Source organism: Triticum aestivum, chromosome 5B, assembly GCF_018294505.1.
Source record: "Triticum aestivum cultivar Chinese Spring chromosome 5B, IWGSC CS RefSeq v2.1, whole genome shotgun sequence".
Lineage (NCBI taxonomy): Eukaryota > Viridiplantae > Streptophyta > Magnoliopsida > Poales > Poaceae > Triticum > Triticum aestivum.
Window position 1 is genome coordinate 282697989 of NC_057807.1, and position 72089 is coordinate 282770077.

Sequence of the window (72089 nt, forward strand, 5' to 3'; positions counted from 1 at the left end):
CTCAGGTGTAAGCTTCTGTCAATCTTAAACGAATCATAAATGTGTTGCAACACCCCACAACGGGGATCCCTCGCGCTTGCGCAACACAGAGCGTACCATAGGACAGCACCAAAATAAAATATACAACTCAAACCAATCATGATCATCAATCAACCCATAGGACATAACAGATCAACTCAAACATCATAGGATAACTATATATCATTGGATAAAAATGTATAGTGTTGAGCACCAAGTTTAAGTAGAGAATTACAGCAGGAACAGAGAGGTTACTGATACGTCTCCAACGTATCTATAATTTATGAAGTATTCATGTTGTTATTTTATCATTCTTGGATGTTTTACAATCAATTTATAGCAACTTTATATCATTTTTTGGGACTAACAGGGGACCCAGTGCCCAGTGCCAGTTGTTGTCTTTTGCTTGTTTTTTATATCACAGGAAATCAATATCAAACGGAGTCCAAACACTGCGAAACTTTCTGGAGATTTTTAATGGACCAGAACACTCAGGGTGGGCCAGAGCAGCACCTGAAGGGTTCCCCGAGGGGGGCACAACCCACCAAGGCGTGCCTGGGGGCCCAGGCGCGCCCAGGTGGGTTGTGCCCACCTTGGTGGCCTCCCGCACCCCTCTTTGCCATATGAATTCACAAATATTCCAAAACCCTTCTGGGTTAACCTAGATCAGGAATTCTGCCACCGTAAGGCTCTGTAGCCACCTAAACAATCTAGATCCTATTTCGGCACCCAGTCGGAGGGGGGGTGGGAATCATCACTAGTGGCCATCTTCATCATCCCGGTGGCCACCACGATGAGGAGGGAGTAGTCCACCCTCGGGGCTGAGGGTTTGTACCAGTAGCTATGTGTTTAATCTCTCTCTCTCTCTTGTGTTCTTGAGATGTCACGATCTTGATGTATCGTGGGCTTTGTTAATATTGTCGAATCATATGGTGTTTTCCCTTCTCTATCTTGTTGTGATGAACTAAGTTTTCCCTTTGAGATTTCGTTGTTATCGGATTTAATACTTTTATGGATTTGAGAACACTTGATATATGTGTTGCAATTGAATACTCGTGGTGACAATGGGGTTCGTATTGATTCACTTGATATATGTTTTGGCACTCAACTCGCGGATTCCCGAGGTGACATTGGGGTAATCTATGCATGGGGGTTGATGCATGTTCTTGTCTTTGTTTCTCTGGTAGAAATCTTGGGGCACTCTTTGACGTTCTTTGTGTTGGATTGAGTATTATGAATATGAATTTGCTTTGGTGTTATTTTAGTACGAACTCTAGGATAGATCGAACCGAAAGAATAGCTTTATGTTATTTTAGTATGAACTCTTGAATAGATTGAACGGAAAGAATAGCTTTGAGGTTGTTTCGTACCCTACAAACAATTTATTCTTATGTTCTCTGCTAGATATGAACTTTGGAGTGATTCTTCATCGCACTTTGAGGGGTGGTTATATGATCCAATTATATTAGCACTGTTGAGAGATTGCACTAGCGAAAGTACGGACCCTAGGCCTCATTTTCAAGCATTGCAATATCATTTTGTTCCTGTTTACTATTTGCTACCTTGCTATTTTTATTTATTCAGATTATAAAAATATATTTCTACCATCCATATTACACTTTTATCACCATCTCTTCGCCGAACTAGTGCACCTATACAATTTTCCATTGTATTGGGTGTGTTGGGGACACAATAGATTCCTTGTATTTGGTTGCAGGGTTGTTTGAGAGAGACTATCTTCATCCTATGGCTCCCACAGATTGATAAACCGTAGGTCATCCACTTGAGGGAAAATTTCTACTGTCCTACAAAACTCTGCGCTTGGAGGCCCAACACGTGTTTACAAGAATAAAGTTGCATAGTAGACATCACACTACTGCAGGATGCTGCTAACGCGACACTATGATCAGAGACCCTTTGACGAAACAGTGTGAGATGCATTAATCACAAACGGTGATGTAAAAAACCATCAAAAAAGATGCGAAACGTTTGCGATGAATGATACATCAAACAAAGTTCAGATTTTAGTTGCGTGTGCGATGAGGGGCATACGGTTGATCTATACGAACTGTTTGCCATGAGACAGAAAACAACAGAAACGGGCAGCCAGATCAAGGTGTGTGTGATATACGGCATACAGTTCACTCCGATGAACCATTTGCGATGAGTGAGGTGAACACAAACGATTAGGCGTAACAAGATGTGTGTGATACCCGGCAAACAGGTCAGTAATTAGAATTGTATGCGATCATTATAGATAGCCCATACGGTCTTTTTTTGTGAATTGTGTGCTCGGCAGGGCACACAGTTCAACAAACCAACTTGTTGGCGATAATGTAGAAGATCTCTATCGAATACATATTACTAACCGTCTGCGATGAGATTGACGGGATAAACAGAGATATATATAGTCTGCTTCATTTAGTCCTTCTTCTTGTTCTTGTTGGATGGCACCGCGACATTGATTTGGCAAGGACACTTCTTGCCGCTGACCGTTGTCTTTTCATCGCCGCCACCATCGTCATCGTCGTTGTCCTCCTCCTTGTTCGACCATTCCTCCGTATCATCATCGTCATCCTGTTCTTCGTCCTCCGACGGCTCCTTGTCTGTCTGGTTGTCGTTTGACGACTCTGGAGGTGGCGTCCCTTCCATGAACCTGATATAATCGAGGTCTGGGCTCGATGCCAGACTCATGGAAGACGAGCGGGATGATTCCGATGTTGACATATCATCTGGCGCCAGACTGCTGGTTGAGTCCTCGCTGTCGCTCGACATGGCTGCAAAGTGTGTGCCAGTGTGTAGCACGGCCTGCCGGGGACGGTGAAGATGGTGGAAACTTAAGCGGGGTATGAAAAGAAGAGGAACTGCCAATTGAAGCGGGGATTGAAGCGGGGGTTGACGTATTATCTAACCGCTGATATATTCAACCGCAATTATTTGTACCCAGTCGCTCCGAATTCCTGGGGTTGCGCGGGACATGTATTGGCTATTTGGCTGGTTTCCTTTTTCAGGACAAAAGCAAGGAACGAGTTTTGGGATTATGCACCTGTACGGTACAAACGGAGTAGGGCAGTTGGCAAGCAACATTGAGCTCTTCTTATTGATAAAGCCAGTAATAATCAAACTAGAAAGGAAAAGAAAAAAGACAAAGAAAAATATCTGCACGAATCTTCGCGTAACATCAATGGCATAGGACCTAGATGTGCATTACTTAGAGAAGATCTAGATTTGCTTTAGCAATACTGTCAAACAAAACCCCTAATCATCATTGCAAACAACGCATAGAACATGGCTAATGCGACAACCACAACTACACATGCTAGTTCCTTCTTGTCTCTAGCTTTCATCTATTGCCTGTGATTCATTCTTTCTTGCTTCATCATACTGATTGTACATTCCAGATCAACCAGTTTCTTCTTCAGCTTTACGTTATCTTCTGCGAGCTTCATGATAACACTCCGAGCCCTGCCATGCCATTCTTCATACAGCCAGTTAACAAAGGCACAAGCCTCATATCCCTGCCAATGTTAAAAAGTGTTCTTGATGAGCGATGGCATTAACTGAAGTAAAATGATGAACTTAATTAGCACTAACCTCTAAGGGGCAACTGAGAAACCGCCTGCCAATGTTGAATCCCTCCGTGCATACACGTCGAGCGGGAGTGTGCCCGTGCACACAACTCAGGTTTTGGTACTTCTCGGTGGTGCAAAACTCGGAGTCGAGCTCATCTTGCGGGAGTATGGAGTCAAGCTCCGGATCCGGCGGTAGATCGCTTTCCTAGGGAGGGGGTCATTCAGGATGGATTCAACAAGGATCTATACTTTGGACATGCTAAAAAGATCGGGATAGATTGGAACCTGACAGGACGATTCGGATCCATAGTACACCTGCCTTCTGATGACCTTAGGCAAGTGCTCGGTGGAGACCGCCGTCCTGGCGGCGATACGAGAAGGAGCATCCGCACCGAAACCATCAGCACCACTCGTCCGCATTCCCCCAATGTCAGTGCCACGCGAGGGAATTTCGATGCTATGTAGGGATTTGGGGGAAATGGGGAAACTGCGGAGGTAAGCTAACGGTCGGGAACTACAAATGGCACTATGTATATGTTGTATATGGCACACTATTTGTACATATTGTTTGTGTTAGGTATTACAATGTCACACATGATTTCCGCACCAAACCGTGTGAGAAGACAACGTAGGTTAGACACGGTTGCGTTACATAACAGTATGTGATGTACTACCCTGTCCATATAATTGAGTTACGGTGATATACCGTGTAAACAGCCGCTCCGCGGATATCCATCAAAAAAACATCCGCTCTGCATATAGAGATGGCGGCGGCAACCTAGGCAGCGGCCACCGTAGAAGAGATCAATCCTCGTTCGATGGGCGGTGGCGGCGTCATAGGAGGTCAATCCTCGGTCTGCGGCGGGAGATAGGAGGAGCTCAACCATCATGGTCGACGGCGGCGTGATTCAAGCACATCCATCGCGGTCGATGGCGGGATAGTGGAGGTCGAACTTCAGGCGGCAGCCGCACTAAGCTTTGCTCCTCGACCCTGCTGTCTCGGTGTGCCGCCGCATCGCGCTTGTCTGTCTGTTGGGTGGAGGTCGCCGGGCGGCTAATTAATTAAGGTATTCTTTTCGTGAGTGGCTTAGTTAAGGTATTCAATTCCTAAATTTAGTGTTGCACTACGACTCTGCGTGTAAATTGACTGGCCATTATTTTTTGTCATTCCATGTCTGGATAACAACATGGAGCGCCCTCAATAATTATTAAAATAAAACCTTGTGATTTATGCATGCATCTTTGGGCAGCAATTATATTAATGTTGTTGTTTTGTTTTTAATTACCATTCGTGTTCTATAGATGGAATGATCTCGATGGATGAAGAATCAGAAAACCGCAGATTTTATCAGTGGCGTGACAGAGTTCATGAATTTAGCTGAAAGTACAAAGAGGAGAATGGGTGATGCAGATTATATCCTGTGACCATGTACTGATTGTGCCAATATAGAGTCACATAAAGTTGCAGATGTCCAAATGCACTTAGTCTCTAGGGGATTCATGGATGGATATACACGTTGGACCAGACACGGTGAAGATGAGGTCATGGATGAAGATACCCAGGGCAGCGAGATGCCAAACCCCGATCAGTGTCACATGGATGTTGAATCTAACATCGGGGCAGAGGTGTCAAGCTACCAATGGAACACCGGAAAGCCGAAGTGCCCACTGGAAAACCAAGATGTCGACGCAGATGACGACAATCTTGATATGCCAGATTTTACTGCTACGATTGCAGATTTTGAGGGCCCAGAAAAGCATATGATTGGGTACAAGGATCTGCCAACCATTGATGCAGACTCCAAGAAAGAATTGTATCCAGGATGCAAAAAGAAGTATTCCAGGTTGACTGCCACCCTGGCGCTTCTCAGATTTAAAGCAGCAAACGGTCTATCAAACAAGGGCTTCACAAAGATGTTAGGTCTTTTCAAAGAAATTCTTCTGAAAGATAATGTGCTCCCCAGAAGCACGAATGAAGCGAAGAAAATTGTTTGCCCATTGGAACTTGAAGTACAGAAGATACACGCTTGTGTGAATGATTGTATATTGTACCATGGTGAGTACAATGATTTGTGTGCATGTCCCACATGCAAGCATGCATGATATAAGCGCAGGAGAGCAAAGGACAAGTACAAATTGCACGACGAGATCAAGACAGGAATCACGTTCAAGGTTGTTTGGTACTTCCCTTTAATTGCAAGGTTGAGGCGATTGTTTGCAAACCCTAGAGAGGCAGAGAGGTTGCGGTGGCATAATGATGAGAGAATTGTGGATAATTTATGAGGCACCCGAAAGATGGGGCTCACTGAGAATTAATCGACAAAAAGTTTGAAAATTTTGCCAAGGATCCTAGAAGTATAAGGCTCGGGGAGTGTACTGACGGGATGAATCCTTTTGGCGATATGAGCACCAATCACATCACATGGCCGGTGCTTCCGTGCATATATAACCTAGCTCCTTGGTTGTGCATGAAGAAAAAATACATTATGATGTCAATGATTATCCAAGGCCCGAAGCAACCTGGAAATGACATCGACATTTACTTTCAGCTACTAGTAGAAGAACTGCTGACATTGTGGATAGATGTGCCTGCTGTAAAATGTTATGATTCTTACAAAAAGGAGATTTTCGATCTACATGTGATGCTGGTGCACACCATTCAAGATATGTCGACATTAGGCAACACATCAGGGTAGAAATCAAGGGGAGATGTAGGGTGTGTCACATGCATGGGTAGGACAGCTAGCAAAAGACTTCCCAACTCGCGCAAAACAGTGTATTTGCTTCATCGAAGGTTCTTACGGAAAAATCACCCATACTGAAAGATGAAAGCTGAATTTGATGGTACGGCAGAGGTAGGTGCGGGCCCAAGACCCTATTACGGGGAGGTGGTCCAAAACATGGCTAGAAAAAATAATGTTGTGCTTTGCAAGAACCACCCTTTGACGGTGAAACTAACACCCAAGGATCAAGTGTTTAAGAAGAAATTGGTGTTCTGGAAATTAACTTACTGGGAGATTCTACGTGTACATCACTACACCGATGTCATGCATGTAGAGAAGAACGTATGTTAAAGCATCCTTGGTACTCTGCTCAAGATTAAAGGTAAAAGAAAGGATGTTGATGGTTCATGGCTCGATATGCTTGCTGATCAATCACAACGCAAGAGTGAAGCAGAAGATGATGACAAATTCATCAAAGCTCGCCAGAGTTACAATTTTAGTACAAAAGAACCAACACAGTTCTTCACCTATTTGTTGTCAGTTAAGACACCCTCTTCCTACTGCGCAAACATCAGAAGTCTCGTGGATGTGAGCTCAGGTAAAATGAAGTTGGGACACATGAAGTCACATGATTGCCACGTAATGTTGACACAAATCCTTCCGGTGGCCATCAGGAATCTGATGGACAAAGATATAAGAAACACATTCATTGACCTCTGTGATTTCTTCAACCAACTATGGCAGAAAGTTGTAAATCCTGAAGATTTGGATCATATGCAAGATGATATTGCAAGAATATTGTCCAACCTAGAGATGTTTTTCCCACCATCTTTCTTTTATGTCATGGTCCATCTCACTGTGCACCTTGTCGACGAGATAAAGTATTGTGGTCCTCTGTTTCTTCGCAACATGTATCCCTTCGAGTCGTTCATGGGAATACTGAAGCGCTTTTGTCGGAACTGAAACCATCCAGAGGCAAGCATCCTACAAGGTTATACTGCGGAGGAGGTGGTTGAGTTTTGCACCGAATACATGAAATGAAGACCTATAGGTTTGCCCCTCTCTCGCCACGAGGGAAGGTTGAAAGGTAAGCCAGTCCTTGCTGGCACTCAGATGGCTGCACCCGGCGAATTGGCAGAGAAAGCCCATTTGATGGTACTGCTTAACAGCCCAGTTCTCATCGCTTATGCCGAAGAACACTTGGTGGAGATACGCCATAGCTTCTTACCAATGGTGCCTTCATCAGATGTGGAGATGAAGGAGCACACTAAGAACTATGCCGAATGGCTGAACAATCGTTTGGCACAAGGATCCATCGATGACATTGCTATGTGGTTGGAACAAAAGTCGTCACCTATGGTGTTGACATACCAAGCATATGACATAAATGGATACACGTTCTACCCTGAGGAACGTGATAAGAAGACCTCGTATCAGATCAGCTCTGTTCGAATAGAATGCATGACTGTAAATGAAGCTGATAAAAGGGTATAGTATGGAACCATCAAAGAGATTTGGGAGCTTGACTATGTGAAAGTTAAGGTGGCATTATTCAGGTGCGGATGGATCCCTCTTGGTTAGGTAAGGATTGATGAGTACAGGAAGACCTGTGTTAACATGACAACGATGGCATATCACGCCGACCCATTCGTTCTTGCCAATGATGCTACCCATATTTTCTTTGTGGAAAGCCCCTTGCATAAGAACGGCCATTTAGCGATGCATGGGAAGAGAAGGGTACTGGGTGTCGATGATGTTGCCGATCAGGACGAGTATGATGAATTTGATGAGTTGCCAACCAAGGAATCATGCACCCCTGGAAAAGAGGTTCGTAAAATCATCAAAAAAACCAAGTTCATTCGGGGTCAACTTAATGATCCCAGTTCCCCCATGTACATTGGAATTAAGCCGTAAGACTAGTCTAGGTGCCTACCATGCAACTTAATTCGTTCAATTTAGAACTGTCGCGTGTACTGAATTTGTCAGTTATGGCCGGTTTTCTGTTGATGTAAGAACCGTTAATATGTTGACCTTGATATGCTGTCAGCTCAGACAATGAATATGAACTATTTATTATTATTATTATTATTATTATTATTATTATTATTATTATTATTATTATTATTATTATAGTGGTAGCACACTCAATTGATCTCACTACAGTATGTGTGAACAAAAATATGCAATGTGGTTTGCGAATAGCACACCGTTCGTTGATGAAAGCCGTGTGCCGACCAAACCCCGCCACCCCGCCCACGATCTGAGTCGTGCTTTCTGATTGGCTAGAACCCAAACCCCACGGATCGTACGTCTGCACCATTGGATGCTCCCAGATCGAATAGTGAACCTCATCCCTTTCGACAGCACATGCAGTTCCGGTTGTAATTTTATTTTACGCACAAAATGCACGTTAATCTCAAAGAATGTCTTAAATTTAGCTAACGATACCTGAAATGCGCCATAAAATCAAACCCATTGTATAATGGTGATGGCGTACAGTGGAAATTTTTATGAGGCCAAACAATGAAGTCACCAGCCACAGGAGTTTGAATTCACACTGTCGGATTTTGGGTTCCGACAAAACCCTTGAGGTTCAAACACTAGGGTGCGCACGAAGATTTCCCCTACCTAATCACGCCCTCAACCTCGCCGCAATCTCAAAGCCCAGCTCGATGAACTCGCAACACAAGAGACACGAGATTTATATTGGTTCGGGCCACCGTTGTGGTGTAATACCCTACTCTAGTGTGGTGTGGTGGATTGCCTCTCGGGCTGAGGATGATAGTACAAGGGGAAGAACAACCTCCTGAGGTGAGGTGTTCTCGTGCTTGGTGAGTGTGAGGATGATCTAAATCAGTTGCCTCCTACAGTGGTGGCTAGTCCTATTTATAGAGGACCTGGTCCTCTCCCCAAATATTGAGTGGGAAGGGAGCCAACAACGGCCAATTTAAAGGGGGACAGCTAGTACAAGCTATCCTGACTAAAGGTGATCTTCGCCTACCAAAGGCTCTGGTGGTGACGCCATCTTGGGCTCCACGGTGACCTCCGTCCTGCCGTCCTGCTCGTCTTGGTCTCGTTGCACCGATATGGAAACCTTTGCCTGATGCCTCGGTACTCCTTGCCTGCGCTTGCCTCCTTAGCACCAAAGAGGAAACAAGGACACGGTGCGTGCTGCGCCCACCTTGGGCCCGCCTGGTCTTGGTCTTCATGGCTGACATTAAAGGAACCTCGCGAGGTTTGCCTTGCCTTGATCTCTCCGCCCCTTGCGAGCCAGCCTGGTGAGGCCGCTCCCGAGGAGGTCTTGTGTCGTCCCCCTCGCGAGGCTTGGCCCCTCACGAGGGTCTTGAGTGTCTGTTGGTGAACACGGGCCGTACTGGGCCGCGAGTGGAGCCACACCGCAGGCCGCGGCAGGCAAGTCTGGGGACCCCCATTCCTAGAACGCCAACAGTAGCCCCCGAGCCCAAGGCGCGCTCGGACTTGGCTTCAAGGCGAAGCCAAAGGGCAAGTGCGGAGCACCGCGGGCCCCAACAGCCTGCGGCCTTGGTCGACGTGTGGTGATTGATTGGACATGGGCGTCTCTGCTTCCCCATGCTGCCTCGTCAACTGCCCGACTTGACGAGTTCCTGCTGCATGCAAGGGAAAACCATCGTTACCTGCGATCGCGGGGGGCGCTGGTTGGCCTTCTCCTGCTATAAATGAGGAGGGGGGCAGAGGCTCCGTTGCCCATCTCTTCCCATTCTGCCCGCTTCTCCTCCCTTGCTCCATTGGCAGTAGCAACTCCCATGGCGCCTACGAAGAGGTTTTCGGCCGCGAAAAAGGGGAAGGCTCGCCAGGAGGGGCCGTACTCTCCATCGCCCAAGCGTGGACGCGGTCGTCCTCACAAGCACTCCGCGACCCCCGTCGCGGCCCCCCCGCGGCCGCGGCGGTGCCCCTTCACGTGGTGGGAGCCGCCTATGTCGAAGCAGCCCCGTTGATGAAGGGAGGCGCGCCATGGTCACACGGCCTCCCCGGCCGTGCTTCCACTCGGCAGAAGAGCTGTCGTAGTTCGTGGTGTGGTTGGAGAACCCTGCCGGCTCCTGGCTTCCGCTCCCGCGCTTCTTCGCCGGCGAACTGCTGGCCACGGGTCTAGGCAGGCTCTAGCTGCAGGCGTACGGCTGTTGCAGCAAAGCTTCATGGGTCGCGGTCGAGACCTCCGTCGCTGGCAATATGGCTCTAGCTCGTGGCTGGCAGACGTTTTCCTGCGCGCGTGGCCTGGGCAGGTGGTGCACCCTCCACTTCAAGTACGACGGCAACGCGACCCTCTACGTGAGGGTGTTCGGAGAAAACGGCCGCCACGTTGGGTGCTGCCCCGAGGACAACAACCGCGACGAAGTGCTTGGCCTTGGCAACGGTCGGGATGAGGGTGAGGACGATCTCGCGCCTAGCTACAACGCTTCTCCCTCTGGCGACAGCTCCAACAGCGGTGGCTACGACCAGCCGCCACACCACCGCGCTCGCTCCGAAGGTGGCAGCGGGTTTTCTCGCCGCCGCACCCCAGTGAAGCGCGAGGAAGGGTCCGACTGAGCTCGGGAGAACGCCATGGGCCCGTCCTCGCGAGATGCTGCGGGGCATGCGCCGCTTTTGTTTCGTGTTTCTTTTCCTTCCTGCATTGAGAGAGACAAGTATAGGGCCCAATGGGGGCGTGCAATAAACTATGATTTCCAAGTTGTTATGCTGTGTTTATCATTCCCGTGCCGCGTTGCAATATCAATGTTTTATATAGGCACGTAGGAAAAACTTAGCTTGACGGCTTGAAGTAATTGCCGCCTCGCGAGGCGCGCGTTTCTCAGTACCTGGCGGGGAGGAACTGCAAAAATTTGTTAGGAGATCCAAGCCCTAGTCGCAGGCGCCTCTGGCCATGACCCAGCGCCTCGTATCGTGGTACCTGAGGGGCACGAATTGAGAGAGGTGCTCCAGCTTGCGGCTCGAATGAGGGTGCCTCGCGAAAAAACAAACAAGACGCTCACGAGGGCACCTGTCCAGCCCCCTCGAGAGGGACGCGAGAGAGGGTACATGTCAGACAAAGACCTGAAGGCAGAAACAGAAGCATGACTCGATGAAACAAGATCAGCAAGCCACACCAGAAAGAAAATTTTGATTAAAGAGGGGCAGGCCAACTACGGAAAGCAAATGAAAAGCCGCGTCCGGCACCTAGTCTAGTCTTCTTGTCTTCACACCAGCGCGGAGCTAAGTGCTGCCACTAGGACGTGGGAGGGAGCCCCAGAGGCCCGAGGGCGGCACTCCTGAGACTCCGGGGCGTGTACAACCCCACTCATTATTACGTGAGAGTGTCACGAGTAGAGACCTTCACAGGCACGGGGCCTTCTTCACATGCGCTAGGCCTTTCTTCATGGGTAGAACTTCTGGAGGTGCTGGATTTTCCAGGCGTTCTGGATGGGTACCCCGTCCTGCGTCTCCAGGCACGCGGTGCCAGGCCTGGAGACGTGGGTGACCCTAAACGGGCCCTCCCACATGGGTGAGAGCATATGCAGCCCTTCCTTGGAGAGCACCCGCCGTAGGACGAGGTCACCCAACTTGAGCGTCCTGTAGCAGACACGGTGACAGTGATACCGTCGCAGCGCCTACTGATATCTTGCCGCCCGTAGCGTGGCTTTACTGCGGCGTTCCTCCCCCAGCATGAGGTCCATCCCCCGCATGGTGTCCTTCTACGTCTCATCAAACGCCAGGACCCGCGCGGAGCGATGCTCGACCTCATGAGGGAGAACCGCCCCTCCTCTATAGACGAGGAAGAAAACCCGTCGGCTTGGTGGCGGTGGTGCGGATGGACCACAACACTGTCAGGACCCCGACTCAATGCCACATCGATCTAGCATGTAACACCTCATATCACTTTGCGGCCTCACGCACGGTATTCCCACGGGTGTCGCCTTACCTTTGCCCGGGACCGTTTGCGCCTTTTGGCACACGTATATGACAGTGTCGCTAGCATCCATATGATAAGGAGCCCGGGCTGACATGGCTAGTCGTAAACCCAAAGCGGCACAGACTTACAGGGACAGGCATCCATGACCCAGCATCGAACGTGTCGGTCATCAGCGAGTGAATCCAGGCTGTAGCACTGGGCTAGCAGGACTCCGGTGAACCGGGCTGTAGCGGGCTAACAGGACTCCGGTATTCACCGCGTGACATTTCCCCGAAGGGACAGACACAGGAACGAAGAAGGACACATGCCGGCCAGCCTAAGTGTTCCGGAGCAGTAGCAAGCTACCATGGCTCAGTGGAAACACTAGGAGACATTTCCCGGTAAGAGAGGCTACTAAAGATAAACAACTAGATGGTCAGATCCCACACATACCAAGCATTTCAATAACATACACACAATATGCTCGATATGTGCAATACAACATGGCATCACAAAATGACTCTACGACTCAAGTAGTTTATTCAATAGGCTCCGAGGAGCGAGATATTACAAACATGGGTCTCATGACCCAACACTCAGAGCATACAAGTCAAAGCACAAGCGGAAGCTATCATGTCTGAGTACAGACAACTATAAATGAAAAAGGCTGAGAAGCCTGACGATCTATCAGATCCTGCCGAGGGCACAAGATCGTAGCTGAGGTATCAAGCTAAACGTCGAAGACCACGCGGAATTACTAGTGAGACTGAAGTCTCTCTGCAAAAACATAAAATAGGCAAACGTGAGTACAAATGTACCCAGCAAGACTTACATCAGAACTATCTACATATGCATCATTATCAACAAAGGGGATGGTGGAGTTTAACTGCAGCAAGCTAGCTTTGACTCGGTGGCTATCCTAAACTACGACTGCAAGCGACTCTTTTGAGGTGGCGCACACGAGTCCACATATTCACCATATCAATACACCACTATGGATCCGCTCCCGTCTCCCTACGAGAACGCCATCCATAGCACTCACGCTCATCTTGCGTATTTTAGAGTATCCACTTTCACTTGTCTATGAACTGATATAAGCAACCCAGAAGTCCTTTTCCGCGGACACGGCTATTCGAATAGATGATGTTAACCCTGCAGGGGTGTACTTCTTCATACATGTTTCCACCACTTAGCGTCTGCACACGACATGTGCTCGGCAGACTTCAAGCAAAAGCCGACGTGGGTGTAGACCACGACCTACCTAAACACTTAAGCCTCTAGTCCAGGTTTATCGCCTATTCAGGTTCCATCCGCAGGGAGTCCGGCCGAGGTTTCCCATACGGCCCCGAACGATGTGAACAGGGTTCCCGAGATACCTAACGGGTATTCGGTACACCCGGCCACGTACCTACCGCATCACAGCCCACCCCTACGGTCAGCGCTGTCCACGGCCTCCAGTAGGCTACAAACACCAGAAACTACTTGCAACTCCTGGACAGAGGACTAGGGTGAATAAGAAGTCGAGCGGGGTCATATTTCAGGGCCCAATGTATGGTAGTAGTTGAATCATGGATCACAAACACAGAACTCAGTTCCTGAGGACGGCTACAATGAGACAACCCACCATGTACTCCTACATGGCCTCTCACCGCTACCTTTTACCAAATCGTGTTCACACACTTAGCTCACACACAGTAGGACATGTTCACCCGCCTCTGATTCATCCCCGATGAATCAGACCTGACTCAACTCTAAGCAGTAGCAGGCATGACAAGCAAGCATGAATGAGTAGGCACAACAGGGCTCAAACAACTCCTACTCATGCTAGTGGGTTTCATCTATTTACTGTGGCAATGACAGGTCATGCAAAGGATAAGGGGGTTCAGCTACCGCAGCAAGTAACAGATGAATCGGTGTTGTCCTAATGCAGTAAAAGAGAGCAGAAGCGAGAGAGTGGGATTGTATCGGAATGAACAAGGGGGTTTTGCTTGCCTGGCACTTCTGAAGATAACATTGAGTCTTCATCAGTGTCAACGATCACATCCTCGGTATCACGTCTATCGAGAGGGGACAAATACCGGCAACACAGAAGGGAACACAATCAATGCAATGCACAATATGATGCATGATCATGACATGGCAAAATGAATGTGTTTTGAGCCAATGCAACTAGCAACAGATTAAATGAAGTTGGTTTGAATACAAGATTCAAATTCAAACTCCATATGTGATTATTTAAATGCCATTTAATTGATTTGTGCTAAACAGCAGCTATAAGTTGTTCTAACATGCATGAAAATGGTACAGATGGATTCCTTGAATTTTTCTGATAATTTTTCATATATAATTTATTAAATTTGGAGTTACGGTTAATTTTCTATGATTTTTAGAAGTTTTAGTCATTTTCTGAAATTTATAAATCATTTAGGATTTATTTAAATTCCAGAACAAATACTGCGTCAGCATGACGTAATAGTGACGTCAGCAGGGTCAACCGAGCGCCCCAGGTCAAACCTGACGTGTGGGGACCACACGTCAGTGACACAGGGACTAATCCCGCGTTGACCCGGGCTGGTTAGCTTTGACTAAGCCCTGGGGCCCACTTGTCAGCGTCAGTAGGTGGGGGGGTTAGTGACTAATTAACTAAGCCACGTCGACTTCGCCGGAGTTCGGCTGGCGACGACCAAAACTGCGGCGGGAGCTCGCCGGAGTGGCGCTGCGAGGGGTTTTGGGCCAAGCCAAGGGCACCCGAGGGTAGCCCGTGCCCGTGCGCATCTAGGGGGGCCATCGGGAGGTGCGGGGGTGGCCGGAGCTCGCCGGAGTGGGGGCCGCAGCGGCTGCCGGAGCTCGGGTTTGGGCGGAGCGAGGTTACGGGGCGCTAGGGGGCTGGCTAAGGGGCTATGCGGACTCCTGGGGCAGCTAGGAGCACGCTAGGCTCGTCGGACTGGCTGCAGCAGCACGTCAGTGCCATGCCCGGCGTCCATGGCGGACGGCGGCGCTCGGGAATGTGGCCGGGGTGCTACGGCACTGAAACGAACAAAATGGAGGAGGGGAAACGGAGTGGAGCTCACAGGGATCGCGCAGGGAGGGTCAGCGAGCTCGGGGGCGCGCCGGAGTGGCCGAATTCGACGGAGAAGATCCTCGGCGGCCGGCGAGGGGGAAAACGTCGGGGGCGGCGTTCCGGGGCTCTTCTGGTCGCGTGAGACGACGAGGAGGACGAGGGAGGACTTGCGGAGCTCTGGGAGGCGTCGGGGAGGCGAGAGGAGCACGGTGGCTGTGGCAATCGGTGTCGGTGGCGGCGGTGGTTCTCGGGTGAAAGGGAGAGAGAGCAGGGGAAGAAGGGGAGGGCGAGGGAGAGTGAGAGCGGTGCGGGGCAGCTGCGTGGCTTCGTTCGGGGCATCGAGGGAGTCCGGGGGAAGTAGGAGGTGGCCAGCAGGGGGGGGAGGTGGCGCGCGCGCGTGCCGGCGAGCGTCAGGCACACGCCCTCGTCCTCCTGTCTAGGGAGGAAGACGACAGGGAGGCTGTGGTGGTGGGCTGGGCCAGCGGGAGGAGCTGGGCCGGGCAGGTAAGCAGGTAAGTGGCCCAGGTGGCCGTCTCCCTTTTTATTTTTGCTCTGTTTTATTTCTTTAATCATTGTTTTCTATTTGTTTCAATCTGTTTTGATTTAGTTCAAACACTAAATCATTTTTATTTCTTCCAATAATTTTTGCAGGGACTGAAAGTAATATTCTAGAGCCCCTCACAAAATATCAGAATTATTGAAGCATTAAAAATATATATAACATATATTTGCTCCAACTCAAATACAATATATATTAGTTCAAAGATCCAAAATGACATGGAAAAATGTGCATCATCTCTGGTTACTGTTTCCAGCATTTTTCCAAAGATGAAGAACATTTTTGAAAGCCACTTGGATTGACTGAAAATATTTTAGGTGAACCTGGTGAATTCTTAAAATGCTAGGGTTTGGACAATCCCCATTTCAACTTTCTGTAAAAGTAAACATGATGCATCACCAAAGGCTAGTACTAGTGCAATGCCAGAAGCTAGGGATGTGACAAACACAGACTGGAGCTCATCGTACCGGCCACTGCTGCAGGCCTCGAGCTTCTTCTTGATGGTCCTGGTTTTTAAGCCTCTTAGGACCTCTGCGTTGGCGCGTTTGGCCTGGTCATTGCTCCGGGGGTGCGCCACTGAAGCGTAACAGATCTGGGTTCCAAGGATAGTACAATACGTCTTGAAGAGATTGCTAGTGAACTATGAGCCATTGACGGTAATGATGCGGTTGGGGACCCCAAACCGGCTCACGAGACCTTTGGTGAACTTGACCGCGGAGCCGACTGGGATGGTGCGGACGGCTTCTACCTCCGCCCACTTGGTGAACTTGTCGATGGCGACGTAGAGGTAGCCGTAGCCCCCAGGCACTCGAGGGAACGGGCCCAAGATATCCATCCCCTAGACCACGAATGGCCACGAGAGTGGGATGGTCTGGAGGCCCTGAGTCGGCTGATGGATCTGCTTGGCGTGGAACTGGCAGGCCTCACAGGATTTCACCAGTGCAGTCGTGTCGTTGAGCGCCGTAGGCCAGTAGAATCTGTTGCGAAACACCTTGCCGACGAGGTTCCATGACCACGAGTGGTTCCCGTAGTCCCCGCCATGTATGTCGGCCAGCAGCTCTTTGCCCTGCTCCCTGGAGATGCAATGCATGGAAATGTCATTCGACCGCTTCCTGTACAACTCACCGTCCTGGATGCAGTATGCCGTGGCTTGTCGGGCCACACGCTCCGCGTCCTCCTCCTTCTCCGACAACGTCCCTTGCGTTAGGTATTCCTTGAATTTCTTGGTCCAGCACCCCTCCTGAGGCTCGAGTGCCAAGAGCAAGCATGCTCCTGAGGTCGGGCCACAGGCCGGTGCTCCCGAGGCAGGTGGTTGAGGGAGTTCCTCCCAAGGCAGCGCTGTTCTTGAAAGCGGTGGTGTTGTCGATGGCTTGAAGAGCCGCTCCTTGAAGACGCCAGGCTCTTGGGGTAGCCACTTGGATGCTCTCCTGGCGATGTCGTCGGTTTCCTTGTTGGTGCCATGGGGCACATGCTGCAATTCTAGGCCCAAGAACTGCTTCTCCATCTTCGCACCTCCGCGAGGTACGCCTCCATGTGCTCGTCCTTCGGCTCGTACACCTTGTTGGAGAAGTTGACGAGGATCTGCGAGTCGCCCTTGATGTTGAGGTGCTTCACCCCCAGGGCCACCGCAGCCTTGAGGCTAGCTATGAGGCCTTCGTACTCTGCTATGTTATTGGAGACCTTCTTGCCCTGTTGGAAGCAGAGCTGCACAGCGTAGTAAAGCTTGTCCTGATAGGGTGAGATGAGCACTGCTCCAGCCCCCACGCCCTAGCGTGCAAAGGCGCCATCAAAATACACAACCCAGCCGTCTGGTGCTTCACTCCCCGGTGAGAGAGATCTATCCTCGCCTTCCTCAAGCTCCGGGGCCTCCATCCATTCTACCACGAAATCAGCAAGCGTGGCTCCCTTGATGACTCTGGTCGTGCTGAACTCCAACTGGAATGCCTGTAGCTCGATGTTCCACTCAGCGACTCTCCCGGCGGAGTTGGGGCTCCTGAGCACCCTCTCCAACGGCTAGGCCGAGAAGACCTTGATGGGGTGGCCTTGAAAGTAGTGCTGCAGCTTGCATGAGGGCACCAAGAGCGCGAGCAGGAGCTTCTGAGGCATAGGGTACCGCGCCCTCGTGTCCCGCAACACCGTGCTGACAAAATACATAGGGTGCTCGATGAGGGAGGGTGCATTGACGAGGCTTGCGGCTTCCGGAGGTTGGGGCGCCTCCTGAGACGATGAAGCCCCCAAAGCATGGTCGCTCATTAGGCCTTCGGCAGGCCCAGGTGCGCCATCTTGTTGAGCCTAGTCCTTTGCTGGCGTCGCCTTAGCCTTCGTGGAGCCTTCTGGGTCTTGCGCCGCTCTGGCTGAGGAAGCGGCTCTGCGCGACGCATCCCTGACTCGGCGCTCCTCCCGGACCACCACCAGAGTTGCGCTGGCGGAGTAAGGAGTGGCGGCAAGGTACAACACCAAAGGCTCGAGAGGTGGGGGCACCACCATCACTGGAGGGCTGGTCAGGTATCTCTTGAGGCCTTGAAACACTTGGTCGGCCTCCGGAGTCCACTCGAATGGGCCCTTCTTCTTCATCAGCTTGAAGAATGGCAGGGCGCGCTCTCCCAGCTTGAGGGTTTGCGGTGGAGTCATGTCTTCGATTGCCTTGACCTTCTCTGGGTTTGCCTGGATCCCCCTGTGGGACACTAGGAAACCTAGTAGTTTGTCGGAAGGGATGCCAAACACGCACTTCTCCGGGTTAAGCCACAAGTCCACCTAGTGTAGGCTTTCGAAGGTGTCCTCTAGGTCCTGAATTAAAGTTCTCGCCTCCCGAGACTTCACCACAATGTCGTCGACGTAGGCTTCAACGTTCCTCCCAAGCTGCTGATCCAAGGCGATGTGCATCAGCCATTGGAAGGTTGCGCCCATGTTGCGCATCCTAAATGGCATGCAAGTGTATTAGTATACCCCGCATGGGGTCAGGAAGGCCGTCTTCTCGATGTCTTCTACCGGCATCTTGATCTCGTGGTATCCTGAGAACACATCCAGGAAGCACAGCAGGTTACACTCGGCAGTGGAATAGATGGTCTGGTCGATGCGTGAAGTGGGAACGGTTTTTGGGGGCAGGCCTTGTTGAGGTTGGTGAAGTCGACACACATGCGCTCCTTTCTGCCTTTCTTGGGCACAACGACAAGGTTTGCCAACCATTCAGGGTACCGGACCTCGCGAATGACGCCTGCTGCCTCCAACTTGCGGGTTTCTTGGACGATGAAGGCCTTATACTCCATGGACTGCCACCGCGCCCTCTGCTTCACAGGGCGTACGTTGGGGCACACCTTCAAGTGATGCTCAATCACTCCTCTTGGGACCCCTACCAGCTGATCGGGCTCCCAGGTGAATACTTCCTTGTTTTCACACAAGAACTTCACCAGTGCCTCCTCTTGGTCGGGGTCGAGGTTGGCACCTATGGTGAAGGTGGCCCCTGCGGACCCGTCTTCCTCGACCGGCACCTGCTCGGTTTCTGCCCAGTCTTGAGTGAACAACTGCTTCTTCTTGGTCGGTGCGGACGCCTTAGCTCCAGAGGTGCCTGCATTAGCCGGTTGCGCTGCTGCGGCGGTCTTGAGGGCGAGCTTGAGTGCCGCCAGAGCCTCCTTGGTATCCCCCACAATGGAGAGGACCTCCTTGCTCCCAGGCATCTTCATGAGGTTATAGGCCGAATGGGTCGCCGCCTGAACTGAGCTAGAGTCGGGTACCCAAGGATAGCGTTGTATGGGAGGCCGATGTGGGCGACGTCGAAGTCGATCAGCTCAGTGCGGTAGTTGTTGCGGGTGCCAAAGGTCACGGGAAGACGGATCTGCCCCAGGGGGTTGTAGGAGCCACCTCTGACGCCGGAGAAGGGCTTGCTGGGGTGGAGCTGCTCGAGTGGTACGTGAAGGAGGCTGAAGGCCTCCACCGAGAGCATGTTGAGGCCGGCGCCACCATCGATGAGGGTCTTGGTGACAGCTACATAGCATATGGTGGGCATGCAAAGCATTGGGAGCACGCCCGAGCAGATGGTGGTGACGGGGTGATCTTCTAAATTGAAGGTCAGGTAGGCCTTGGGTGCCACCCAACCCGGGGAAGCCCCCTGTCGCGCGGAAGTGGCGCTGATCTGGCAAAAAACAGATTTGCAAGACGGTTCGAGGGCGGTGCCTGCGAGCCGCCGAGGAGGGCCGCGACCGCATGGGGCGCCGGTGCCGCAAAGCGCGCGGCGAAGAGGCCGCACAAGTCCTCCCAGGATGCCACCGTGGATCCAGGGAGGTTGAGCAGCCAGGCACGCGGCACGCTAGTGAGGGCCATGGGAAGCCAGTTGGCCATGACCTTGTCGTCGCCCCCAGCCTTAAGGACGGCCTCCTCGTATGTCAGCAGGAAAGCCACCGGGTCCGCTGCACCGTCATAGCGCGGTGGCATCTCCGGCTTGAACTTGAGCGGCCACTACACCTGTCGTAAGGCGGGGGCCAAGGCTCGGAGCCCCCTGGCCCCACCACTAGCACCAGTCGTCGGAGTGGGAAGCGTGGCGCCTGCCATGGGGGCAAAGCACGATGGTAGCAAAGCGTGGATCGACGGAAGGAAACCTCCGACGCACCCCTACCTGGCGCGCTAGATGTCGGATTTCGGGTTCCGGCAAAACGGGTGCACATGAATATTTTCCCCTACCTAATCACGCCCTCAACCTCGCAGCAATCTCAAAGCCTAGCTCGACGAACTCGCAACACAAGAGACACGAGATATATACTGGTTCAGGCCACCATTGTGGTGTAATACCCTACTCCAGTGTGGTGTGGTGGATTGCCTCTTGGGCTGAGGATGACAGTACAGGAGAAGAACAGCCTCCTGAGGTGAGGTGTTCTCGTGCTTGGTGAGTGTGAGGATGATCTAAATCAGTTGCCTCCTACTGTGGTGGCTAGTCCTATTTATAGAGGCCCTGGTCCTCTCCCCAAATATTGAGCGGGAAGGGAGCCAACAACGGCCAATTTAAAGGGGGACAACTAGTACAAGCTATCCTGACTAAAGGTGGTCTTCACCTGCCAAAGGCTCTGGTTGTGACGCCGTCTTGGGCTCCACGGTGACCTTCGTCCTGTCGTCCTGCTGGTCTTGGTCTCGTTGCACCGATATGGAAACCTTTGCCTGATGCCTCGGTACTCCTCGCCTGCGCTTGCCTCCTTAGCACCAAAGAGGAAACAAGGACACTGTGCATGCTGGCGCCCGCCTGGTCTTGGTCATCATGGCTGACGTCATAGGAACCTCGCGAGGTTCGCCTTGCCTTGATCTCTCCACCCCTCGTGAGCCAGCCTGGTGAGGCCGCTCCCGAGGATGTCTTGTGGCGTACCCCTTGCGAGGCTTGGCCCCTCGCAAGGGTCTTGAGTGTTTGTTGGTGAAGACGGGTCGTACTAGGCCGCGAGTGGAGCCATACCACGGGCCATAGGCAGGAAAGTCTGGGGACCCCCGTTCTCAGAACGCCGACAGGCACATCTCCTTTTTGGAAAACCATGATCCTTCATGTGAGATGCTCCGATTTGGAAGGAGCGGTCATCAAAACTTGTGCCAAACTTTACCAATTTTTTTCCACGGGGTCGTGAGAGCACGCCACAAGCAGACACTAATTGTCCGAACTCCATCTGAATTTCCTGTAATTAAAATACCAACTAGGCCTACACCAGCTGCCACACCTCGAGCGAAATATTTGAAACTTCTCCCTGCTTCTCGAACAAACAGATGAAAACTCACAAAGCAATGCACAGATGATCTGTACACCTTTGCTAGGGTGATAATAAGGGGGTATCATAGCTAGTATCATGCATGCCAACTAGGCAATTTTGATGAGTTGTCATAGAATTAATTAAATGAAGAAAGAGAGGGTTAAGTATCATATCATGAAACCGTTTCATAATTAATGCTATGCTACTATGTGTATTGCATGACAATATAAATAAAGTACTACATATGATACTAGCTACTCTATGATACTATGCATTAGAGCAAGTACACAATAGAGTGACTAAAGACTAGCCATAATGAATAGTAACATAGAATGTTACTTGTCTATATTACTACCTCTACAGTGGGGAGTAATATATGTGTAGTAACATTCATGCAACGCTTTATTTATTAGGCTATAGACTCATCTTGCCTTGAGATGTGTGATGTTACTCATACTACTAGTAAATGAAGTGTTGCATGTTACCACACATATGTTACTCTCCACTAGAGAGGCAGTAACACAGATTAGTAACACGGGCAATGTTACTACTCTATGTTACTACCCATTGTGGCTAGTCTAAGACAACCCACAGTGGGAGTAACATAGGTAGTAACATCACACATATCTAGATAAAATAGATGATGTGGCAAGCAATAAATGAAGAAATCGAGGAAAGTGGTAACATAGCTAGTTACTAGTAGTATGAGTAATTAACATCACACATATCAAGGCAAAATGAGTCTATAGCCTAATAAATGAAGTGTTGCATGTTACCACACATATGGTAGTCCCCACTAGAGAGGTAGTAACATAGACTAGTAACATGTGCATGTTACTACCCATTGTGGCCACACTACCCACAGTGGGAGTAACATAGGTAGTAACATCACACATATCAAGATAAAATAGATGATGTGGCAAGCTAGTATCACACTAGCCACAGTGGGAGAAACTTTAGCAGTAACATCGACTCCAACTCAGCAAACTTGCTTATGTGGCAATAAGTTAATGAGGAGAGAGATAGTTTCAGTAACTTAGCTAGTTACTGTAACATCACATGTCCCAATGCAATATAAGTCTATAACATAATAAAAGAAGCATTGCATGACACTACACTTATGTTACTACCCACTATGAAGGTAGTAACATATATATATATAGTCTAGGGATATGTGTATATGTTATTAGTGTACTCTCCATTGTGGCTAGTCTCATACTCCCTCCTTTCCGGTTTAGGCTGGTTGTAATGGTATTATCATAAGCGGTATCGTGCATGCCAACTTGATACTCCCCCATTACAACCAGCGTTATAGGGCTCAATTCAAAAATCTCACCAACCAAGGTAGATGGTGAGTGGTGGAATACTTTTTGTCGTTTGCAAAAACACCCAATTAATGTTTTTGTTTTCCTCAAAAAATTATGTTTTCCAATGTATTAATTGCAATACATGCATGCATATATAAAGTTCATGCATTGGTCTACTTTCTCTTAATACTTGCATGAAATGATTTAATGCACCTTGGAATCTGGACATGTGATGGGGAACAACCAAATTGAGCCTTACAAAATGGAAAAACTAAAATTTTGAGATAAGCGTATAAACCGGAAAGGAGGGAGTATATATGCATGATACTAGTATATGATCGGCAATACCTCTGTAATGCGTGCATGCATAGTATCATAAGTTAGTATCTTAGGTTCCTTATTAATTACCATGCATGACACAAAGTTGTACAGCATTTAATATGATACGGTATCATGATATCACTACAAAAAAAACACATCCGTGATATTTTGGGCCGAACGAAAAAAATTCTGTCATACATATGACACTTCTATGACGATAATTGTGACAAAACACGGTATCATCATAGATGTGGTGGGTTCCTACTTCTATGACAAAAAATCATGACAGAAAATGGGCTTTTCGTCCTGGGCGGGCCGAAGACGCAGCTGCATGACATTCTTTGGGCCGTCGATGACGGAAAAAACCGTGGTACAAGCGAGGGGGAGGAAAATTTCAGGGAGTTGCCGGTTACGGTGGGAGGTCGGGGGCCGAGCAATGCGCGTTTCTCTCGTACACGTGCATGGCGTTGGCTCTAACTGAACCCGAGGGAGGCGTTGGGCTCTAACTAAACCCGAGCGATTGCACTGCAGGCTACGCGTTGCTGAACCCGAGCGATCGATGGATGGCTGTTAACTGAACCCGATGGAGCGATTCCTTCGCTACTGCTGCTAACTGAAGCCGATCGATTGGATGAACAGTGAGCGTACGGGGGGGGGGGGGTTGGATGAACAGTCAGTGGTGGTGTTGCCTCTGGATTAACAGGACCCCATGGTGTGGAGGGCTGGATGAATTGTATACGGTGAGGGTGGCCGTGGAGGGGTGGTTGAACAGGACCACGTGGTGTGGATGGTTGGATGAACAGTAGACGGTTGAGGGGTGCCCATGGAGGGGTGGCTGAACAGTAGCCGGTGGAGTAGCGCACGGTGGAGGCTGGATGAACAGGAGCCCGTGGAGGCTGGAGGAGGTCGACGGTAGCCCGTGGAGGCTGGAGGAGGTCGACGGTGGAGATGAACAGTACTCTGTGGAGTCCCGTTTTGCGGTACGCCACACCCCTCCCGATGAACAGGACCCCCGTTTTGACCGTAGCGCTCCAACACAAGTCCGTTTCGTCCGTTTTGTAGTACGCCACAGCCCTCCCGATGAACAGGACCCCCGTTTCGACCGTAGGTGGTCCGTTTCATCCGTTTTGCGGTACGCCACACCCCTCCCGATCAACAAGACCCCCGTTTTGACTGTAGGAGGTCCGTTTCCTCCGTTTTGCGGTACGCCAGACCCCTCCCGATGAACAGGATCCCGTTTCGAACGTGGCCGGTAGAACACAAGGCCGTTTCCTCCGTTGTGTGGTACGCCAGGCCTCATTTCCAACGCCTGTTCCGTCCAAGCCCTCCTGATGAACATGACCATGCATTCCGTTCCGACCCAGCCGGTTGGCTCCCACGCATTTCGTTGCCTCCCGATGAACACGACGCATTCTGTTGCCTCCTCATGAACACGACGCATTCCGTTGCATCCCCATGAACACGACGACGATGATGTTTCTTCGTTTCGACCCAGCCATGTACACGAGCCATGGCCGTACGTATGCGCGAGTAGGCGTTCGAGACCCTGTCCGTATGTACGTACATGGCCGTATTTTCTTTCTTGCACCCTGAACGCTGTAAGTACGTATACATGCTACGTGCGCGCCTCTACTACGACACGTGCGCGCCTCTACAACGACCAGTATGTACGTACACGTTCGCGACCAGAATGACAAGGCTACATACGCTTCGACCAGGTGGGTCCTGACTGTCAGGCACTTCCTTGCCTGCAAAGATGTAGCTGGTAGGTCCCAGCAATCAGGGGGCCGACTCGTTTTTTTTTGCCCGAAGGCACTTCCTTGCGTGCGAAGATGTAGCTAGTGGGTCCCAGCAGTCAGGGGGGCGAATCGTTTTTTTTTTTGCCCGGACGCACTTCCTTGCGTGCGAAGGTGTCGCTGGTGGGTCCCAGCGGTCAGGGGGGCGAATCGTTTTGTTTTTTTTACTCGGACGCACTTCCTTGTGTGCGTAGATGTAGTTGGTGGGTCCCAGCAGTCAGGGGATTTTTCGCGAAATACAGTGGCCCGTCCGGTGGGTCCCAGCTGTCAGGTGGAGGAATCATTATTTTCCGCGTAATAACGAGGCACTTCCTTGCTGCGGCCGTGGACCCAGCTGTCAGCCTCTCCACGTACAGTCCACGTCCGATGGAAGTCGTTCCTTGACCACGTTGACCACGCCGTGCCGAGAGCACCAGGGCGGTGGACGACGGCGAGGCCTAGGAAGGGGACGACAAAGAGCCGGGGAAGACGCGGCAGTGGAAGCCCGCGTGGAGAGGAGTACGAGGGTTCACTAGTTTGGCTGTGGTGTGAGGCTGCCTTTGCCGCAGGGCCTGGCCAGCGGTGGGAATAGTAGGGGGCGGTGAGGCCTCTGCAGCAGCACAGCAGGCCACGGGAGGCAGGAGCATGCGGCATGACCGGCGCTGCTTTGGGCGGCCGGAGCAAGAAGACCAGAGGTTGAAGAAGCACTACGGCCGTTCGATGGACATCGTACGGTCACTGGAGCTAGAATCGTTCATATTGACTAAAGATGACAAAGGCCCCCATCCCAGTCAACTTAGCAGGCCCACAAGTCAGCCTCCCACCATGGTGGGTCCCAGCTAGCAGGGGGAGTATTCATTTTTTTGTGCATAATAAGGAGGCACTTACGGTGGGTCCGAGCTGACAGCGTGGGGAATGTTTTTTTCGCGAAATACGCTTGCCCGTCCGGTGGGTCCCAGCAGTCAGGGGGGAAACGTTTTTTTCGCGAAATAAGGTGGCCCGTACGGTGGGTCCCTGCTGTCAGGTGGAGCAATAATTATTTTGCACGTAATAAGGAGGCACTTTATTGCGGCCGCGTGGACCCAGCTGTCAGCCTCTCCACGTACAGTACTCTTCCGATGGAAGTCAGTCGTTGACCACATTGACCACGCCGCGCTGAGAGCACCAGGGCGGTGGTCTAGACGACGGCGAGGCCTAGGAAGGGGACGATGTGGAGCCGGGGAAGACGCGGCAGTGGTAGCCCGCGCGGAGAGGAGTACGAGGGTTCACTGGTTCGGCTGCGGCGTGAGGCTACTGTCGCCGCAGAATAACAGGGGGTGTGGGTGAGTAGAGGGATACCCTGGGCTAGCGGTGGGAGTAGTAGGGGCGGTGAGGCCTCCGCGGCATCACAGCGGACCACGAGAGGCAGGAGCACGCGGCACGACCGGCGCTGCTTTGGGCGGCTGGAGCAAGAAGACCAGAGGTTGAAGAACCACTATGGCCGTTGGATGGACATCGTACGGTCACTGGAGCTAGAATTGTTCATATTGACTAAGTTGACAAAGCCCTACGTCCCCGTCAACTTATTTGGCCCACAAGTCATCCTCCCACTATGGTCGGTCCCATCTAGCAGGGTGGGTATTCTTTTTTTGCGTAATAAGGAGGTACTTCCTTGCGTGCAAAGATATAGCTGGTGGGTCCGACATGTCAGCGGGGGGAACATTTTTTTCGCGAAATACAGAGGCCCTTCCGGTGGGTCCCAACTGTCAGGTGGAGGAATCATTATTTTGCGCGTACAGTCTACGGCTGATGGATGTCATTCGTTGACCACGTTGACCAGGCCGCGCCGAGAGCACCATGGCGGTGGACGACGGCGAGGCCTAGGAAGGGAACGACACGGAGCCGGGGAAGACTCGGCAATGGTTGCCCACGCGGTGGGGAGTACGAGGGTTTACTGGTCCGGCTGCCGTCGCCAGAAACTAAAAGGAGGTGTGGGTGAGTAGAGGAATGGCCTGGCCAGCAATGAAGTAGGGTGGGGTGGTGCGGCCTGTGCGGCATCACAGCCGGCCACGGGAGGCGGGAGCCGGCAGACCCACCGGAGCTGGCTTGGGCGGCTGGAGCAAGAAGATCAGATATTGAAGAAGCAGCACGGCCGTTGGATTAACATCCAACAGTCACTGCTGCTAGAATCGTTTGTGGACTAAGTTGACAAAGCCAAAGTACACGTCAACTAGTAGACCCACAAGTCAGCCTCCAAATCTGTCCCAAACAGCATACAGCCCGAAATTTCTAGCCAGACTCAAATTAATTTTCAATCTAAATATACCTTAATTTAAATTCAATGAAATTTTACCTGCACAAAAGCAATGAAATTTAAAATATCAAAATACGAAAGAAACAATATTTGGGAACTAATTGCCCATTTGCTGTATTTTTTTCATTTTACAGCCCATTTATTATTACTTATAACCCATTTCTTATTACTTATAGCCCATTTCTTAGTACTTATAGCCCATTTCTTATTACTTATATCCCATTTTCTGGGCAAAATGCATCCCTACTCGTCTTGAAAGATTTCCACCCAGCAGGGCGTAGAAAAGCAGGTAGGCCTATGTTGGTTATTCTGCAAAAAAACAAAATAGTTGGCTAGCCATTTTTCAGAAAGAAAAAAACAAACTGGGCTGGTCATGTGCTAAACATATGAAATAAAAGCTTGGGCTAGACGGGCCACGGGTCCCGCACAACCCAGTTGATACCCTTCTCCGTCCCGAAAAAACAAAATTACTGCGCGCGCTGCTGGGTCCCTACTGTCATCCTCACCATGTACAGTCATCTCCTTATTCCTCTCGGTTGTTGACCATGTTGACAACACCGGAGGGCGGCGCCGCGGCGAGCGAACCAAGGCGGAGGACGATGGTGAGGCCTCGGACGGAAACGAACAGGAGCCAGGGAAGATCATAGCCAGCCGTGGGAGGCGGGAGCAGGCGGTCCCGCCGGCGCTGGTTTGGCTTTGGTGGCTCAAGGAAGAAGAGACTAAAGAAACGCGACAAACGTTGAATGTCAATCCAACGGTCAAGGTTGTCACAATCGTTTTTTTGACTAAGCGGACACCAAGTAGCATACTTTTTTATATATTGGAAGAAAACTGCGAGGAAAATGAGTTCGTCTGCCGTCCCTCCTCACAGGGAGCGTTTGCCACATAAGTGACTAGCACCCTTGGTTTTCAATCGAGAGGTCTTGGGTTTGATTCCGAGGAACTCTCAATTTTGTCCTCATTACTTCCTCGCAAAAAAAGGGAAAGAAAATCAAAGACTTGGGAAGGCGTACAGAACAAGCTAGTGTACCAGTAAAGAGACATTGCCGAGTTTTAGAAAAAAGAAAGACGTGCTCCTGTAGCTGTGTCGAAGCCAAACCTAGACTATAAATATATATGGTGCTATGCTACTCTGCAAGTAATGAAACTGACATATCCAACGTTCGCTTCTCCTCTCTACTTACTCTACCTAGCATCAGAAGCTCTGGCTGCAGCAACCATGTCCGCTGGCTGCTCGTCCACCTTCTCTTCAGCAGGCAACAACCAGATATGAGCCAAGTCGCCACCCGTACCATCGCCTGTGGGTCTCATCACACCCCGCTGGCACGCGCACCGCAGCCGATAGCTCACCGCAACCCGCTGCCGTTGGTGTGGTGACACTGCTGCAAATCACGCAGAGTCATCCGTCGCGTCTCAACCACAATCCGCAACCCTGGCCGAGTCTTCTACAAATGTCCGAATCATGGGGTAATAATATGTTTAAGTGTTGTTCTGTTGCTTTCAATTGCTGATTTTTTTAATAGTTTAGTTGATGATCTTCCAATTTGATTCGTGCAGAAAAGGGAAGATTCGTGTGATTTGTATTTCTAGGAAGTTGCTAATGTGGGGGAATGCAACTACGCTGATTATTTGATTAGCCGAGGAATCCCAATACCAGCAGGTTGGGGTGTTGGACAAGTAACTAAAGGAACGCCAGAAGAGGAAGATGCAGAGTAGAAGGTTAAAGATGCAGTTCCTCTGATCATGGCCAAGCAATAACTGCTTAACGGCCTTGACAGCAATGAGGAGATGAAAGAGCTTGTGAAGATAATGGGCAAAATAATGTGCTCTATAGGATGATTGTCTCTTTATTTGCAGTGTATGTAGCACTTGTGATGTATTCAGTGGCTACAGCATGAGCACTTTGCTGAGACTAGTAATGAATGAAACCTTTGTAGTAGGCTGGGCGTATTGTTGTGAACATCTAATGATTTCTATTAACGGAAATTAGGGGGCATCCCCTTTTGCTCATATAAATAAATAAATAGCAGACGCCCTGTCGGGTCAGCTTTGTTCTCATTCGAGGACGTCGAGCAAATTGCAGTCCAACAGCAAACTATGTCATCAAATTGAAGTTTCACAGCCAAATATGAGTACAACTAAACAACAATGTCATCATGTTTTAGTTGTCATACAATCACCAAACACAAATCAGCATACATAACAAGTGATGTTCTCACAGCAAAATAATAAACAACATGTTCATCAGGTTTCAGTTGTCATAGCAAACACAATTTCACATAGTAGATAAAAAAACGTCTTCTGACAGGCAAATACGACAAAAGCAATGTAATCATCATCCACAGTAGCAGCGTCAACATCTTCGCCATGTGTATCAGTCTGAATCATAATTCCCTACGGTGTCATCTTCTTCTTCGTCCTCAACGTCCTCGAACGTTGGCTTCTTCTTGATCAACTCTTGTATGTCCACAGCACGACAGGCAATCTTTTCGCCTGCATCATTGACGTGATGGTTCTCGAAGATATTAGGAACATATGTGTTATCTTGTACATCAGGAGCAGTGTAAGCATCATCTTGTTGTGCAACTTCATTAAACGAATTCCTCTGCTCAAACCTTTGCAATACTCTCCAGTCATCGCTACGTGCTAATGTGTCTTCCAAGAAAAATATCTGTGTTGCTTGATTTGCCAAAATAAAAGGCTCGTTGGTCTGGTACGCCGCCTTGACATTGGTGGATTTGAAATAATCATCAGCTCTAGGTTTTGCGATCCTAGAAAACAGGTTATACCAATGACAGCACAACAGAACCATAGACCGATGATCCTCGACACTAGAGATATACTGCAACTGAACAATGTCTGTTATGTTAGCATACATTTCAGTTGTCTCTTTGTCATATGTATCCGTGCTCATGATGGCACTGTTTTGTGTCTTCCTACCATCATCTCGTGCAAGGGTGTTGTAGCGCACATCTCCGACAACGCAAGATTCATAATGTCTTACCCGAGTCTCAGGACCCATTGCTAGTGAGTAAAGGGCATCATTAACTGCCTGCCCATCCTCCCACATCTTCTTAACCTATGGTTATAAAATAGAGAAGCTGATCATCTTATGTACTCAATATATTAAAAAAACTAACAGTGCACTTCAAAAGCTTACATGGTTCTTGAACCATTTCGCAAATCCTGCCATAACCAGTTTGTCAATGTTTCTTGGATTTTGCGGCAGTAACTCCTCTTTGTAGATGCTACACAACATAGTGATCGCGTCAAACATCTAAATATATAAGAATGTGCTGCAAGTTTAGTAGATTACGATGTATAAGCTGCAGTACTGCACTTACTTGATATAAGGTAGTATCTCAGGACAGTTATTCAACACATACCAAACCGTTTTGTCCAAATCTTTAGGTTTGTCCTCTTGTCGACTCTTCCCTATAACTCGAACAGAATAATCGAAAACACTGAGCCTGGGATTGTCTTCACCCACCTCTTTGCTAAGCTGATCAGCTGTTTCAATGTATTTTGAGCAGAATGTCAACGCTTCTGTAGCAATGTAGGCCTCTGCAATGGAACCCTCGGGTCTAGCTCTGTTCCTAACATTGCCCTTGAAAGTGCCTAGCCGCCTTTCAATAGGGTACATCCAGCCATACTGTACTGGACCTCTAAGTAGTGCCTCATCAGGTAGATGAACAGCCAAATGCACCATCACACCAAAGAAGGCTGGAGGATATATCTTCTCAAGGTCGCATAGGATAGTTGGTATCTTGTCTCTAAGACGCTCCAAAGCATCTATCCTGATATTTCTACTGCACAGTTCCCTGAAGAATTGTCCCAACTCTGCAACTGCTCTATATAAGTCAGGGCGGCCCAATCCTCTAAGGATAAAAGGTAAAACCCTTTGAAGTAGGACCTGGCAGTCATGAGTTTTCAACCCTTGTACCTTGTTTCCATCTGCACTGACTCTCCTTTCAGGGTTTGAAGCAAATCCATGTGGGAATCTCACACGTGATAGGACCTCGCAGAATTCTTTTCTTTTTACCTTGTCCAAGACGTACACAGCCGGTGCCATATCCCGTGGTTTACCTTCATCTTGCACCTGCAAATCCTTTCTGATACCCAGGTGTGTCAAAGCAATCCTAGATTTTAAGGTATCTTTCGTCTTGCCTTCAATGTTAAGAAGTGTGCTAATAATGTTGTCACATATATTTTTCTCGATGTGCATCACATCAAGATTATGCAGCAGATCCAAATCTTTCCAATACTCCAAGTCCCACAAAGTGGACCTGCGGGTAAACAATAATCTCTCTTCTATCGTGCCACGCTTCCTTTTCCTGCTACCATTACCAGGATGCTTTCCTGGTGTAATATGCCTGACCTTCTCTAATTCCACTTGCAACTCATCGGCGGTGAGCCTCTTTGGCGCATCATAGTTTTCATGCTATGCATTGAATACATGTCTTCGGTATTTTCTAGGATGCGTCTTGTCCTTGGCAAGGAAATGGCAGTGTCCAATGTAATAGATCTTGCTAAGTATTGCGTATGACAGCAGATTCCTGTCACAGACATGCATTGTAACCATGTGTTGTTCGCCCTGACATAGTGCCCAAAGCCGTATAATCATGGATGCACCAAATTACAACAGCACGCAGAAAGAAATCAGCTGGTGGGCTGCTATATAAGTCTCGAGTGAGAACACCCTTCCATAGCTATTGAAGTTCCTCCACAAGAGGCTCCATGAACAAATCAAAATCCTTTCCAGGACTTTTTGGACCTGGGATGACCAAGGCCATCATGTAGTTTGATTCTTTGGTGCAGACATTTGGAGGCATGTTGTAAGGGATAACAAGCACTGGCCACATGCTATATGTGGCGCTCTGGTGGCCAAATGGGTTAAATCCATCTGAAGCTAAGCCAAGTCTAATGTTTCTCGAGTCAGCAGCAAACTCTTTGTGTTTATCATTGAAGCTTTTCCACTCACTAGCATGAGATGGATGGCTCATTACATTCTGACCTCTGTACTCCTGGTTCCTAGAATGCCACAGTACATCCTCTCTTGTTTCAGCATCATGAAACAACCTCTGCAATCTTAGTGTAATTGGAAAATGTCTTAGAACATTATGAGTAACCCTCTTCACAGCATCACCATCTTTCCATCTTGATGATTTGCATTTTGGGCATTCACTTAAGTTGGCATAATCCTTCCGGAATAGAACACAATTATTCTTACAAACATGGATCATATCATATCCAATTCCAACTTCACGAAGGAAATTCTTCATTTTACTGTAGGTGTGTGGAAGCTCAGACACATCTGGGAAAGATTTGCGGAAAGCAGCCAACATCGCATCAAATGATTTGTTGGTCATCCACTCAGATATCTTCACCTGAAGAAAGGTGACCATAGCTGAGAATACCGACAGCTTATTTCCTGGGGTGACAGCAACGTTGCATTGTTCCAACATGCGGGCCCACCGTTTTTCTTCTGCAGGTGAAAGTTCATGGAATGCACGAGCATTTCGTAGCATTGTTTCAATGTTGGTCAAACTCACTGGCTCCGCCACCACCACCTCCTCCTCCTCTTCCACCTGAGCATCAGGCAGATCAAGATGGTGATCTGCTGCTTCCACGTAGTCAATAACATTGACGTTCACAGCTTCACCATGATGAACCCACCTAGTATATGTGACCGACATCCCATACAAGTGTAGATGATTTTGCACAGTTGACTGGGGTCTTGTAACTGAATTCATACACCTGCTACACAGGCAAAGCACATTTGATTTCGGACCATCGTACTCAGCTCTTATAAAGTTCATGAAGTTTTCAACCACCTCGACATATGCAGCGGAGAATCTTCGAGCAGAAGTTATCCAAGTCCTGTCCATCTGTTAGACATACAAATTAGTTCTTCTACTAGATATTACAGGAAAAACATATATGCTTTTTTATGAAGTCCAGAAAAAAATACCTAGGTCGATGTCTAAAGCTATGGCAAGATATTTTGATGAGCAGATCTAAGTAACGAAATATATGTAAAGCTAATTCAGCAACTAGATTTGAGTGCTCAATTATGGCAGGCTGTTTCAGCAGTCAATGAGGCTGAGCACGCAACCATCAAACTATCGAAGGCCATCGAAGCAACAAAGATCGAGTATAAAACCGTGTAGAGCTATTTCACCTACCAGATTGGCTACTAGACCATGGTAATCTACGTCACAATAAATATATGGCAGAATATTTTAGCAACTAATCGGCCTTGGCATGCCATCTCAGCTAAGAAGATTGAGTGCAGAACAGGGCAAGGAAGATTCTTAAGCAGAGCATATTGACAGTAAACTACTTCGACAAACAGTGAGATTAACAGTGTCTATCAGCTAACATTCAACGCTACACCGACATGAACGGGGCCTCAGTCTAGAATGCGCGTACTTTGGGAGAAGCTGACCGCCGTGCGTCTCCACACGACCGTCGCTAGCGGTGGCGGCTCTGACCGCCGTGCTGCTCCACAAGAACGTAGCCAGAGGTGGCGGCGCGGCTAGAGGACGGCAGTCTATGAGAGCGTACTATGGGAGCGTGAGGATCGCCGTGCGTCCCCTCGACGAACCGCGGCACCGACGTATCGGCGCGGTGGGGAGGGCGGCTTTGGCGGAGCGAATGGAGTGGAGGGGGGATGGGGGGAGGAGGGTTTGCGGAATATTTGGCTGAAGGGCGGTTGAATCGGATTTGGGGGGAATTTTTGTGGGGGGGAGGGGGATTTTCGCGAGGTGGGAGGGGGAGTTTGGTGCATGGTCGGTTTCTCCAATTGCAGTCCCACGTGTCAGTGAAGAGGCAAGCCGAAGCGCGTTCCGTTTGCATGAGCCGTGTGCAGGACCGAACATGTGTGGGGTGCAATGCGACCGCGACAGGAGTGCTATGAGTGTACCGCCTTTTTTCCTTTTAAACTAGGTGCTTCGCCCACTCAAAAAAAATGTTGCTTCGCGCGATCCATCGATACGGCGCGGCCGGGTCTTTCCCCGCGCGATATGCTGGGAGGTTGGCTTAGTTGGGTTTTTTAGACTTGTCTTAATAAAAAGCAGAGTTGGTGATGTTGGTGTGCTTGTCATCCTGCAATATAGGCCGTCCGATCTATATCTAACGGATAGGAAGGAAACTATGACAAATTACCCGCACTAATCTCCACATTTGCAGATAACGCTTTCCCTCGTTCATCCTTTTCTCCCACAATATCTTGATCTTCCGTGCAACGCACTGGCATCTTGCTAGTACTCCTACAATATGTATATTATTGTGAAAGTTCATATACACCGGCCGAGATTAATGCAAACACGACATATTTTTGTTACATTTCGAACTTTTATAGGACAGAAAAATAGAAGAAACCCAACCCTAAATCTATTTTACGGCGGTGACCGACGTCCTCCATCTGCGATCTCTATGTATAGGGGCGGGGTTCAAGACCCGTGAAGTGAAGGTGCGGTCTCCGGCGAGGAAGACTAGAACACGGGATACGGACCGGCCAGTTGGCACACCATGCCCTGCCACCTCCCATGCCCTAATCATCCTCGGAGGAGTCCTCGACCTCGGTGGTGCCGGACGTTGGACGGCGGCAAGTAGGACGCGTGGCTGACGGTTCTCCCGTCATTGGCCGCTAGCGTGGCCACTGCTTGTGCGGTCGCATCCGCGCCCGGCTACGCCGCCATTGCGTCGCGAGAGGCGACTTGAGCGAGGGCGGCGACCTCGAGCTTCATCCCCAAAGACAAGCTCTCCCGCAGAGCGTTCGCACTTGCGGTCATGGCGGATGTGGTGCCAGGTAGGAAGACAATGCGCTATGGTGTGGAGGTTAGCTGGGTGTTGCCGCTTTAAGTAGCGCATTCCGGTGAGGCCAAGTGTCATTAAGTTGCCGGAGTTGGTTCCTCGGGCACCGAGCCTCTTAACGACGACATGCGAACGGACGGCATGAATGCGGGCAGCTGGCGCCGGCTGGGAACGCACCGCGCGACGGCGCGAGGGACGAGGGCTTTGGTGTGCCAGGGTAGTAAGCTGCGGTCGTGGCAACATTGGAGATGCCCTTTGCTCAAATGTGATCCCCGCATGTCATTGAAAAAGAAAGACGACCCGGCATGGTCTCAGGTCCAAAGGATGCAGTTGGCCGCGCTACACCACTCCGCGGACGCGTCGCGGCGCCCCGTGCATCCTCGACGAGCCGGGTGTTGGGGTGTGATTGGATTGTGGCCAAAGTGCACCTTACCAAAATTTTGGTCATGACCCAAAGATTGGTCTTTGTCTGGATGGTTGCCATTTTTTGGGCATGCCAATGAACTCTTGCCAACTCTAATTCATTTTTCTTGCCAATGTCGGCCAAATTATGGGCAACAAATACCTCAACCAAAATTTTGGTCATGACCCAAAGATTGGTCTTTGTTTAGATGGTTGCCATTTCTTTGGCATGCCAATGAACTCTAGCCAACTCTAGTTCATTTTTCTTGCCAATGTCGGCCAAATCATAGGCAACCAATACCTCAACCAAAATTTTGGCTACCCAATGCTTTGATTGGGCAACCTTGGGCACAAACAAACATACTGTTGGTCGTGCCACAGCACTAACGCCACCCTCGGCACACTGAAACCGACCGTGTCTATCGATGATATGAGCGTGTCGCTCACCGCGGTCGCCATCTCCAGAGGCAGTGCTGGAGCTGTGCCCCGTTGTTGGCCCCAACGACCACATGAACGGTTGTCGGTGGCGAGGAGGTCGTGGGCCAGCTCCTCCATTGTACTAGTCTGCGCTACGTCGTCCCGACGGGTGTGCCCCACATGTCGGTTTCCCTGTTTTCCCGGCCATATTCGAGCGTCAGTGCTCCGCATTGCGCATTAGGCCTTTCACTATGTAGGATAAGCGAGACAACTTATTGTTTATTTGAGCCGTTCAAGTGTAATCATGTGGCGTTTGCTTATTTCTCATTCCTCTCCAACCCTCTTCTCCATCGATCATGTCGCCCTCCAGTCGAGTCCATCCTCCCGCATGCCTCATTTGAACATTCCGCCGAGTATCATTCGCATGTACCCACCCTAGTCCTCTTTCAATAGATCTCCAGACCCTAAGATGAAATCGAGAGGGAACGAGTGGGGGCACGTGCTACCTAAGGCGGATTCAAAATTTTGAACCGGTGATCATAGCATCCGCAAATCATATATAAAGGGTATTCAATGTTCGTTTCATTTTTTAACGTACAATATACTCCATCCTATCCTTTCTACTTTACATATAAGTTTTATGTGTAGTCAAAGTATCTCTACTATGATAAAAAAGGTATCAACATTCCACAACGCCCAATCAATATTGTTAGATTCGTACATACTCCTAGATTTGTACTCGAGATGGTTTCCAGTTGGACTATTGACAAGATTAATAGTACTCCCTCCGTCTAGGTGAGTAAGTCATCTTAGGCCGTGCACCGTGACCAAGAAAAAGGGGGAAACGAGAGACATTAATGTCTATTTGCTAATTAATAGTATTGCATGCAATGAACTAACCACTGCATGTCATGTTTGATAGTCTCAGGTCATTAAAAGCATGCACACCATCATCTCTTATTGGTTAATATGTCAAGAAACAAGAAACGAGGTAGAAGTTAATGCACCGCGGCTACGTGTTTTGGGATTATTTGGTTTTCGTAAGATGACTTACACACCTAGACGGAGGGAGTACATGAGATGTATAATGTGAAAATTATATCATTGGAAACTCCTTTCACATATGAAATTGACCATATGTTTTGTGTAAGTTGCATGTCATATATTATTACTCTAACATTTGGTCAAAGTTAGCCTCGAAAAACGCATTAGACCCTGTATGCTTTGTGTAAGTTGCATGTCATATATTATTACTCTTACATTTGTGTAAGTTGCATGTCATATATTATTACTCTAACATTTGGTCAAAGTAGTATAATGGAAGTGGATCTCTGACGTAGGTATCCCTGCCTTACCCTCCCTTTCGGTCACTTACTGGCAGACCCCATGCTTGCTAGGCCCCGCATATCAGTTACTCAATGGGTTCGGCCACCTCAGGGGATCCTCATCCGTAGTATACTCCCTCTGTTTTTATTTACTCCGCATAAAACGGAGAGAGTGGTGGTATAATAAATGACGCGGGCGGGGGAGGGGGAGGGACATCGGTTTGCTCTCAACTGCAGTCCCACAAAGCAAGCGAAAATGCAAGATGAGTGCGTTCCATTCGGTGAGCGACATGGAGGGTCCAACGTGCCGGGCTGCAACTTGAACGTGACAAGAGCGATGTACAGTCAAAACTGATTGACCGGTCGTCACCGGAACCACTATTCACACTAGAACCTTCGCTGCTCGGCCTACGCCAGCCACTGCCCTAAAACCACACATAATTTCCAGCCCATTCCCCCACCTTTCGATCCCCTAGCTAGCCCGCATCAAGCGTCCCCTAGTTCGCCGGAAAGCCATGGTGCGCCGTAAGATCACTTACTACAAGATGTTGACGCCGGAGCGCCGCGCAGAAATCGCGGCGGCAGTCGGCGCCACAGACCTCCGTTCCTAGGCTCGCTTTGCGGTCGGCCAATCCCCGAGTTCTCTGGAGCCAAGCTACGAGGAGGAGGAAGCCGATCCAATGTTCACTGCGGAGGTCGCGACGCAGAAGGCCCCCGATGGGTATGAGACGATGGACGTCGACTTCTTGCCGGCGTCTGAGTCCCCCATTGTGCAGGCGGACCAGCGGTTGAACATGGCGATACTAAAGGACGACCGGGAGGCAGAGGCTCAACTCGACGCGGAGCGCACGCATGCCGCCACCATCGAGGCTCTCCTGCAGGCGGAACCGGATGTCGTGGATGTGAACCGGGCGACGAAGGCTCAACTTGAGGCGGAGCACGCGGATGCCGCTGCCATCGAGGCCCTCCTGCAGGCGGAACCGTACGTCCTGGACATGAACCGGGCGTTAGAGGATCGACTCGACGCAGAGCGTGCGGATGCCGCTCTCATCGACGCCCTCCTACAGGCGGAACTGGAAGTCCTGGACTTGAACCGGGCGGTGGAGGCTCGACTCGACGCGGAGCACGCGGATGCCGCTGCCATCAAGGCCCTCCTGCAGGCGGAACCGGACATCCTCGACTTGAACCGGGCTGTGCTCTTGTCCATGCAGAGCGCCCGCACGCTCCGCTTGAACGAGTAGCTGGAGGCCGAGGACAACCACGGTGCGGAGACACACGTCGTCAGCGATGACTGGTGTCAGGACCCCGACTCAATGCCACATCGATCTAGCATGTAACACCTCATATCACTTTGCGGCCTCACGCACGGTATTCCCACGGGTGTCACCTTACCTTTGCCCGGGACCGTTTGCGCCTTTTGGCACACGTATATGACAGTGTCGCTAGCATCCATATGATAAGGAGCCCGGGCTGACATGGCTAGTCGTAAACCCAAAGTGGCACAGACTTACTGGGACAGGCATCCATGACCCATCATCGAACGTGTCGGTCATCAGCGAGTGAATCCAGGCTGTAGCACTGGGCTAGCAGGACTTCGGTGAACCGGGCTGTAGCAGGCTAACAGGACTCCGGTATTCATCGCGTGACATTTCCCCGAAGGGACAGACACATGAACGAAGAAGGACACATGCCGGCCAGCCTAAGTGTTCCGGAGCAGTAGCAAGCTACCATGGCTCGGTGGAAACACTAGGAGACATTTCCCCGTAAGAGAGGCTACTAAAGATAAACAACTAGATGGTCAGATCCCACACATACCAAGCATTTCAATAACATACACACAATATGCTCGATATGTGCAAACACAACATGGCATCACAACATGACTCTATGACTCAAGTATTTATTCATTAGGCTCCGAGGAGCGAGATATTACAAACAGGGGTCTCACGACCCAACATTCAGAGCATACAAATCAAAGCACAAGCGGAAGCTATCATGTCTGAGTACAGACATCTAGAAATGAAAAAGGCTGAGAAGCCTGACTATCTACCAGATCCTGCCGAGGGCTCAAGATCGTAGCTGAGGTAACAAGCTAAACGTCGAAGTCCATGCGGAACTACTAGCGAGACCGAAGTCTCTCTGCAAAAACATAAAATAGGCAAACGTGAGTACAAATGTACCCAGCAAGACTTACATCAGAACTATCTACATATGCATCATTATCAACAAAGGGGATGGTGGGGTTTAACTGCAGCAAGTCAGCTTTGACTCGGTGGCTATCCTGAACTACGACTGCAAGTAACACTTTTGAAGTGGCGCACACGAGTCCACATATTCACCATATCAATACACCACTATGGAACCGCTCCCGTCTCCCTACGAGAACGCCATCCATAGCACTCACGCTTATCTTGCGTATTTTAGAGTATCCACTTTCACTTGTCTATGAACTGATATAAGCAACCCAGAAGTCCTTTTCCGCGGACACGGCTATTCGAATAGATCATATTAACCCTGCAGGGGTGTACTTCTTCACACACGCTCTCACCACTTACCACCGTTTACACGACATGTACTCGGCAACCTTCAAGCGGAAGCCCAACGTGGGTGTCGGCCACGGCCTGCCTAAACACTCGAGTCTCTAGTCCAGGTTTATCGCCTATTCGGGTTCCATCCATGAGGAGATCCGGCCGGAGTTTCGCTCATAGCCCCAAACGATGTGAACAGGGTTCCGTGACACCAAACGGGCGCCCGGTTTACCCGGCCACGTGCCTACCGCATCACAGCCCACCCCTACGGTCAGCGCTGCGCACGGCCTCCAGCATACTACAAACACCAGAAACTACTTGCAACTCCTGGACAGAGGACAAGGGTGATTAAGAAGCCGAGAGGGTCCATTGGTTTCGGGCCCAATGCATGGTAGTAGCTGAATCATGGATCACAAACACAGAACTCAGTTCCTGAGGACGGCTGCAATGAGACAACCCACCATGTACTGCTACATGGCCTCTCACCGCTACCTTTACCAAATCGTATTCACACACTTAGCTCACACACAGTAGGACATGTTCACACACTTCTGATTCATCCCCGATGAATCAGACCTGACTCGACTCTAAGCAGTAGCAGGCATGACAAACAATCATGAATGAGTAGGCACAACAGGTCTCAAACAACTCCTACTCATGCTAGTGGGTTTCATCTATTTACTGTGGAATGACAGGTCATGCAGAGGATAAAGGGGTTCAGCTACCGCAGCAAGTAACAGATGAATCGTTGTTGCCCTAATGCATTAAAAGAGAGCAGGAGCGAGAGAGTAGGATTGTATCGGAATGAACAAGGGGGTTTTGCTTGCCTGGCACTTCTGAAGATAACATTGAGTCTTCATCAGTGTCAACGATCACATCCTCGGTATCACGTCTATCGAGAGGGGACAAATACCGGCAACACAGAAGGGAACACAATCAATGCAATGCACAGTATGATGCATGCTCATGACATGGCAATATGAATGTGTTTTGAGCTAATGCAACTAGCAACAGATTAAATGAAGTTGGTTTGAATACAAGATTCAAATTCAAACTCCATATGTAATTATTCAAATGCCATTTAATTGATTTGTGCTAAACAGCAACTATAAGTTGTTCTAACATGCATGAAAATGGTACAGATGGATTCCTTGAATTTTTCTAATAATTTTTCATATATAAATTATTTAATTTGGAGTTACAGTTGAATTTCTATGATTTTTAGAAGTTTATACAATTTTCTGGAATTTCAGAATTAAATTAAATCCAGAAAACATTACTGCGTCAGCATGACGTTGGCATGACGTCAGCAAGTCAACAGGGGCCGGCTCGGGTCAAACCTGACCAGTGGGGTCCACTGGTCAGTGACCCAGTCAACTAACCAAGTTAGTTAGCCCTAACTAACTTAGTTAGCCGGGCGGGGCCCGCATGTCAGTGGCCTATCTAATTAGCTAGGTTAATTAATGCTAACTAATCTAACACTAATCAAGCAGGCACCTGGGCCCACACGTCAGGGGGATCAAACCCCGGGTCAACTCGCCGGAGTTGACCCGCGGCTCGTCGCCGGCGGAGCCAGAGATGGCGGAGGGGGTCGGAATTCCTCCTCCGGCGACCAAAATAGCGGCAGCGATCATCTACGCGTAGCTGGCGCTCAGCCGCATCCATCTAGGCAAGCGGGAGGGGCTGAGGTCGAACGGGCTCGCCGGAATCAGGCTCGCGGCGGCGGCCGAGGTTCGGACCTCGACGGAAATGAGGCTACGGTTGACGAGAGGACGAACGGGTGCTTGTTCTGGACTCCTGGGACCACGCTGAGCGCAGACACGTGCTCAAACACGGGCGGCAGCAACTGTGGCCGCGGCGGCGCCATGGCCGTCGGCGAAGAGCTCTCGGCTCGTTGTGAACGGCGGCTAGAGAGGGAGATAGGGCACGGGGAGAGGGGGAATCGGGTCAAAGGCTCACCGCGGAGCTGCAGGGAGGGTTAGTGGGCTCGGGGGCGCGCCGGAGTGGCCGAATTGACGGAGAAGGGCGCCGGGGCCGAAGCTTGAAGACGATGTCGATGGCGGCTGCTCGGGGCCCTTCTGGTCGCGTGAGACGACGAGGAGGACGAGGGCGGAACAGCGGAGCTCTGGGAGGTGAGACGGTGGATGTGGCCGCGCGAGCACTGGTCAGCGGCGACGGGCGCGTTCGGTGAGGGGAACAGAGGAGGGGGAGAGTGTTCGGGGAAGGGAGAGGGAGCAGCGAGGGAGGAAGAGGGGCGAGGGGACACGAGGCCTCGTCGTGGCGTCGCTAGGGAGGCCGGGGGGGAGGGGGAAGCAGGAGGTGGCCGGGAAGCAGGAGGTGGCCGGGGCGCATGGCCGCGCGCGCCGGGCGCGTGCCCGTCCTCCTGGCAGGGAGGAAGACGACAGGGGAGGGAGTGGAGATGGGCTGGGCCGGCTGGGCCGCGCTGGAGGAGCTGGGCCAGGTAAGTGGGCTGAGGTGAGCGCCAGGTAACTTCCTTCTCTCTCTCTCTTTTATTTCTGTTTTGTTTTATTTAATTTATTTTGCCACTGTTTTGAATTTAAAATAATTCAAACAATGCCAAAAACTCCTCTGAATATTTTTATTTTGCTAGATGGACTTTTCCAAAAGCTCATAAAATATTTCAGGGATATTTGAAATTATATTCTAATTATATGAAGATAATTCAAATTCAAATAGCTAATGAATTAAATTCAAAGTCCCAAAAATAAATCCTTAAAAATGTTCAATATTTTGGTTGGGACCAGAACCCTTGCCAAAAATTATCAAACATTTAAGAAGAGCATTTTGGAACAATGAATGAGATTTCTAGGGTTTTTGCCCCTCTTTTATTTAAGTTTTTGAGGCTTCCAAAATTCCTCAGTTCAAGTTTCGAAAATATAGACATGATGCACACATAAAGCTAGCCTAGAGCACTACCAGCAGCTAGGGATGTGACAACTCACCCCCACTAGACAAGAATCTCGTCTCGAGACTCAAGCATAGGGTAGGATGAAGGGGAAACGCAAACTAGTACAATCTTCACGATCCAGGTTGCACTTCAAATGAACATTGATTTGAACACCATCTTTGTCTTGTCGTCTTGCTCTGAGAACTTCAGCTAATCATGACAAGAAGAGGAAAGGAAAACTCTAGAAGGATCGATCTCCTCGAAGATCGAACAACTTAGGATTAACTCACGGAATGAGACATAGAACCATCTCTCGGGTTGAGACACGGGATACACATCAAGAGGGGTGGAAAGAAATGGATGACAAAGGTTCACTAGGTAGACAACAATTCCACACCTAAGAAGGTGGTAAACGATTGTCAACGTAGCGAGGAGTTGAGTTGCCATGATACCACGACGAAACATTCTGGAGGAGGGTGATTCGTAGATTATCCCCTTAAGTGGCAAAAAGAATTACTTTTGATTCAGAGATCATTGAGACTCTTTAAACCAGCCTAAGGCAATTCTCGAGCGATCGTTTGGAGGGGGTCGGTAGAATGGCATACTCGGACTTGGATGATGTGGATTACCTTGTTGAAGACAACGTAATGGATGAATTTTGCTTATCACCAGAAATGGAAGAGACCCATGGTAGAATGGCACATTGGCGGTGCAAGCTGGGAACAAAATGCAAATGCTGGGAATGATTCTGGTAACTGGGGAGAACCCAACACTAGAGAGTTAATTCACTGGTTGAAAAGGTCATAGCATTGCCGAGGAAACTGAGAGGAATCCCAGTTAGAGCCGATGATAACACGTAGCGCTTGAGCGTGCTCTCAAGAACTTGGGCAATTCCATAATCATCAAGGTTTTACCAACATCCGTGTCAAGGGTCCGGTAACACAACTTACTACCATGATGAATGGTGATGGATGATGCAGATGCAAAGGAAGATAACACCTTCTCAGATTTCACCCTTGGCGGGGCCAAGGAAATAAAATCTGGATGATCGACCGAGAGACATTTAGCACTCCGCTTCTAATGTTCTCCTTGATGTGCTAGTGTAACCCATTCATAGATATGGTTTGATATCTAGAACATCAAATAAAAAGGTCGGACTTCGGGATCTCAAAATCCATAGGGGCAACTAGGGAGTAAATCCTACGAAATCCCTATGGGGAGGTGGCCAACTTCTTCAATCAAGATACTACAATAATAGGTCTTCCGGTTGGGTGTGTTGGCCACGACATCCACTTTACCGGTTATCGAGGGACCAATATTATAGTTCTTGGAAAATGTTCCAACCATCATATCTGCCTGAGATTCAGATCTGGTTGGTGTCAGGATATTCCAGACTCATCGAGTCTAGGAAGAAAAATGAAAGTTTGCAACACAAATCGACGAGATAACATTGCGAGATTCTCGGGAAATGAACTACGATAGCAAGCTCCAAAACATGAGCTGGTGCTGCTACAAACATGTGAACACGTTGTTCCAGACAAGCATGACCACAAAGTAGTCTTATAATAAAACACTACCGAGTTCTGGAGGGGGAACCATCAACGAGGGTATCGAAGTCCTTACATAAGTCCGGATTAGCTCTTATGAAGAAACTCCTTCTCCTTGAACAAATCAATCAGTGGCTTGGTGTGCTCGGGACACATATAGATTGAAGGTTGCAAGTCTTCAAACCATAGCATTCTTCGCACATGTGCATGACTGATTTGGAATGATTCCAAAGAAAGCAACATTGACTTTCTCGAATCCACGGCGGCAACTTGCATCAGATGCACATGAATTAAAGGAAGTCACTACCTTCATCCAAACATATGCTTCATGAGCTAGCATGAACAAATGCTTTCAAAAGTTTCCAACACTAGGTTGATGTTCAACATGATTCATGGGGGGAGACAAAATGCTACTGATGGGCTCAACAACAAATCATCGGAATTTCCATATCACTGGACTTCCACCATCATGTGAACACGGTGATAGCATTGGTCAGACCAAAGATGTAATGGTGTATGCTCGAGGGATCAACCACGAGTAAGACAACATTACGAATATCGTTGGTTCTGATTTGATTCGACGATAGCCCACACTCAAATCAAAGGATTGATAAGACAATAGGTCCAGCAACTGATCACAGGGACCAATCGATGAAGATATCATCTTTCTTCAACACACACACACACACACAAAAAAGATATCCCTTAACATGAACTAAGTCGGACAAGCTTTTATCTTCCAACTCTCCAAGTTGTTGTTTAGCTTATCCAACTAGCTCGGGGTATCTAACACGGATTCTTGGAGAAGGGGTGGTTTACAGGAATAAACCAACTTGATCACGAACTCAACATAGCGGTCAGGTGACAACTTGGTAATACTTCTGAGAAGATATTCAGAAAATCACGAACCACCGGTATGTTACTAAGCTCGAGAACAATCTTGCTTTTCAGGGCAAGACGATATGATCAATAGAGCAAAGATTTGAAATAATCCTAACTCATCGATCGGGGAGTGAACCAGGAGAATGGACTAGGTAGCACAATCAATCTTAGAATGATGATTCAATAACCAACACACTAAGAATGAAATTATTGTCCTTTAACTACCCAGCAACGAGGTTGCTAGGCGTATTGATTTCACACATCACAATTCATTTGTCGGTATTCCGGTTGCATCAACACGAAGACCGAGGAATGACTAATGATGGCAAGAAGTATCACTGTACCAAGAGTTCATAGGATGGTGTGCAATTCCTATAACAATCCCGATATAAAGATGGTAATACTCCAAGGTAGAACAGAACAAAAGCTGGATTAGCAATTTGATCTACAGAGCACAACTTCTTTGACCCAATCCTAGATATGGATGAGGTACTGGAGTTTGTTTCTCCAAGTCATTCAGGATAGAATGGCTTGACGGACCACAAGGGTAATAGGCATCGATAAACGAATGCATGCATACTCTTGACTATCAATTGATAGGCGAGGGTCGGAAACAATTAAGATGGGACAACTCAAAAGAACATATGATTTTCTGAGTTGTGGATGCATAGATTAGTATGTCGAACCAAGTTCAACATATTTCTTCCGGATAACCCATGCAGAAAGGTAGAACTGGCAGAGTCACGATTTATGAATGGAGAACTCCTCAAGAGTACTCTAATTGTGATCTTTTGATCCAATAAACATCTGCCATAAGCGGTTCATAGTATTTGGAAGAAGGAAATACCACGGACCTCGAGAACTATCGCAAAGTTACTAATATCCTGAAGGAACTAGCAAACACTATCAACATGAAGTAAGTAGAGTGTATCTCGGGTTCAAAGCCCAAGGAGTAGAATACCTACTACTAAGTAGCATCACAGAATGCTTTCGAGAATAAAGGCCAGAATCTCACACTGGAACACAAAACATTGCTAGATTACTAGGTGACTCCCTAAACACCTAGGGCCATAATAGTAACTCCAACATAATGTCAACGCAATAGAATACCTCAACTCAACAATTTGTGTGATTGAGCTGGCATAAAGGAACATCGAAACCAGAGGGAAAGGATTTTGCAAATGCATCAGACTATTTAGAAACCTGGAATGACTCGGACAGCATAACGGCTGTAAATGCTCAGAAAAGATTTGAGACATTCACAAAAAATGGTGGCATAACCACTCAGAAGCACAATATCAAGGTTTCGGGATCAACAATTAACATACGGAAGTAGTAGGAACTGAACTGAGACTTAAGTCCAACAATCTTATAAGTCTACGGATTAGTAACACGTGATCCTGATAGAAAGAAGAGAAAACCTAGTTCCTTAACCCCGTAGGAAAGATAAGATGACTCAGATCAGAAGGGCATGAGGTATAAGGAGTAAAAAGAGCCTTACGTTCCATCCCACAATCAATTCCCTTATATAACTAAAGAATTTCTAGACTCAACTTCGACCAGTTTGGCTTGGTAATCCTACAGGTAGTCAAGCTCTAATACCAACGCTGTCAGGACCCCGACTCAATGCCACATCAATCTAGCATGTAACACCTCATATCACTTTGCGGCCTCACGCACGGTATTCCCACGGGTGTCGCCTTACCTTTGCCCGGGACCGTTTGCGCCTTTTGGCACACGTATATGACAGTGTCGCTAGCATCCATATGATAAGGAGCCCAGGCTGACATGGCTAGTCGTAAACCCAAAGTGGCACAGACTTACTGGGACAGGCATCCATGACCCATCATCGAACGTGTCGGTCATCAGCGAGTGAATCCAGGCTGTAGCACTGGGCTAGCAGGACTCCGGTGAACCGGGCTGTAGCAGGCTAACAGGACTCCGGTATTCATCGCGTGACATTTCCCCGAAGGGACAGACACAGGAACGAAGAAGGACACATGCCGGCCAGCCTAAGTGTTCCGGAGCAGTAGCAAGCTACCATGGCTCGGTGGAAACACTAGGAGACATTTCCCCGTAAGAGAGGCTACTAAAGATAAACAACTAGATGGTCAGATCCCACACATACCAAGCATTTCAATAACATACACACAATATGCTCGATATGTGCAAACACAACATGGCATCACAACATGACTCTATGACTCAAGTATTTATTCATTAGGCTCCGAGGAGCGAGATATTACAAACAGGGGTCTCACGACCCAACATTCAGAGCATACAAATCAAAGCACAAGCGGAAGCTATCATGTCTGAGTACAGACATCTAGAAATGAAAAAGGCTGAGAAGCCTGACTATCTACCAGATCCTGCCGAGGGCTCAAGATCGTAGCTGAGGTAACAAGCTAAACGTCGAAGTCCATGCGGAACTACTAGCGAGACCGAAGTCTCTCTGCAAAAACATAAAATAGGCAAACGTGAGTACAAATGTACCCAGCAAGACTTACATCAGAACTATCTACATATGCATCATTATCAACAAAGGGGATGGTGGGGTTTAACTGCAGCAAGCCAGCTTTGACTCGGTGGCTATCCTGAACTACGACTGCAAGTAACTCTTTTGAGGTGGCGCACACGAGTCCACATATTCACCATATCAATACACCACTATGGAACCGCTCCCGTCTCCCTACGAGAACGCCATCCATACCACTCACGCTTATCTTGCGTATTTTAGAGTATCCACTTTCACTTGTCTATGAACTGATATAAGCAACCCAGAAGTCCTTTTCCGCGGACACGGCTATTCGAATAGATCATATTAACCCTGCAGGGGTGTACTTCTTCACACATGCTCTCACCACTTACCGCCGTTTACACGACATGTACTCGGCAACCTTCAAGCGGAAGCCCAACGTGGGTGTCGGCCACGGCCTGCCTAAACACTCGAGTCTCTAGTCCAGGTTTATCGCCTATTCGGGTTCCATCCATGAGGAGATCCGGCCGGAGTTTCGCTCACAGCCCAAACGATGTGAACAGGGTTCCGTGACACCAAACGGGCGCCCGGTTTACCCGGCCACGTGCCTACCGCATCACAGCCGACCCCTACGGTCAGCGCTGCGCACGGCCTCCAGCATACTACAAACACCAGAAACTACTTGCAACTCCTGGACAGAGGACAAGGGTGATTAACAAGCCGAGAGGGTCCATTGGTTTCGGGCCCAATGCGTGGTAGTAGCTGAATCATGGATCACAAACACAGAACTCAGTTCCTGAGGACGGCTGCAATGAGACAACCCACCATGTACTCCTACATGGCCTCTCACCGCTACCTTTACCAAATCGTATTCACACACTTAGCTCACACACAGTAGGAAATGTTCACACACTTCTGATTCATCCCCGATGAATCAGACCTGACTCGACTCTAAGCAGTAGCAGGCATGACAAACAATCATGAATGAGTAGGCACAACAGGGCTCAAACAACTCCTACTCATGCTAGTGGGTTTCATCTATTTACTGTGGAATGACAGGTCATGCAGAGGATAAAGGGGTTCAGCTACCGCAGCAAGTAACAGATGAATCGTTGTTGCCCTAATGCATTAAAAGAGAGCAGGAGCGAGAGAGTAGGATTGTATCGGAATGAACAAGGGGGTTTTGCTTGCCTGGCACTTCTGAAGATAACATTGAGTCTTCATCAGTGTCAACGATCACATCCTCGGTATCACGTCTATCGAGAGGGGACAAATACCGGCAACACAGAAGGGAACACAATCAATGCAATGCACAGTATGATGCATGCTCATGACATGGCAATATGAATGTGTTTTGAGCTAATGCAACTAGCAACAGATTAAATGAAGTTGGTTTGAATACAAGATTCAAATTCAAACTCCATATGTAATTATTCAAATGCCATTTAATTGATTTGTGCTAAACAGCAACTATAAGTTGTTCTAACATGCATGAAAATGGTACAGATGGATTCCTTGAATTTTTCTAATAATTTTTCATATATAAATTATTTAATTTGGAGTTACGATTGAATTTCTATGATTTTTAGAAGTTTATACAATTTTCTGGAATTTCAGAATTAAATTAAATCCAGAAAACATTACTGCGTCAGCATGACGTTGGCATGACGTCAGCAAGTCAACAGGGGCCGGCTCGGGTCAAACCTGACCAGTGGGGTCCACTGGTCAGTGACCCAGTCAACTAACCAAGTTAGTTAGCCCTAACTAACTTAGTTACCCGGGCGGGGCCCGCATGTCAGTGGCCTATCTAATTAGCTAGGTTAATTAACGCTAACTAATCTAACACTAATCAAGCAGGCGCCTGGGCCCACACGTCAGGGGGGTCAAACCCCGGGTCAACTCGCCGGAGTTAACCCGCGGCTCGTCGCCGGCGGAGCCAGAGACGGCGGAGGGGGTCGGAATTCCTCCTCCGGCGACCAAAACAGCGGCAGCGATCATCTACGCGTAGCTGGCCCTCAGCCGCATCCATCTAGGCAAGCGGGAGGGGCTGAGGTCGAACGGGCTCGCCGGAATCAGGCTCGCGGCGGCGGCCAAGGTTCGGACCTCGACGGAACTGAGGCTACGGTTGACGAGAGGACGAACGGGTGCTTGTTCTGGGCTCCTGGGACCACGCTGAGCGCAGACACGTGCTCAAACACGGGCGGCAGCAACTGTGGCCGCGGCGGCGCCATGGCCGTCGGCGAAGAGCTCTCGGCTCGTTGTGAACGGCGGCTAGAGAGGGAGATAGGGCACGGGGAGAGGGGGAATCGGGTCAAAGGCTCACCGCGGAGCTGCAGGGAGGGTTAGTGGGCTCGGGGGCGCGCCGGAGTGACCGAATTGACGGAGAAGGGCGCCGGGGCCGAAGCTTGAAGACGATGTCGATGGCGGCTGCTCGGGGCCCTTCTGGTCGCGTGAGACGACGAGGAGGACGAGGGCAGAACAGCGGAGCTCTGGGAGGCGTCGGGGAGGCGAGACGGTGGTTGTGGCCGCGCGAGCGCTGGTCGGCGGCGACGGGCGCGTTCGGTGAGGGGAACAGAGGAGGGGGAGAGTGTTCGGGGAAGGGAGAGGGAGCAGCGAGGGAGGAAGAGGGGCGAGGGGACACGAGGCCTCGTCGTGGCGTCGCTAGGGAGGCCGGGGGGGAAGCAGGAGGTGGCCGGGAAGCAGGAGGTGGCCGGGGCGCGTGGCCGCGCGCGCCGGGCGCGTGCCCGTCCTCCTGGCAGGGAGGAAGACGACAGGGGAGGGAGTGGAGATGGGCTGGGCCGGCTGGGCCGCGCTGGAGGAGCTGGGCCAGGTAAGTGGGCTGAGGTGAGCGCCAGGTAACTTCCTTCTCTCTCTCTCTCTTTTATTTCTGTTTTGTTTTATTTAATTTATTTTGCCACTATTTTGAATTTAAAATAATTCAAACAATGCCAAAAACTCCTCTGAATATTTTTATTTTGCTAGATGGACTTTTCCAAAAGCTCATAAAATATTTCAGGGATATTTGAAATTATATTCTAATTATATGAATATAATTCAAATTCAAATAGCTAATGAATTAAATTCAAAGTCCCAAAAATAAATCCTTAAAAATGTTCAATATTTTGGTTGGGACCAGAACCCTTGCCAAAAATTATCAAACATTTAAGAAGAGCATTTTGGAACAATGAATGAGATTTCTAGGGTTTTTGCCCCTCTTTTATTTAAGTTTTTGAGGCTTCCAAAATTCCTCAGTTCAAGTTTCGAAAATATAGACATGATGCACACATAAAGCTAGCCTAGAGCACTACCAGCAGCTAGGGATGTGACAACTGGTTCGCACCGGCGGCCAAAGACGACGAGGCCGTCTCGTTCCGCGAGCAGTGATAGTTTTTCTTTATGTTGTTGTTTTTATGGATCTTTTGCTGTGTAAAAACATACTATTTGTTATGCAAGTCGCCTGACTTGGGTCAGTCTACCATTTCAGGCGGTTGGATGAATATCCAACGTCTCCTAACCCTTCTTTCCTTCTTCCTCACCTCTTCTTCTTCCCCAACCGACCACTGCACGGGCCATAGGGATACTCCCCAACATGCGGTTGGATAAGCATACTCTATGAACGAAAATTATGTGTTAGCGAAAGGATGGCTGAGTTTGGTTTGTTCACATGCGACACCACGTGTCAGTGAGGGTGCGTTCCCTTGGTTGGGTTTGCGGCGTGCAGGAGCGACTGTCTGAGGGTGCGGTGCGACCGCGGCGTGCAGGAGCGACCATGTGAGGGTGCGGTGCGACCGCGACAGCCGTGCGCAAGTGTACCTCCTTCTCATTTTGAAAACTTTAGGCAAGCTTGGCAAAAAAATGTTTGGCGAAGTTTGGCAATGCAAGGCCTAGACCCAAATAGGATAAGTACGTACGAACTAGGAGTACTAGTGTTAAAAAAGAAAGGCGGGGTTTTCCTTCGCGGGATTTAATCGATACAAAACCTCGTTTCACGTGTCAATTAATGCATATTTTTCTCTCAAAAGACCAAGGAGCTAACCATCTCGCTCCTCATCGCTTGATTAATGCAGCGCCATGCAAACGAACCTTCTCACCTCCGCATGCATGAAGGGGATATTAATGTCCTTGGTTGCTAACCCCATCAATTTTGCCTCGATTAGTGTTAGTGGCCCTTTGCAAATTATAATTTTGACATACTGGCCTTGTGTACAAAAGAAATGGACGTAGTAACTATATTTGAATTCCTTTCCCATTGCGTGACGTCGATGGTTTTTTGTTGTGGTTTGGCGAAGTGCGTTCGACGGAGAACACCGTTGAGGGAGACCACGGTAAGTCGTTCGCAAGTGCCGCCTGCAAGCCGAGACAACCGCCTTATTTTCATCCAGGAAGTCCTGTACTAGTACTACTACTAGGAGTACTAGTGCGGTGAGATGGTTTCTTGAAGAAGACGATGGAGAAGCGGAGTTAGCGAAGAGTGAAATGATGGTTGCTTCGTCCGTGCTTTGTAAATTGACGCCTCACTGCTTTGTGATTTGTGATAGAAGGGACAGGGGAGTAGACTCTGTGCTCTATACTGTACTACATGCGTCCAAGCATGGGAGAAAGAGGAGAGACGTTGCATTTTTCTATTCCTTCAATCAATCAATCAGGGAGCTTCGGTTCCAACTTTTTGGCTTTGGCAACACCGTCCACAATGGTTCCCATGATGCCAAAAGCTATTTTCACATTTGGCTACACATTGTGGATGCCCTTAAGCGTACCACTTGGTTTCGCTCCTATGTGCTATCTATACAAATCCCAATTATATTGATAGAAAAAATTATAGAATCAAAGATTAGTAAAAAGGAGGTGATTTTGCCGCGCGGATGGCGGGGGAGGTTTCTTATTTTCAGAGGACGTTGTCCTGGCGGTTTTCTAACATGCGGTCCCACGCGTCAGTGCTTTACCAAGCTGATCCGCGTCCCACATGAGGCAGAACAACGACAGAAGCAACACGTGGTTAAGTTGAAGATGAGGGAGAAGTGGATTCAGCAACGAGTGAAATGATGGTTGCTTCGTCCCTCCAACTTCTTTTTTTAGCATTATTATTTCGTCCCTCCAACTTAACTACGGGAAATGTGCAGCTTTGTGATTTGACGCCTCATTGCTCATTACTACGCCGGTGCCATGACTGGGGTGCTTCACCCCGGCTGCTCTGCACTGTATTCCGGTATGGCACATGGACCCGGTAGCTTGATGTCCCACATGTCGCGAAAGGGACTAGAAGATTTATGAAAGCGATCGCTCCACTCTTACGACGGAGGAGTAGACGACACGACGGCCCAGTGAACTGTCACTTCTACTGTATAGTACTATAGTTTTGCTGTTTCGCACGATCCATCGATACAAACCCGATTAAATAGGAAAGGGCAGGATTTTTCCCGCGCGGTAGATGATTCTGGCCATACATTTCAAAGGCAATTTTAATGTATGCAAACTGAATAATTATAAGTAACAATATGATATCTAGTAAAACTAAAAACACATATGATTTATTATGTTAGAGTGTAGTAGTAGTGCTGTATTGCATAGTTGTTAGATGTAACATGCGGGAACGTGTAGAGATGTAGTTTTGGAGGGCCTACAGAGAGAAAAATGTAATACGGTCACCGAACTTCAGAATAAGCTGATTACGGTCACTATATACGATTTGTAGTGATTATCCGGTCACTTGCTCACAGTTCAGCATCGGATTGCACTCTGTTGACCGGCCAAATAGTCTGCGTGGCACCATGTTGACTAGTTAAATTGACCATGTTCCTTGTGGATCCCACCTGTCAGTTCGCATAGGGAAAAGGTCAAATAAACACAAATTTACGCAGGCGCAACAAGGCTCCAACTCATGTGCGGAAATCACCTGGTTGTGTATGTGTCTGTCAGGGCCTGATGTGTGCGCATGCATGTGTAGGTTGAGCACTTGAGCGTGAGAGTGTGTGTTGGTCGTGTGGTGTACTGGTGTGTGCATACATGCGTGCGTGTGTGCGTGTGAGTGTTGCATGCGTGCGTGGCTGCGTGTGTACGTGTGAGTGTTGCGTGCGTGCGTGCGTGGGTGCATGTGTTTGTGTGAGTGTTGCGTGGATGGAGTTCGTGTGCATGCGTGCATGTGTGTATAATCACCACACCAGCTCCTGTGTGTTAAAACAGATGGCTCAGCATACCAATACAAGGCCACCTTGTCCGCTATGCCCGCGGTCATGACTTCGAACCACCGTCAAAATATTTTTTTGTCGTTTGTTTTCATTCCTACTAGCAAGAGGCCCGTGCATTTCACGTAACATCAAGATGCATTTGTATGACTTGTTTATCTTGTGAGAGAAAAGGATGAACAAGGGAAGGCCTTATTTGCAAATGTGGAGAGGTGTGTGGGTACCTTTTTGCAAAATTGCCATAGTTTCTTTCCTATCCATCAGATATAAATTGGACGGCCTATATTGCAGGATGGCAGGCACACCATCATCACCAACACTGTTTTATATAAGAGTGTATTTTTTGTATTTTATAATAGTGTAGATGTAGAGTAGATACAAGTAGACAGGTGGGCACGATGGTAGTGAGATAATGTGATGCAACACTAGGGGTGCCATGTGGAGCGTTTAACTGGTCAACTAGTCATGTCATGAGAAAATACAAAGTTGTACGGTGAGCCCGTGACTGTATAATAACCACTAAACATCAACGGTGACCGTAATGAGTGGATTATGAAGTCCAATGTATGTATCGTGCTTTCGCTTCAAATACAATGATCGTCATTGCATATATTGCGAGAGAAAGATGAAACACACGTGAATTTTCTGGGGGCTTACTTTTAGAGGACCTGGAGATAGTTTTGTTTGCATACGTGAAAGGGGCGTACAGGGGGGGTATGCGATGGAGAGAGAGATGCTCTTTGTTTCTCTTTATTATGACTAACTTTGTATATAGTATAAAAATATACAAATTCACAGTGCGGAATAAATATCATTGTGGGCACCATGCAATGCAAATTAGCGTTCGTACTCCTCCATATAACTTTGTAATGTTGTATATATGTAGAAACTCTAAAGTAATTTTTTGGCCACACTTTATTCAAAAGGAATGTTGTACGCGAAATAAACGTGAAGAGAGGGCTTTTTAGATCAATGGGGTACGTGATGTAACATGTGTAAATGTGTATTTGATGCATTTGGTGGGGCCTAGAGAGGTATGTGTGTGTATTACGTATTCGAGGGAGGCATGGATAGAGGGGCCGACGGGGGTGGGGGGCGTGGGAGAGATAGCACGAGAAATGAGAGTGGTCTAGAGAGAGAGACGAATATGACGTCACGACAAGAGATTCCATTCCCTTGAGTGTGTATATGCAAGGGGGAGGGAATAGAGGCACCAGGAGAAATTTTCTGTGTGTGGTGTTTGTGTTGGTATGTGTGGGTGTGAGAAGATAATGAGACATGGGGGAAGAGGGTGTGTCACCGCGTGAGGTCCGGTGGGTCGAGGTGAGGCCCTTCGTTCGGTTCCGTCCTGCGCCACATTGGTCGGCCCATGACACATTTAGGAAGACCCATGGATGACTAGTCATACAAGACAAATATAGCAGAATTGTGAAGGAGTCTGTGTCCACTGACAAAGCCGGCTAGGATTTGTAACCCTAGGTTCTCAGACTAAGGTAACCCCTTTATCTCTGATATTACTATTCATCCAACCTAACTTTAAGGGGCATCCTACAGAATGCTCTGCTAGAATCATACTCGTCGATTAGGAAGAGAGGTGTGAGATAATGCGTGAGAGACAGGCGTAAAGATAATGTGTGTACATGAGACACGTAGGCAGGTCCATGTATATAGAAAGGGTCGATGAAGATTTGTGCGTGTGTATGTTTGCGAGAGGAAGAGTGCTTGTGATAAAGGTTAGTGAAAACAGTTGTAAATGGTTACGAGAGGGAGTGAGGGTTATATCTAGAGCATGTATGCGAGAAAGACACCTCGGGAGAGAGTGTGTGAGCATGTGTGAGAGACCACCGATGGAGAGTGAAACTACATGTAAAAGACTTCTCTACACATTGATTAAAGATATAAATTGTATCCAAATATTAGGATCGGATCATCATATTTGCAATTCGCATAAAGAGCGGCCATTGATCCATCAGACATCTAGATTCTATCGAATTTGAGCATGTCTATGTTATTATTCGACACAATTGATCCACATAGTTAGTATTTTGAACTCCAGAAAATGCATCGTTTTAGCAATCGAATATAAACGTGAGTATAGTTCATGTTGTGTGTGTAAAGCACATTATACATACGAAAGTTACACAATGGACATTTATAAGTAGCTACCTATGAACTAGCATACATTTGAATTCAACTTAAGGTGGTTTATAAAAATTGAATTCAACATGAAGTCCATTCAATTATTTGAATTTGATATCATGGCATTTGTAAACCATACCTAAATTATGGGGGCACCAATCTTTGCTCTGATTTTGTACAATATAGCATATGTAGTCGTGTACAAAATAGATTCAAATTTAGCTCCTCCATTCCAAAATAATCTTAGTTATAGGATTTTCAAGTGTCAAAATTTCAAAAAGAAGCGGATAATTTAATGAGGTTTTCAAACATACAAGGTCAAATATAACGTTGTCTATTTAGGTCAATCCTCATAGTTCAAGAGTAATCTAAACGTGAATGCTTGTCTTTCAAAATTTCGAACGAAGCGCCAGAAGAGCCTCTACTCGCCTGAAATCGCGTGAGACCAATGTTTGGTAGTACAAGGAAATTACTTTTCTAATAACTCCGGCCCGTGAAACCTACCGGCCCGACGTCCAAAGGTCTAAACCGGGGTAGGTTTGTAGCTTCATCTAGACGCCACGCAGCCGCCTCCTAAAAACATTCATACACAATGGCCGCCTAAGCACACATGCGCGCGGCCGAAATCGCTCCCGCCCACTATTTGGGACACCTGGGATTACCATCCTACCCCCGACCCGCAGTAGGTCCGAAATTTAAGAGGGGGGCAAAGTTTGTACTTTCCCCAAATTTCAAACAAGCACGTCCCATCTTCTCTTCAAAAAAGCCAAAAACAAGCGCGTCCCAGACCGAAACATGGTTCCACCCACCCGTCTGATTCCCCATTCGTACTCCGTGGGCGCCAAAACTACCTCTCCACCAGCCGCAAAACCCCGGCGTCCTCCGTCCGCCACCCCATCCCACCCATCAACCGCTGCCCTCCTATATCACGCTGGAGCCGATACCCCAACATTGTCGTCCACCGCAACCTCAACCGCAATGCCCTCCACGGCTAGTAGTTGAAGCCAAGGCCGAGCCGTCCATACCGGAGCCAGTTCAACCACGCCGTCCTGCGCCTCACCGCTGCCGCTCCAACTTCGCCACCCTCTACCGCACCGGAGCTCTTCCTGCTACGCCGTCCTTCACCGCCACAGATCTGCTTCCCCTCCACCAACATACGGCCACGGCAAAACAATCAACAATTTGGCCATGGGTTCGTCCAAGCCTGCACCCTCCAGAACATCGGTTTCCCCGGTAAAAAGAAGAAGATTGGCACGACATGTGGAGGTGACAACACCGGCAACCGAAGAAGGTACTCCTCTTCCCTTATTCCTACAAATCTTACGTCTCTGCTTGCACGGTATTCATCCCACAGAAGACACTAGTTGACCGCTTCTTCTTGATACTAGATGTTCCTAGTAACTCACGATGCACAAGGTTTCTCCTCATATACTATTTCACCTTAGCAAGAGGTCCGTCGCCCCCCCTGAATTTCAATTTCTGGCCAGTTGATTCCCAACTAATGGAAGCATTCCCCGGCATAAAGGTGCTAGTATGACTATCACGCCGGGGAAGCAGCGCCTTGGTGTTTATCTTAGGGGTGTGTGCGGCCTAGAGCTACTGGCGCCCGATCTGGAGGTCGGCCCGGATTAAAGGGATGGCTTGGGGGCACTGCCAAGCACGGCGGTGGTGTGAGGTTGATGGGAGGGCGGGGCGGCGGAGGCACGGGTCTGGGCTGGTGGTCGCTGGCGGTTCGAGAAAGATCGTCAACAGTGACTGGCGGGAGGTAGACGAAGGCCATCTGCCCATTCCTTATAGATCGCACGGTTCATTAAAAAATCGATGGCCTATTTATTTTCAGTCGACTGTTATCTTAGATATGACCACATGTGGTGGTGTGCTGGAGGAGTACCTACATTTCCTGTGCTTATATATTACAAAATCATACGGAGTAGAATCTAATTTTGTTTGCCATGCAATGTTGTAGAGCTATCATATGTCTCCTATCATTTATTTTTCAGCCACCTGCTATCTGCTACTTTTGCAGTGCACTAGTTCTGCACACACTTCACCCATACTCACACTATTGTGTTTTTATGCAAGGGTATTTCAGAGTCTGCCAAAAGCGAAGCAAAAAAGAAAAGAGACAAGTCGTGCCAGCTTTCTACGCGGCTAGGCGCGGCACGTTACAGCACTTTAAAGGGTGCAGCGGCAGCAGATGGAGATGGTAAATGTTGCTCTGGAGTTGATGACCTCGCTCGCAATGAACCACCATCCCAGGTGCTTGCTTTAACTTTGCGGTGTCATATGTGGTTGCATGTTCCATATGGTGTCTAGCTTCTATTCGAAAGGCCAAAGTCGGTATTTATTAAGATAAGAAAAGATATTTTTTACATGAACCACCATCCCGTGAGCACCAGAAGACAAATAGCTAGTCAGGGCACTGGCCGAGCCAGTGACAAGCCCAGCAAAGACAGACATCACTTGGAAGCCAACTAAAAAGCCCCGGTGGTGGCGAAGCAGCCCGCCTCCCACCAGGCTCTCAGGACCTCGATGATCATGTTCACCACTCCAGCCGGATGTCTAGCTTGTATTGCTTCCAATTTGGTTAAATTGCATCTGCTTAGCTTACACATTATACCTTTGAATATGACATGCCTTTCTGTTTTTGGTACATACTAGTACATTTGTGTATTAACCATGTTCTTACATCAAACTAATGTTCTTGTGTATCCCTCATCAATCACTTATGACGAGGCAGGCAGGCAAGGGGACTACTCCTCATTTAAAGAAATGCTAGATGGAGATAGTGAACGCAGCTCTGTAGTTGATTACAGCATTTCCCCTACACTAGCATCGCAGGTGCTTGCTCTAACTTGGCAGCGTGATATGTGGTTGCATGTTGCATATGGTATCCAGATTGTAATTCTTCCGATCTGGTTAAACTGCATGTGCTAGTCTGCTTAGCTTATACTCCTGTAAATGTGACATTATACGTGTTAATGTGGCATGCCTTCCTGTATTTAGTACATAGTACATCTGTCTATTAAGCATGTCCTTACATAAAACTATAGTTTTTTTGTATCCCGCATCAATCAATATGACGAGACACCTTTAGTATATGCAGTGCGATATTAGTTGCATCTTTCATATGACTTATAGCATGCGCTGCTTCTAATTTGTTGAAATTCCATTTATGATGGGGCGCTTTTAACTTGGCAGAGTCATATTGGTTGCATCTTTCATGTGGTGTCTAGCTTGCATTGCTTCTTATTTCCTGGAAAGGTTTCTGCTTAGTTTACACAAATAGTTGTGAACATGCCATGTCGTCCTGTTTTTCATACATATTCCATCCTGGTATCATGTGTTTGCCTTACATCAAAGTAGTGATTGTCAGTATCATGCATGAATGAGTTCTGAAGAGAGAAATTTATTGCTTTTTCTTGTCGGTTTTACTTGACAATTCAAAATCAATAAAGCGGAAGGAAGTTAGCAAGGCAGCGGATAAAGGTGCTCCTTCCGAACGGAGGGCCTCTATAGTTTCTACTCCCCCACAGCCCCAAGATGATTTCCAAGACAACACATGCATAGACACTCAACAAAGCTATGTTTATGATGAGCACGTCTCCCCTAGTGCAGCATCACTGGTGCTCCCTCTAACTTGGCACTGTTATATGTGGTTGCATGTTATGTGTGATGTCTAGCTTGTATTGCTTCTAATTTTGTTGAATTCCATCTGCTTACTTTACACATTATACTTGAATAAGACACGTGTTCCTGTTTCTAGAACATACAATATCTGTCTATCACACCATGTTCTTACATCAAATTACTGCTGTTGTGTAACCTTCAACAATCACTTATCATAAGACACGTTTGACTTCGGAGTGTGATATAGGTTACATCTCACATTCTCTTCTAGCTTGTACTACTAATTTGTTGAAATCGCACTTATGACGAGACAGTTTTAACTTGGTAGAGTGATATTCGTTGCATCTTTCATATGGTGTCTAGCTTTCGTTCTTCTAATTTGTTGAAATGCCTTCTCCTTAGTTTACACATCATAAGCTGTGAATATGCAATGCTGTGAATATGCAATGGCACTAATGACGAGAGACCTCTAACATGGTAGTGTGATGTTGTTTGCATCTTGCATATGATTTATTTCTTGTACTGCTTCACTTTTGTTTAAACGCCATTTATGCTGAGACACTGTTAACTTGGCAGAGCGATATTTGTAGCATCTTTCATATGGTGTCTACCTTCCATTGCATTGCTTCTAATTTGGTGAAATGTCTTCTTCTTAGTTTACACATCATAGTTCTGGTTATCTCTTCCGTCCTATTTTTCATACATATTACATCCTCCTATCATGTGGTTGTCTAACATCAAAGTTCAGTTCGTCTGCATCATGCATCAATTTATTCTGAAGAACTAAATTGTTATTCGTTTTTCCTGTCGGCTTGACATAACATGGCACAGAGAAAGAGGAAGAAACACAGAATGGCAGGGAATGAGAAGCCGATGAATCCTACAGATTCTGCTGGTACTGATGGTGTAATAGAAGGTGAAAGTCTAGCCGAAAATTCTACAAACACGGCATCCCATGCTACACGAGCTGCAAAAAAAGCCAAACAGAAACAAATAGCTGCCACCAAACAAGCAAAGACAGCCCTAGTTCTTGCAACACCTACCACAGTACTACCAGCTGCACGACTTACTCATGCGTCAACTAAGCTAGCAGCACGTTCCTAAGCACCCTTGCCACCTGACACTACTTCCCAAGCACTCTTGACACAAGACGAGTTGGCAATATCAGATGAACCTTGTGAGCTTCAACAACAAGAAGGTAGTTGTTGGAGTCAAGTTACAGTTGCATGCTTCTTTATATGTAGTCTCATAGTTTAATATACACTAACACTTCCTAATTTCGTTGTTGGACTAGCACCTAGGCGCAAGAGGAAACAAACATCAGGGATAATGCTCGATAGGTTAACTAAATCTAGAGGAGGAAGAATGGAGATCCGTTTTGAGGCAGGTTTAAAAAGGCCACATGATGCTACAGAGTCAGCCAAGTTAGTATCAGAGGCAGCGGTTGCCGTTAGGTGTCATGTATGTATCCTCCCAACATGGATTCAGTACCGGAATGACAAAGACGAAACCCAGTTCAACACCTTCCTCGACCATTTATCTGTAAGTATGGTTATGTATGGAAACTAGTAATATCGTCTTGCTCTGTCCCATACTTTCTAGGTTGCTGATAATGAGACTCCCATAATTTTCAACAGATGAGGTTCAAGTTGGATAGCCAAGATGATGCAACCAGACAAGCTTGCACCAATGTTTTCAAGTCTGCTCTGCGACAGTATCGGTATAACTTGAGGAAAACTCACTTTGAAGGCAAGGCTAACAGTGAACTTTCCCAAACATCTCCAGTGGAAAATATATCCGATGAAGACTGGAGGGGCCTTGTTAAACACTGGTCTGATCCGAAGTATCAGGTACATTATATATATGTGATCAGATCACATGTTGATGTCCTATTTACGCATATGCCACACAAATCTATCTTCTTGTAGGTGAACTGTTCAAAGAACAACGCCAACCGTACGAAAGTGAAATTCCAACAGACGACAGGATCTCGTAGCTATATTGCACACTGTGAGGCTCTTGTAAGTAGCTGCTGTTTCACTCTTTTTGGTGTACCATATTATCAGATCTATATTGACTTGTTCGAAATGCAGAGGAAAGCCCGCAAGGACCAAAAAGTACCTGAACCAAATGCTGTGGAAATCTTCAAGGACTGTCACACCAGCAAGAAGAAGGGCATGACTACACCAGTCAAAGCCGCTGATGTAAGTCCTTAATCCTCATGCCTTTTAACTACTACTCACTCTGACTTGTGACTTGAACTGCATGGTTTGCAGCCAATGTCTATTACTCTTTTCAATTTTATACACAATTGTCATAGCGTATCATTGCACCTTACAAGGATTAAAAGAGAGGAGTGATGTTCCTTTGATCTTGATCCGTCTAGTTCCGTGCTAGACTTGCCCACACAACGTTACAATTGCATGTTTGTCTGTTCTCAGTTGTTTTGTGATATTAATGATGTCATACTATGCTTATCGTACTATAAACTTCGTCTCTTTATCCTTATCCCTCAATACAATGTGAAGAAATAGATAATACATTAGCGATGGTACATGGTCATATGTTTGGAACCTGGTTTTATTATGTACTTTGCAATAAAATACAACTAATATTTTACATGGGTTCACCAGAATAAGTTCTGTATAGAGACCAAAGCTATTTTGTTTGGTTTTGTTGCCTCCTTAATATCTTCTATTCTGGTACTACTAATGTAAAACCTCAACTTTTTAGCGAGCTATGGAAAAAATGGTGGAACCGCCACCTTCTGAAGGTGGCGAGGCAACTATAACCGCAATGTCAACTCTTGCTGCAGTGGGTCAGTACCTGTCCACTAGCAGTGCCAAAAGCACATTCCTGCATAATACTGGGTTGGTTGTTAAGGCAATGTCGTCCAAACTACCTCTTGATCAAGATATGCAAGCTCAAAGCAATGTTTTATCTGCACTCCAGACACAAATCCATTCCCTAACAGAGGCCCTTTGTGAAACATGGAGAAACATTGCTCTATCTCGTCAAGATATGCATGGTTTTGACACCAGACTATCAGACATTTGCTATGTTGTTCAGGTGCATAGGGGGAATGAAGGCGAGGGTTATGGTGCTCCATCGGACAATACAACATGAAAACGTAATAGTGAGGTCAAATGAACCGAGCTTCTGAACTTTTGGTGGTGAATTTATCTTCTAGACTGTTAAGTTTTATGCCAGCCTTCCTTTTGTTATATAGTTGTAATTTGTTTTGGTGCGATACAAAATTTATTCTTAATGTGCAGCCACCGGCTGAAGAAAACAGGAAGCCATTTTTGTATAGTGTAGGTTGTTCCCTATATTTGCACTGGTGGCGATCTTTGATGCCGAGTGATGTAATCTATGCAATCACCTTAATAGCCTAGCATTAGTTTCGGCCTTATTTATTTCCTAGTCTTCTTTTTCCTGGTTTGCTAGTGGCCGCAACTACCATGGGCCATATACGGGCCGTAGGATCCATGGGTCTCCTACAGGCCGCCGATAAATGGGCCTGTAATCGGTGGGCCTTGGGCCATCGATAAATGGGCCTGTAATCGGTGGGCCTCGGGCCATCGATAAATGGGCCTATAATCGGTGGGCCTCGGACCGTCGGATAAATGGGTCTACATGGGCCGTAATCGGGCGTAACTGGTATCGGCCCAGCACGGTAACGGATCATTAACAGGCTGCAGGACTGCAAAAGCTTAATTCTGTCAGAGGCATAACGGGTCGTTAATGGGCCAGAATATAGGATGGGCTGGCCAGAAACGGGCCGACTCGTGCCATGGGCCGAATTTGGCTCATTAGGGTAACAGGCCAGTAACGGGCTGACTCTTGCCATGGGCCGAATTTGGCCCATTTGGGGAACATGCCAGAACGGGCCGACTCTTGCCATGGGCCGAATTTGGCCCATTAGGGGAACAAGGCAGTAATGGGCCGGAAGTAATCGAGGGCCGAAAAGGAGCCCAAGAACGTACGGGCCGTCAGCCGAAAGCTAACACGGGCTGGAAACATCCCATGTAAATCATGGGCCGTTAACAGGTACAAAGAAGATTAATGTTCATTATGGGCTAGAGTCACCGTGGGCCTGTAAAGGGACGAAAGATACGAAGGCCTCATATGGGCCGAAAGACGTCGTGGGCCATACATGGGCCGAAAGTGATATGGGCTGGTGTTATATTCGACGGCCCACATGACGTTGTTGGGCCGATTTCCTTTAGTGCCTAACGGGCCGTGAGTTAACGGGCCGTAAAATGGGTTATTTGCGAAGAGACCGTTAACAGGCTTCTCATGGGCCAGCCCGTTAACTTTTGACCAAGTCAAATGGGCCGGCTTTGTAAGCTAAATGGGCCAGTGGTGGGCCGTGGCACGTGTCGACATATCATAGGCACCTATCTGACCCATTGACGAGCTGACACGTGTTTCGTCCGGCCAATAAGAATTTTACACATGGAAATTTCCCATTGGTCGGTGCTGTTAACGGGTTATTGGATCCAAAACCCGACCCGATAGCTTAACGGCGTTCCGTTACGATGGATGCCATGTGTTGGTCACCCTTGATGAAAAAACTTCTGTGACGCGTGACATATCGTCATGGAAGTGGACACTTCCGTGATGATAATTTTGGTAATGTCATGGAACACTTCTACGACAGCACAGCTATGACTATCTTGATTCTATCATAAAATCTTTATGGATGTACATGCATGACAGAAAACGCGAACTACTGTGACAAACACGTATCGTCACAGAAGTGTATTTTTTTGTAGTGTATGATACCACACCCTCTCTTTCATTATTTAACTATGTGCCACATCATCCAAAAAGTCTAGTTGGCATGCATCATACTGCTTGATAATCCCATATTACGACCAACCCTATTAGGGTGGCCATAGTGGGGGTATCATAGCTGGTATCATGCACTCGGGAATAGAAAATATGATGATGTGGCAAAGAAGCACTAACATAGGTCGATACCATAACATATATATATGATACTCCCCACTATATAAGGCTGGCCATAGTGGTGTGGTATCATAGCCGACGATGTCATGCACTCAGAAATAGCAAGTATGCTAATGTGGCAAAGAATTAAATATATATAAAGAGGGTTAGAGTAACATATTGGTAGATACCGTATCATGTTAAATGCGATGCAAATTTGTGTCATGCATGGCAATAAATATGATCTATATATGATACTATACTCTATGTATTATAGTATGCGCTATAATTAATTAAAAGTTGTATCATACACTAGTATCATATATACTGTATACTCATGATACTAGTATATGACACTCTCCACTATACTCGTGATTTCATACCGTGGAAAAAATTGGAGGCAAAATGATGAACTCATGTTTTCATTCGAACAAAAATATGATGTTCGGTAATGTAAATGTTTTCAAAGAGCACATAGTTCAGTCATGAAAGCCGGGTGTCCACTAAACCGTGGCGATGCACCCCCCCACCCCTCTGCCATGCGCGTGATCTGAGTCATGCATTCTGATTGGCCAGAACCCAAACCCTACGGATCGTACGTCTGCACCATTGGATTCTCCTAGATCGAGCTGTGATCCTCATCCCTTTCAGCAACACATGTACATGTTTTCAAATAGCCCCTGCCAAAAAATGTTTTCAAATAGCACACGGTTCACACACGAGCCATGTGCCTACCAAACCGTGGCCGATGCCCCCCCTTGCTGCGCGCACGATCTGAGTCGTGCGTTCTGATTGGCCAGAATCCAAACCCCACGGACCGTACGTCTCCACCGTTGGATGCTCCCAGATCGAACGACAATCCTCATCCCTTTCGACCGGAAATGCAGTCCGGCTAGGAATTGATTTATATGCCAACATGCACGGTAAATGCCAAAAAATGTCTTACATATAGCACACAAGACCTGAAATGCGCCAGCAAATCAAACCTGTGGTAAAATTGTGATTGGTTTACATGGGAAAAATTTAGAGGCGAAACGATGAACTCACGTCTTCATTTCAAAATTAGTACGTCTTCATTTCAAAAAAAATTATTCTGTTTGTGGACCAGAGTACTTAGAGGCAACCGTTTGCATAGGCCTTTCCGCGGGTGCGGCCATCGGGGATATTTTCACCCTTTTCACCTAGGCCGCCAACACTCCCCCATCGTCCGCCCGCGTTTCACTTAACTAGTCCACCCAATCTCCTTCGCCAGCTCCCCCCTCGCCCAGATCCACAGCAAAACCCTCTCCGGCGCCACCATGCTCACCCCGGCCGTGTGCCCGCTCTTTGGCATCAAGCCTACCTCCACTACCGTTCCCAACACGCGGCGGCCCGCGCCTCGCCGTTTTCATTTGCTCGCCAGCCACCCTCGAGCATATCAATGCAATAACGCCTCTCCTGTGGCCTGACCAGGTTTGCATTCGAGACCGCATCATTGTACGCGTTCGAGACCCTGTCGTTGTATGCGTGGCTGTAGGTATGTGTACATGACATAAACGGGTCACTTGAATAGCTACCGCTCCTTACTGGGCCACAGTTCGTCGTGGCAGAAAGACAGATGGACCAGTATGTACGTACACGTTTGTGACCTGAATGACAATGCTACGTACGCTTCGATCAGGTGGGTCCCAGTTGTCAGGGAGGATAAGGAGGCACTTCCTTGCGTGCGAAGATATTGATGGTGGGTCCGAGCTAACAAGGGGAGGATTCTTTTTTTGGGCATAATAAGGAGGCACTTCCTTGCATGCGAAGTTGTAGCTGGTGGGTCCATCTGTCAGCCACACTGCGTATAGTCCTTTTCTGATTGCTGTCTTTTGTTGACCATGTTGACCATGTCACGCGGACAGCACCCAGACGGTGGACAATCATGAGGCATGGAACCACGCGGAGCCTGGTAACACGCAGAGAGTAACACCCAGACATCTGTCAGCCTGGTAACGCTAGCGGTGGGACTAGTAGGGGGCGGTGAGGCTTGTGCAGCAGCACAACTGGCCACAGGAGGCAGGAGCACATGGTGGTCTGGACGATTGGAGCAAGAAAATCAGATGTTGAAGAAGCAGGACGACCATTGGATGTTAGCAATCCAATGGTCACTGGTGACAGAATCCTTTGTTGACTAAGTTGACAAAGCCCTGCGAACGTGTCAACTTACTAGGGCCACAACTCAGCCTCCAAATCTGGTGGGCCCCAGATGTCATGGGGAGCAATCGTTATTTTTTGCTTAATAAGGAGGCACTTCCTTCCGTGCCAAGATATAGTTGGTGGGTCCCAGCTGTCATACGGAGGATTCATTTTTTTGGCGTAATAAGGAGGTACTTGCTTGTGTGCGACATGCACCATGTGGGTGCCAACTGTAAGCCTCTCAATGTACATTCCTCTTCCGATGTTGTTGTTTGTTGACAATGTTGACCACGCCGTGTCAAGAACACCAACGCGATGGACGACAGAGTGACCCAGGAAGGGAATGAACCGAAGGCGGCGAAGGCACATTAGTGGATGGATGCCCTGGCCTGCGGTGGGACTAGTAGAGGGCAGTGAGGCCTACGCGGCAGCACAGCCGGCCACGGGAGGCGGGAGTAGGCAGTAAGTCAGCCCATTCCCTATTGTTGATGTATATAATAATGAAAAAAATCATGCATACAAGTTGACTTAATAGGCCTACAAGTCAGCCCATTCCCTATTTTTTCTAATAATTTACAGCTCATTTCCAACTTCTTACGCAATTTATTGCGGTCTGTTTTGTTTTTGTTGGCCAGGGACATGGTTAAAAATATAAACAAAATTTCACATATTTCAGTGGATTCCAAACTATTTTTAATACCAAAATGTCGAGCCAGATTTAAAGTACTTTGAAGATATATTTAAAATTAGGTTAAAGTCCAGTGAAATTGGAATCTGAAAATGTGAAAAAATTCAGAAATTTGAAAGTAATTGCCAATTTGTCGTGTGTTTTTTATATTGACAGCCCATTTCATATTACTTTTAAGATTTGCAGCCATCTTGCAAGAGTTGCAGCCCAGCAGGGCGGAAAACATAAGTAGGCCTGGGTTGGGTATGCCTGGATTGGGTATTCTTCAGGAAAAAAACTAGGCTAGACATTTTCACAAAGAAAAAATAACTGGGTTGGTCATGTGGTGAACATAAGATAGAAGCCTAGGCTAGACGGGCCATAGCCCAGTTGAAACCCTGCTCCGTCTCAACAATAAGAAAAAAATGCTCGAGCAGCTACGTCCCAGGTGTTAGCTGATCTTGTGTTGTTCTCTTGTATATTGACTATATGCTGACAATGTCGTGGGTCCAAGGTGTCAGAAAACCACTAGGAGGAAGCATTTTATTCTTCTATACGCTGACAATGGAGTATATAACAAAAATGAGGAACTTGCTTGCGTACGGCCATGGACATGGTAGGCCCCTACTGTCATCCTCTCCATGTACAGTCCTCTCCGGTTCCTCTTGTTTGTTGACCATGTTAACAACACAAGAGGGTGGAGCAGCGTCGAGCGCACTAAAGCGCGCGCAGGACGATGGAGAGGCCTCGGACATTGGTGTTAACAATTTAGGAGACGGTGGGGCAGCGATGCGTGCACTGAGGCGCAGCCAGCCATGGGAGGCGGAAGCAGGCGGCCCCTCTGGCGCTGGTTTAGTTTTGGTGACTGGAGGAAGACGAGACTGAAGAAACACAACTGACTATAAAAGCAGTAAGGGTACTTAACAACCTTAACTGAAACCAGCAGGGGCACTTAACAACCATAGCTGAAAGCAGTATGAGTACTTATACAGGTTCAACCATACAAAGCACGCATAGAACAATGCTACTTTGCCCACATTTAACCAAGGGTGATGCCACCAAGCCCCAGCATAAGGCCCAGGCACCACCCCACGCATCCACAATCTTCTAAAAGCAGCCTCATCTTGCATTGTGGTCAATAAACATGATATTCACTTTAGAGCCATGGAAAAGCATGAGCATAACCTTCTGTCCTATTCTCCAAGATGGACTGGCCTTTATTATTTGAGACCACCCATGGATTAGTATCTTTTAGCCTCCAAGGGAAATGGAGTAGGTAGACATAAACTTCATGTGGTGACCAAGCGCAAGTCTGACCCGACCATGGTCAGGCATCTGTATAGGAACAATAGAACTGGGTAGTTTCTGTTCAAGAAGATCACATTTGTAAAACCGTGTATAAGCAAGAGTTTATGAACAACATATGTAACAGAAAACAGCTTGTACCATAAGTTTCTTGACACAGTTGGACCTCTTCAACATGAGCACCAGTGGCACACATATCCCACGTGGCCTTCCACCATTGAAACACCCCACAAGGACCTCAAGACGATCAATAAATTGTAGGAACTGGTGGATGTCGTCCCAGTCAACTTCAGTGCCATCAGTAACAGTCGAGTTCTTATGGAATAACAAACGAGTAATGTGCAGAACTTTGAAATAACCTACACGTGCCACCAATTATAAGAAATATTAGTTAGAAGTAGCATCTTCGTCAGAGAAGGGAATCACAAATTGTTGCTACTTCTAATGTCAAATTGTGATTAGTTAGACATAATAGGTGGATTAAGAAGTAATTGAGGAAACATGCAAGAACCAGATACAAAACTAACATGGATGAACGACTAGCACAACGTCGGGGTGGAAGATCACACTGAAAATGTGACCATGTTCTGCTATTTCCATCAACATTTGTGCGCCAACTTTTAGTCTGTAACACTTGAGAAAGTTTATCCAAGTTTGGCCATAAAAACGCAGCGATCTTCTTGGTTCATGAACCCAACTGGGAACTTATATCCATGGCTTGTCTTCAATGTGACCATTAAACTGGTGTATTTAGTTATGGCAAGGCCGACCATTTTGAGTACATGTGTTCTGGCAGAGCAAGGAATGCACTGCAGGAAAAATAATATGAGAACAAAATGTATTCACTATCGAAATCTAGAACAATTTCCTCTTTCACATCAGCATGTTCAAATTTCCAAATATAGAAACAATACTAGTACCTTTTATCCAAATATAACAATCCAAATTTCCAAATTAGTTGACAGCATGTTCAAAAACCCCAACCCTCCCGGACAGAAAAGAGGATTCTAGGAACATACTGTGCGTGTTTTAAAATCTTGTGTTAGGATGAGATGGAACACGTGTGGCATCTCGTCGAGGGCGCAGAAACCTGTAGGATCCTCGCACTTTGGGCACTACAATGAAACACACTAGATTCGATAGGAAGAAAAATGCATCAACGGCGGCGGCTGCCATTCTAGGATTACCAGCGACCAAGGGACTAGGATTTATCGAGGATGGATGAAGAATTCGCACCTAGTTCTCCATGAGAAAACCCTACGCAATCACCGAGAGGAGGTTTTGTCTGAACAAGCAGACGAGGGAGAAGGGGATTCAGGCTCGGTGAAATATTGCTGCTTCATTTGTCTAGCTTACTGCTACTGCTAGAAAGGTGGGGACCAAGGGCTTCATTTGTGATTTGATAGCTCATTGGGCATTACTGCGGCGCTATGACCGGGGTGAGTCTATCATGCAGTTGTGCACTCTAATTTGGTGCATGGCATGTGGACCCTATTGCCGGATGCCCCACATATCAGTGAAAGGTAGTAGAAATGCAGGAGTAACAAATTACACATAAATATATTTTTGATACAGAGATACTCCCTCTGTAAAGAAATATAACAATATTTTATATCACAACTTTATACATAAGAAAAATCAAGGGGAACATATCTAAAATAATATGGAGGTTCAGATGAGAATATAATACTTAGATAGGCTAACAGTTCTAGACTTTGGGCCACAGGCCGGTGGGCCTGCATGTTTGGGGGCCCATGTGTTCTAACTCAGGGCATTTCATATTGCAAGCGATCGGTACAGTGCTGGTATTAGATGTTGTCGCAAGGCGAATACAGAAAATTAAATAAAGCACGACAGGTGTTAGAATGAAATCGAATGACAATTTCTAACCAGCAATCAGAGTTGCAATTCTTTCATGATATCCTACGTGATATTACATGGCCGTACTACTTATACACACATGACACTTGTTTCACCATGCCATATTATTACATCAAAATCTCTCAGAGGATAGATCAGTTCGACAGTTGCGTGCTGCTACTGAAGAATTTCAAAGTTGATTAGGACCAGCTCTCCTTGCTGAGAATGTTTCATTTTGACATCATCCCCTACTGCAAGATTTGATAGAGTTTTGAACCTTGGCCATCCTTTAGCATTAATCATCATGCGACCATCTTTTGTATTTACGTTATATTGAGCAGGTTCATTCACACCAAGGTTGCGCATGGTATGAGAAACATGGCCACGGTCGCCCGAATTATTGAACAACTCCCTCGTTGCTCTAGGAGTTCTATGTTTGCAAACTGGAAGACATACACAAACAGTTAGATCAACATAGTGAATCATGTGAAACAACATGAAAAGAAAAAAGAACAAAGCACTTGGGTTGCCAATGCTTACCAAGAAGGTGGAGATGTCCGTTTTTGTAAGGACTTCTGTATATGTAGTACGAACTGCAGCCCAGCCTATTGCCAGTGCAAGTCCTGGTTCCGTTGCCGCTGCACGGGCCGGAGCAAATGCAAGTGCACCTACAGGTGTGGGAGCCATTGCTGGTGAACGTTCCAGTGTGACTGGTAGTGCTGCTGCTGCTACCAAAGATGGTGCTCCTTGTGGAGCTGGTGCCGGTGTCGGAGCAGGTGCCCGTGTCGGTGCACAATCCTCTAGTAGATCAACCCGATCCGCTGACGCGGTTGGTGCCCTATCCTTTGGTGGATCAGACTGAACTAATGTCGCTATCAGTGCTAGAGCCAGTGTCGTCAAAGTAGGTGTCGGTGCTTGATCAAATGTTGAAGGTGGTATCGACATGCGAGACAGCAGCGATCGTCTCTGGTCTGCTATGATTTCATACTTCAACTTTCTAACTTCACTAGGCTTCGTGACCTTGATCCAGTCTTTTTCTTCACTATCCAGTTGTGTCCAGTAATATAAGTGATGGACAGTGCCTTCGTTACTGACATGGCACAAGAAGTGAAACCTGCAAAAATAACCATCATAGAGCAAACCAAACGGTTTATTCTATACTAATGTGACATTGCAAAACCTGCATCACAAAAGTGCAACAAAAGTAAGAAAACATGACAGTAAATCAATAAGATTTAGACAGTAAATCAATAAGATTTACTTGATGTGACACGAGTGAATCCACTATGTTCAAGTTCTAAATTGAAGGTTGATCGTCCAATTATGGGTGACATGTAGGACCCCGCTTACTCCCACAAGCAGGATAGTCCAAAGGTCATGACAACTCGTATGGAGCGAACATCCATGGGACTGGAAATCCTGGTGGGTGCGATAAACCCTACAATGCATAGAGATATTGGAGTGTAACCATAATTGATAAACCGTCCTCACAAAAAGATGATATGGATACTTCAAAATATACATACTAAACTGAGTGGACAAACATTAACATAGATTGTTCTCGGGGCTCACCACACAACAAAAGCGGCATTACTAAACAATACAAGGTTCACACACACAAATCAAGTACTAAACAATAGTA